The 70,827-nt window shown below is 46.1% G+C and overlaps 2 long non-coding RNA genes across 4 annotated transcripts; one reads left to right on the top strand and one right to left on the bottom strand.

Annotated features, from left to right (window-relative positions):
• Positions 1-14,339: 14,339 nt before the first annotated feature.
• Positions 14,340-22,155, bottom strand: LOC136305006 (uncharacterized). Its single transcript, XR_010724962.1, has 3 exons — positions 22,010-22,155; positions 14,743-14,965; positions 14,340-14,575 (listed from the first exon to the last, which is right to left on the bottom strand). It is a non-coding gene; the product is annotated as an uncharacterized lncRNA (long non-coding RNA).
• Positions 22,156-23,445: 1,290 nt separating this feature from the next.
• On the top strand, positions 23,446-55,588 carry LOC136305007 (uncharacterized). Of its 3 annotated transcripts, none has more exons than XR_010724965.1 (3): positions 23,446-23,505; positions 47,967-48,074; positions 55,373-55,588. It is a non-coding gene; the product is annotated as an uncharacterized lncRNA (long non-coding RNA). The 3 variants fall into 3 exon arrangements; XR_010724964.1 differs by lacking the exon at positions 55,373-55,588 and adding an exon at positions 49,045-50,027; XR_010724963.1 differs by lacking the exon at positions 55,373-55,588 and adding an exon at positions 49,110-50,025.
• The last annotated feature ends 15,239 nt before the right edge of the window (positions 55,589-70,827 follow it).

Raw genomic sequence — 70,827 nt, 5'->3', positions numbered from 1 at the left:
GTCAGATCCCCGGGTGTGTCAGGCCGTGTTTTTAACTGCATGGGGGGACAGCCGCAGAGCAGGCCGGCCCCGTGTGGGGGCTCCAGCGAGGGCGGGGGGTGCCAGGCTCCAGCCCTCTGGGCTTTAGTCTCCCGTGCCCCGAGACCCACGGATGCGGGAGGAAGCAAGAAAGGGGATGACGGGAAGAGAGGAGGGCTAGCAGGGATGAGAAGGGTTGAGCGGGGGTGTTGTCAGGGTGTGTTGGGAAGCAGGAGGGGAAGGGAAAAGAAGGGTGGGGGGGAAGAAGGCGGGTGGATGGGGGAGAGGGGGAATAGAAGTGGGTAGCGGGGTAGGGACAGGAGAGGAAGAAGTGGGGGGTCAGGTTTGGGGGGGAGAGGAGGGGAGTGCTTTGGGGACAAAGAACAGGAATACAGGGAGAAGAAAGGAAGGTTAGAAGGGGGGACAGGAGGGCAGGCCAGAATGGGAGGGAAAGGCTTTGGGGAGGAGAGGGAAAGGGGGAAAAGGGAGAGAAAGGAGGGGAATACGGGGAAGAGGAATGAGGGGTAGAGGGGGGGGACAGGAGGGGAAGCCGAATCCCGTCCTGTCCCAGGCTGTGAGCCCGGACAGTGGGCTCCTGTCTCCAATGAGCTCAGAGTGAGCAAAGGGCTGGCAAAGCGATTTCCATAGATTAAATCACTTCGTCCCGGCCCCGTGCACCTGATCCGAGCCCGAGACCCGCCCCTGAAGCTGCGTCCCTGGTACCCCCCTGCCCTGCCCCCGGCCGCCTCCAGGGTGTGCCTCACAGAGCCCCGGCCCTGTCCCAAGCCCGGCCCGGACCCCGCCCTGTCCGGGATGCTGCATTCTGCGGAGCTTGGCTCGGTTCGGCTGCACTCGGTGCCGCTCTATGTGTTCGGCGTGGCTCGGCTCGGTCGGCTGAACTCGGTGCCGCTTGCTGCATTCGGCCAATCTCGGCTCGGCTGCCTGGGGGTGGCGTGGGCCGGGCCGAGGCGCCGCACGGGGAAGCGGAGCTGCCTCACGTTAAACACGCAGAGCTCGGTGTTTTCCGGCTGCCGAGTCCCGCAAGCCGGCGCACGGACACGAACAGGGGCACAGGGTCCAGCAGCACCTCACCATGCAGTGACTGCACTCGCGCTAATTAATGGGCATGAGAGCAGGCAGCTGGGCTCGGCTGAGCTCGGTGCCGCTCAGCTCAGTTCGGCTGCACGCTGCCCAGTTCACTTAAACTTGGCTCGGTTCGGCTGAACTTGGCTAGATTTGGTTAAACTTAGCTAAGCTCAGCTAGATTCGGCTCACAGATTTCCTCATGTCAGCTGCTAGTAATTCTACATGACACAAACTGTAGCTTTTAAAGGGCTTGGGGGTTTTTAAAGAAATGAAAATTTAAACTCAAGTCTTGGTACAGAGCCAATGGCTCCTTTAGGACAAGAATATTTAAATGTAGAAGCAATTCCCTTATTTGCATCTCATTTTCATTTACCCCTTCCCTGGAAATTCAATGCATATCACAAGGAACTTGCAGTTCTGGTTTTCCCCTGTACAGTATTTGTGCAAAGGACCCGGGACAGGACGCAGTCATGAGTCAATTGAATAAATCCTGGTTTACCTTTCACAGGTGCTTGTTCTGGCACTGCATATTTGCAGATGTGGGGTGGCATGTTCAACTACCCTCATGGCCACATTCGAGAACAGCTTATCAGATTTTGCACGTATACTCAATAAGCAGAAAATCCTTTGGGGTTTAGTTCCATCTCTCACCTGTTCCAAGTGGAGGGAAGATGGGCTTTTGTTGCACATCACAGCAGCAGTGATGGATGAGGGCTTTTTTTAATTAAAAAAAAAGGGTAATAAAAAAACCCAGGTCTGATATCAATGTCTTTCCAAGCCAATAAAGTTTTTTTAAACCCAAGAAGACCATCATGATTCCCGAGTTCAGTCTTTTATTCATACTGGTTTTGGTATCATGAAATCAGCCAGATTCTTCGAAATAGTAAATTGTCATGACTAAACCTCTGGCTCCTTGTCATTTGCACTTACAGCCCATTGTGGGAAGCTCTGCAGCCTTTTTTTCCCCATCTTATATTGGAGAGAAGATGGATATTAATAACACACACGTCCACAAACAGTCTCTCTGGTTCTACAAAAAGTTAAAAATGTCAGTAATAAAAATGATATAAGTAATATTCTGTCTCAGACTGTTCAAGAAAAGAGAAATTGAAGCTTTAATGTTCCACTGAGAGATACTGAATAAAATCTTTCCCCTAAGTTTGCACACAGTAATAAAATACTGAGGTTTTTTTACCAAACAAGTCAGGTCTGTATGAGAGCAGCTCAGGAGGCTTCCATGGCACACAGTGATGATGGCAGAGCAGAGAACGTTAAAGATGAAGTGTTAGTTCCCTGAATTAATGCCCTGATGTAGCCAAATTTTTTTTGCAGAGAGACATAATAGCTTCTTTTCCTTGTTTCTGAGTTTCCGAGTCATCCTGTAATTCATAACCTGCACGAGTGCAGACCCATCTGACATGAGTAAGTAACATATCCGGCTCCTGGGCTCCAAGCCACGTGTCTCCGTTGTAAACGGAAGTCAGGAATACAAAAACAGCTGTGGAAGAAAGATGAGAGAAAAATCAGAACAGATATTCTTCTCTTTCCACACAGTAATAAAAAACGGCCAAGCTGTTTACCTCCAGGACTACATTTTAAAATAGTTCCCTAACTAGTTTTCTCAGATGGAAAATCTGGAGTGGCTTTGCCCATGCCAAGCCAATGATCGTGCTCACAAGTGGGAACAAACCAGTTTCCTGTTAAATAAAATAGTTTGAAATCTGACCCGTCAGCTGCTATCATTGACCAGCAACAGGAATCAGCATCCATGCCCACACGGACCTGTTTTTTGCAGACTGTTTTCCCTCTTGGAATTACATTTCTTTTATACCTTTTGTTCCAGTTTAGTCCTTGAAAGGGAAGTTTCTTAGAAGGAGTGTGAGTGTTGTAGTGTCAGAAAACCTCATAGAGTAACCATGCTCCGTGCTACCCACCCCTGCCCCCATCCCAAGAAAGACACTGCTTCTGCTGTGGGAAGCCATGAGCCTGGGTGGATATGGGTAAACTGGTTTAAAACTGGATTTAAAAAGCCATGGAATTTCCTAGTTCCTCCCACCACTGCCTCGTAACGAGTGATAAGAACAAGACAAGGCACCTGTCTGGTCCGCATCCTCTTCCGTCGCTGGTGACAGGCACAGGGATTTCACAGGCTTGTGGAAGGTGCTGGACAGGGCCTGCTCCTCCAGTAGCTGCAACATGATGGAACTGAGCACTCCAAGCTCCCTGGAGAGCCCAGCTGAGGCGCTGCTGGCCTGGCTGAGCCGGGTGTAAAGCCTGAAGAGGTCGTTCCTCAGTGTCTCATCCCTGAGCATCACGTGCGCAGCCGGCAGGCATGGTGGGACGTGGTTCCGCAGCCACCTCAGGGCTGGGGACACGTCCTGCTCCCTGAGGAGGCTCTGCCTGGCCAGGGACCTCAGCAGCCCCTCGGTGACCACGTGAGTGGACGCACAGGTGACGGCCACTGCCTCGCCCCCAGGTTCACCAGCTCTGAGGGTCTCCCCTCCCTGTGTGGAGGGTGGTGCTGGGAAAACAGGGGCCCAATGGGCTGCATTTCTTCAGCTCAGACACTTCCACGTCTGCAGCAGTGTCACCTTCTTCCTCGTTTTTTTTCTGAGAGTGATGATTTTTCTGATGAGATGAGGCTTGAGATTTGTTCTTGTCTTTAGTATTTTCTGTAAGAAGAAAACCCCACCAAAACAAACATCAGATACTCCAAAGGATTTTCCTGATACAAACTTGTGCAAGTAAGGTGCTCTCCTGTGTTGATTCAGTTTTTACCATGGTAGGCACCAGCCTCGTTAAGCAGCCAGATGGAGTCTGCGCCGTTCCAATGGGCTCCGGGAGCTCCCAGGGACTCCAGTGTGGAGAGTGTGATTGATAACTGGCTAGCTGCAAAAGGTCACGCAGACATGAGAGAGCTTTGCTGAGCACACAGGCACTCTCATGAAAACCAGCAAGGCAGTAAGCTTCATATGTCCTTGAGCACAGCTGCTATACGATAACAAGACCTTGTAGCTGAAAGATATGAGGGAGAAGCACGGTAAAACTAAAACTTACTCAAACTATGTAACCACAAAGAAATGTAGAAAGAGGCGTAGCTGACTTTTAGTCTGAGCACCAATCCTGAGCTTAACTTTTGCAATATGTATGAGCTGATTATAGAAGATATAAATGTGTGTATGCTACCTGAAATAAACGAGATTTGCTGACCATGATAGCATGAGGCTCTTCTCCTGCGGCTCCGGTTAACCCAACATTTGGCCCCCGAACAGGCTTCTCCCCTACCCTCTCTAGAGCTGCATTGGGGTCGGGTCCCTTTGGACGGCGGATTTACGCCCGGGGTGGTCACATCGGTGCGCCCTGCCGCTACGCGCTGCCGACGCCTGGGGGTTTGCAACGGTACCGGTGAGTATGGAAAGGCAAGCAGCGTATGATCTCTTTACTGCTTTTCTTAGAAAGCGGGGATTTAAGGGGCTTGACTTAGATAAGGAGCTCCCCCCTCTTTTGAGCCATGCTACATCTTATGGCTCTTTTGCTAACCCCCATACTGTTCATGAATTAGCCGAATGGCGCAGGTATGGGGATAAGCTTTGGGAATTAGTGTTAGATGATGATAAGCCAGCAAAAAAGATGAGCAAGTTGTGGAGAACTGTGCATAATGAATTGCTTATGTGTCAGGCGGAGAAGAAAGCTGTCGATAATGCTCGTGAAATGCACACTAGGAATAGGGCTTATGGGGATGACCCTTCCGCTCCAAACCCTCCAGTCTTTGCAACCGTTGACCTCCCGTCATCTGACTCTGTAGAGCCGGCCAGTACACCGACCGTTCAGCCCTCGCCACAGCCCTCTGCTCCACTAATGCCTTCACCCCCTACCCCCATGAATGCATAGGCTAGGAATGCCCCTCCCTGTCCTGTTGCCACGGAGCCGTTCCCCGGAGCCTTATCGGACCTCGCGGAGGCTATGGCACGAGAAAGACGGGAGGTATGGGCGGCACTGGCAAATCAGGGCTGGCGGGAGGGAGATACGGATCTGGCCACGGCAGCTCAGGAGCAGATGTCGTCCCCCCTCGCCCTCCCAGTTATCTTTCACAACAACCCACAGGGAGGGCAACGGGCGGAGGTTACTAATTTAGACTGGAAACTTTTGTCACAACTACGATCTACCGTAGCGAGCTATGGGGTCACAAGCGAACCCGCTAAACAAATGTTAGAATTCCTTTTTAATATGAATCTCCTGTTGCCCGCAGATGTTAGAGGTCTTTCTCGTTTAATTTATACCCCACATCAAAGGTTACTGTTTGAAGCCCGATGGAGGGAAGAGGCGGCTGCAAGTGCCGCACTCCCTCGACCCCAAGGAGACCCCTTACTCGGCATTACCGTTGACGAGCTTATGGGTCAAGGACCGCTTCATAGAGTAGAGGCTCAAGCTACCCTAGGTCCTGATAAATTGAGAGAGGCCATGGCGGTAGCTAAAAGAGCTATGGAGAAAATTAGAGCTCCAGGAGGTGTTCCTCTTTATATGGGGATAAAACAGGGGAGGGAGGAGCCTCTTGGCCCCTTTGTGGACAAGATCATTGATGCTTTAAGTAAAGCAGGCATTGCTGAGCACATGCAAGATGCCCTAGTTAAACAATGTATCTTGCAGAATGGGAATGCTAACACTCGTTCCCTCATAGCTTCAGCCCCTGGGAATTGGAATGTTCAAGATTTGTTAGATAAAGCGGCAGCCATGCCTTCCGGCACTCAGGTATTTGTGGTAGAAGCGCTGCAAAAGATAGGTGAGGGGTTACAACAGCAGGCTCAGGCTTTTAGAGAACAAGCAGTATCAGCTCAGACTCAGGTTTTAGCTGCCCTCGCACCCCTCCAAGCGGCGACAGCGCGTCAAAGCCCCAATACCGGTGGGAGGATGAAGTGTTTCCGCTGCGGAAAGCCGGGACACATCCGCCGCGAATGTGGCGCCACGGGCGTATGGTGCGGCAAGTGCCGATCCAATACCCACAACAGCACCGCTTGCCGATCTGGATCGGGAAACTCCAAGACCAGCGCGAAACTGGGCCGCGCCGGGACACAAATAGTTCCAGCCACACCATCGATGGGCAACTCTTGCCAGCAACCTCCGGCAGCCTCGGATTGGACCTAGCAGCAGCAGTAAAAGTTACCCTATATAACAGCAGTCCACATGTGATTTCTACCGGAATTTTTGGACCTATTCTCATTAATGGACAACCCACAGGAGGACTCATTTTAGGTCGATCGTCTGGGTCTGTTTTGGGCCTAATGGTAGAACCTGGAGTTATCGACGCTGATGCTGAAGGAGAGATTTTTGTTATAGCTCATACACTTTTCCCGCCGGTGAACATTCCAAAAGGCCAACGGATCACCCAGTTCATACCTCTACCGCAATTAACTATGAGCATACCACCATGATCTGATGAGCCGCGCGGAAAAAAATGCCTTGGCTCCTCAGGAGGTATCACTCTTCCTGTCATAGACTTATCTACAAGACCCAAAAGGATTTGCTGTTTATGTTACCAAGGACAAACGATCATTTTGCATAAGGCATTGTTGGACACAGGGGCGGATACATGTATTATTGATACGGCCAAATACCCAAAGACGTGGCCGCTTTTACCAGCTAATACCACAGTTTCTGGCATTGGTAGCATTAAGCTTGCACAACGATCCCCCATTCTTGCTGTAGAGATCGACGGCAAACAAGCTAAAGCAGTGTTTTCGCTGACACCCCTGCCATCGGAGGTCGATTGCATCCTGGGAAGGGATGTTCTGACACAATTGGGATACGTACTTACCGATCGCCCTTTATTGTGATGGCCATTGCTTGGACATTCCCTCTACCATTGACCTGGACCTCTGATGACCCCGTGGTAGTTAAGCAGTGGCCGTTAAAAAGGGAAAATCTTGAGCAGGCACACCGCTTAGTTGCGGAACAACTATAGCTTAAACACCTTCGCCCATCAACTAGCCCATGGAATACGCCTATTTTTGTTATAAAGAAAAAATCAGGAAGTTATCGTCTGCTACAGGACTTGCGAGCAGTCAATCAGCAGATGGAGCCAATGGGAGCTCTACAACCAGGGCTCCCTAATCCAGCTATGCTACCACAGGATTGGCCTATTCTTGTTATAGATTTGAAGGATTGCTTTTTTACGATACCCCTACATCCAAAGGATACTAAGAGGTTTGCATTTACCTTGCCTTCCCTTAATAGGGGTGAACCTGATAAGCGCTTTGAATGGACAGTTTTGCCACAAGAAATGCGCAACTCGCCTACCTTGTGTCAGCTATATGTTGACACAGCTCTGCAACCTGTTAGACAAGCGATGCCTAAAACAATTATTTACCATTACATGGATGATATTTTGTTTGCCCAAAGCTCGCCTTTTACAGTCATACAGGTACAATCCATCATTGCCATGTTGAGAAATTATGGCCTTATGGTTTCTGATGAAAAAATTCAAACCCATGCACCATGGAAGTATTTGGGATGGACAATTACACAGAGACAAATACGCCCGCAAAAACTTACCATCCAGGCTCCACCGTCCACTTTGCATGAAGCACAAAAACTATTGGGAGACCTCCAATGGCTTAAGCCTGTAGTAGCATTCCTAACACCCTTCTAGAAGCGTTGCGCCCCCTCTTAAAAGGCACGGACCCCTGTGCTCCGGTTATACTTTCTGCAGACCAAATCAGTGCCCTTCAAAGTATTTTGTGGTGTGTTGCCAATGGCTTTGTCACCAGGTACGATCCATCCCTTTCTGTTTCACTGACTATTTGGAATAACAAAGATCACCTTCTAGGAGCTATTACGCAGAAAAAGAAAACGGGGGAGAGGCCAGGAAATATGGAGGACTTGGGGGTCCTGGAATGGATTAGCCCTCCCTTACAGCAAAGAAAAACAATTACACAAAAAATTGAAAAACTTGCCTTGTTAATTATGAAAGGCCGATTACGCACAATAGAGCTAAGTGGCAAGGAACCTAGTGTGATACATCTACCTATGGAAAAAGTGTCTCTGGACTGGTTTCTGCTCAACTCCGCAGAATTGGCAGAGGCATTACTACAAGCACCGAGTTTTGTTACAACAGGCCCTCTTAAACCGAAATTATTGCACTGGCTAGGAGAATGGCAATTAATTACTAAACCTTTGAGAGAAGACCAACCTATTCCACACGCAATTACAGCTTTTACTGATGCAGGAAAGCGCTCCCGCCGAGCAGCAGCTACTTGGAACAAGGCAGGCCAGTGGCATCATCATGTGATTCCAGCAAGCCCACAGGACAATCTCCAGACGTTAGAACTATTGGCAGTTATATGGGCTTTTCAAACCTTCCGAGAACCTGTTAATGTAGTTTCTGACTCACTTTATGTAGTGGGAGTTGTCTCCAGAATTATAACGCAAGTCTCAAAGAAGTTAACAACCCCCGACTGAGTGAACTTTTCATGCAACTTCAGCGCACATTACAGGCTGGTTAAAACATTTGATACAAGTAGTGCTTGTGATTTTGCTTGTAATTGTTGTTTTGCTTTTAGTTTTGCCTTGTGTGTTGCAATGTTTGCAGCGTATGGTATTGTCAATGTTTGATAATTTTAAGATAACAATGATAGCAGTAAAAGAAAACGGGGGAAGTGTGGAGAGTGTGATTGATAACTGGCTAGCTGCAAAAGGTCACGCAGACATGAGAGAGCTTTGCTGAGCACACAGGCACTCTCATGAAAACCAGCAAGGCAGTAAGCTTCGTATGTCCTTGAGCACAGCTGCTATACGATAACAAGACCTTGTAGCTGAAAGATATGAGGGAGAAGCACGGTAAAACTAAAACTTACTCAAACTATGTAACCACAAAGAAATGTAGAAAGAGGCGTAGCTGACTTTTAGTCTGAGCACCAATCCTGAGCTTAACTTTTGCAATATGTATGAGCTGATTATAGAAGATATAAATGTGTGTATGCTACCTGAAATAAACGAGATTTGCTGACCATGATAGCATGAGGCTCTTCTCCTGCGGCTCCGGTTAACCCAACACTCCAGGCTGGAACTCTATTCCAAACTGGATCCCCCGGCCTGGAGGTGAGAGAAGCTCCCGAAGGCTTACTTTATTCCCCATGGATTCAAATAGCTAAATCCTCCTTTCAAAGAAATAACACCCAAATTCACTACTCAAGACACAAATTGAGGGTGAAAAAAGCCATTCATCTACCAGAGATAAAGAAATCCTCCTGGCCTTAATAGAGTTCAAACTAAACAGAGGATGAAATGCAAACCGACTAAAACAAAGTACTTATCAAATACGTTTGATTAATGTGGCCAAAACATACAGAAATTCATTTACAAGCTGAATAGGAAGAAATTTCCTCTTCACCTGGGATTGATTCTTGTTTTCTCTCATCTAAATTTGTTAGCCCCAGAGTATGGAGTAAGGAAATCATTTTATTTATCACTTTGTTTTCCAGAAACCTGAAAAAAACCCCAAAACTAACCAAACAACAACAAAACAAAAGAGAAAACCACGTTTGGAAGGCAGATCCTCACCAGCAGCTGGTCCATCACCTACAGGCGACCATATCCTAGTGCACTTGCCTGAAACTGTCAGGGCGCTCTGTGCAGAAGAGATTTTTGGTGGATGTAAATGTATGTGAGGGAGAGGCAAAGGGAGGAGGAATGTTCTAGACAGCTCAAAGCCATTACTGTGCCACTTCCTGTGCAGCAGGTCCTGTGACAGGATGTGAATTGAGGGTGTTCGTATTAGTGTCTTTACCTTTTAAATTCCAAAGTGCCATTTTGCTTTCTCAGTTTTTCAAGGAAGTGGTTTTCAATTCATGAAGCCCCTCCACCATCATCCCTCCTACCACAACCTGAAAGCATCTTGATTCTGTTTTCAAAACCACAAGGGACACTTCAGAGTTCAGCAAGTTGTGCCAGTCCAGCCCTTGGTGCGTCTGGCTCCCTGCCTGTCACTTTTCATACTCAGTCATGCAATTACTCTACCGTGGACAGCCAAATTGTTCCCACTTCTCCTGTACTTCTCTGCTTACCTTTTCTCTAAGCTGTGCAGGACCCATGTGAGGTGGCTGTGATCCTGGATCAGCTCATAGGCAGCTCTGCTGGCATGGGCAGCACTTTGGAATATCTCCAGCATACAACTCTGAAACAGAAAATATAACTTGTTCTTTTACCATCAAGATCTAATTATCTAACTTGGAATTAGCAACTGGATCAACTTCAAGGTGAAATGAACACCACCTGCTCTCAGCAACTCCAGGGAAGGAAAGACATTCTCTGTTCAAAGCTACTCTTACAAGAAGTCTCCAGGTAGCGAGAGGATTTTGTCCTTTTGTCCAAGATTTTGATACCTGAAATACTCAGGGTGGATGCTCCCAAACCTGAGAGCTACTGGCACATGAGTTTCCCTCCTGCTGAAGCGCAGTTCAGGTAACAAATGTGCTGCCTGGGGAATGGAGAGCCCCAAAAAAGAAAAGGCCCTGACTGTAGGCACAAAGGCACGGTGCCCACGTGAGGCTCTGTGATGGCAGCAACCTGTTCCAGTTGATAAGGGTTTTACTGGTTTAGACATAAGCAATATGTCTTAGATATATTGCATAGTTTAGACATAAGCAATTTTTTTCCCCCTCCACACATCCAGAAAATCAACAAGGAACAGGTTTTCAAGAAGACGGAGGCAGAGTCAGCTGCTCCTTTTTACTTTGTGCTTGAGATCTCAAAGCCATGCAAACTTCTGTGCTTTGGGGTGTTTCGGTGCTTTCCTTTTAAATTCTTACCTGGGAGCCCTCATCACACAAAGGACTGTTGAAAAAGCAGAGAATGACCTGGAAAATCCTCTGGCAGTCATGAAGCTCACCGCAATGTTTGTCACGCAGCCCTTCCCCAAGACATCCAAGGATCTGCTCACGCTGTGCTTTGTACTGGAAGCCGCAAAGAAAAATACCACCATCAGACATTTAGGCATTTCCAAAAAATAACTGCCCCTAAGAGCATAAAACCTGGTTCCCTGCCAGTGCCAGCTCAGGGCTTACCACAGCTTGTTCTGAACTTCTACAATTCCATTTCCACTGCATGTTTGGGCTGCAGACTGATTGTTCCTGATGGATGTTAGGGATTAAATTTGGAAGGAGTGGAAATTGGGAAGTTGCTATTCCTAAAACACTTCAGTGGAACTCAACATTACTAATCTAAACTCAGAGATGAATGGAAGCTAGCTGGGGCAGAATATGCTGTTTATTGCGCTCACAGAGCATACACAGCACAACTCACTGTGTGTTAGTATGAAGAAAACAACAAAGCCACCACAGGAATAGCAGTTTAAATTCCAATATGAAACAAAAGAAAGATGCTTCTAAATAACCACCGAGGGGAGAATGAGATTTCAATGTATTTTTATGGCCTTTTTCCATAAATTTCTGAAGAATTACTGGATACCTAAAACGGTACACTTACCTCAGAATCAAAACTGTAGAAAAGCTGGAAAAAACTGGTACTTTCCTCAGGTCCGAGTACTGATGTGACAGAAGAAATCTGTTTACCTTTATGTACATGTGCTCCTCTGTGAAGAGAAAAAGGTGGCATCATTTCTGCCACTCCAACAAACGGACTTGACTCACTGCCTCAGGTCAATGATAAGCTATTCAAACATTGTTTCAAGAATCCCAGGCTTGGAATTCTCAGCAACTGCTCAGCCTGGCTACTTCAAGGTATTTCCCACCCAGGGAACCCAGCGCACCCAGCCTGAAACACCACATTTGCTACAAAGCCGATCAAAAACTTGCACACACAGAGGACACGAGGCTCTAGCGAGCCCTCTTCGGGCAGCGGCAGCTCCCGGGGGGATGTGAACAGCAGACCCCGCTCCCAGCTGGCTCAGCCCGGACTCCCTGCAGCCCTCAGCCAGAGCTGCGGGAAGCTGAAACTGTCCCCGGGAAGCCCTGCCCGGACAACCGGAGCGTCCCCCCCACAACCCCTCTGCTTACCTCGGCCTCGCTCAGCTTTGCAGCAGAGAGCAGCTGCCTCCTGCTGCTGGCTACAGGACGGGGACGGCTCCGGGCAGCTCCGCCGACGGTTCTGCCAGAATGATTTTGTGTTTTCCTCCATTTCTCCGGGGCTGGAGGGCTGCAGGAAGGGGCGTGTGGGGACGGCGGGGAGCGGCGGGAACGTGGGGAACGGGACGGGCGCCCGGCACAAGGGCCACGCCCAGGCCACAGGCAGTGGCAGGACCTCGGCAGAGAGAGGCGTCCCCGCCGCTGCCTGTCAGGGCCGGCCCGGCTCCCGCCCACCCGTGGCGCCGGTGAGCCCACAGCCCGTGGCCGCGCACCTGGAAATGACGCCGAAAATCGCGACCGGGCGGCGCCGTGGTCGGGGCAGGGCACAAGCAAGTCAGGTAGACGCCCCCGGGGTCCTTGCCTTTTTCCCGCCGTCTTTGGAAGGTCAAGCGCGTCGTGCCGAGCCGCCATCTTGGAAGTGACATCACATGATCTCTGCCCTTCTTTGCTGCCGTCTTGGTTGTGGGTGAAGCCATTTACGGTCGTCCCACCATCTTTTTTATGGCATACCTAAGGCCCCCCCGGCGCCTTAAAGAGGCACCTGACTAATTCGACTGCCTGAACACAGCCACAGCACTGCCGAGCCCACATCCTGCGTCCGCACACCTGGAAATGCTGTGTAAAGTTGTGCCCAGGCGGCGCCGTGGTCGGGGTCGCGCACAGGCAGTTGCCTGCCATGCACCCGGGGTTTCTGCATTTTTCCCGCCTATTTTCCCGCAAACTTTGGACGGTCGGGCGGCAGCACTGTCCCCAAGCTCACAGCCCGGGGCTGCCACGGACCTCGGGGACGGGCGACAGCTGCAGTGCCCCTCCCTATCCACAGGACGGCAGCACTGCCGCACAGCTCGGCCCGGGGATGCCGGGGGGGATTGCTGCAGTACCACTCTCTGTCCACACGGTGACAGCCCTGCCGCACAGTTCGGCCGGGGACACGCATAGGGGACAGGCAGAGAACAGAGGCAAAAAAGCACGTGGCCAAAAATCCTTACAAATAAATGCCCCAAAAGACCCTCAACCACAACTTCAAACATCCTGCCTCTAACAAAATTCAACCCAAAAAAGCCTTTAGTTTAAGCTTTGTTCCACAAAAAATAAAATTTTTGTATTTATTTTTTTTATATTTTATCATTACCATTTAACTTTTATATTCATATCTACACCTACTATATATATTATAATATATCTCACATGCAATATTGTAATTAGTTATATAATGGATATTTTTTGTATTTTCTATTTCTATTTTTGTTCCTTATATTTTTCTATTTTTGTATTTATTTTTTAAATTTGTGTTTATTTGTTTATATTTTAAATGATATGAATTCATTTACCTAACACATCAGAACCACCATTATTTATAATAAATGAGCCTGGTTTTCTAAAGGGGTAAAGATTTGATTTTTATTGAAATAATATTGGCATACTTTCTCTTTCTGTGCTCTTTCTTGGGGGGGGTGGTTGTAGGGGCTTTTGTTTCAGATTTTTTTTTCTCTTTGTTTTGTTCTGGATTTCTTTATTAGTAAACAAGGAGGTGCAGAGAGTTACAAAAGATAATGTCAACTTTGTTTTATTGCTACCTCTGAAATACACCTTGACACCAAGTTACGGCTCGTAATACTGTGCATGGGTAGAATTAGCCGTGTTAGGGGGTTGAAAGGAAAAAAATGGCACCATGGTGGTGAATAGTGTGAAATAGCTTCTGATTTACCAACATGCATCTGGTAGATTTCCTTGGAAATGTGCTCTAAGACGTACAAAAATTCTAATCAGGATGGAAATTTGGAAAAAATAAATATTCCCTTACTAGAAGCAGAGAGAAAAAACATCAAATAAAAGGAAGGAATAATCTCTAAATCCCAGCTTGCCTGGAAAACAAGCTCAGGAATTTCTAACACTGAAAACTTTCGGAACAGTCATCAAGTTGGTGGAAGTTCATGGAACAATGGTTTAAAATCTGCCTCCTCTGCTCTGAGTTTAAAGGGAAGTGGGAATTGAACAGGTCTAGTTACTCCTATCCAAAAATTATCTGTGTTTTGTGGGAGTAACAACCCAAAGAAACTCCAGTCTTACTTGTATTTGATATCTGAAACTCTGAGCAGAGTTGGGAAGTTTCAGTGGAACAAAAGAGCCACAATTCCTGCAATAAAAAAATTTGACTCAACAAAAGCCAGAAATTTTATTTACAAATCCATGGAAGAGGAGGAGGATGATACCATGAACACACTCCAGCTGAAAGCAAGGATTTATTGGAAAAGGCAGGAAATCAAACTGAGAGTCTCTGGTTATGGTCAGGCAATTATCCAGGAGTCAGAGAGACCAGTGGGAACCTTGGACTGGGATAAGGCCTTCCAATGGCTTCACTTCCTACTGGCTCTCTCCTTCTTGCCAACAACCTGGAAAAGGAAAAACAGCAGGAATAAAGTTACAAACATAGGCAGGCCATCCTTGGTTCAGGCAAACTGAAGTGCAGCTCCCAGGGAGCAAGTCCATGCTGTGCCTCGGGGAGCTCCGGGAATCTGGGATTGCCTGTGGGATTAAAGGGCTGGAAAAGCACACCCACCTGCCAGGTTTAATGCTGAGACAGAGCAAGGCCTGGGCTCAGGGGCAGCAGTTAGAGCTGGGACTGCAGGAGAACACCCCAAACCCGGGTTAAATATCTGGCATGACACACAGCACGCTCCAGGAGAAACTCAGGTGGGAGAAGCCCCTGGATCATCCATGTTCTTCGCCCTTGGCAGCTTTGCCAGGGCCTCCCTCAGAATTCTGACCTCACCGTGCAGCTCCTACAAAATAGGAGAACTTACGGAAATCATCCAGCAATCCATCGACTTACACTTATTAAGAACCAAAGCTGCAGCAAAATGTGCTCAAACTCTACTGCAAACCAGCAGGTCTGAAGAGACGCAGAAATTTCTTCCAGAGGGGGCATGTTGGTGTTACTGCTTTAATCTCCTGACACTAGAGCATATTTGTACAAAAAATTCATTGAAGCAACTAAATTTAAATGAGATTCTTTTACAGTAAAGCTGGCCAAAAAGGAGTCTCAAAATTAACATATAAGCCACCGAGTTATTTTTTAAAAAAAGGGTGTCTTTGGTGTGTATAATTTTCCAGCGCCTCATGTGTTCAGTCCTTGCCATTTATGTTTACAAAGTTGATGCTTAAGACCTTGTAGAAAGCTCAAAAAAATATCCAGGACAATCCAGGTGTTTTCACAAGTACCCTCACTATGGAGCAGTGCCAGCCCCAAGTGTTTGCTCCCTCAGCCCAGCCCGGAGCAGGGTCGAGCTGCTGCCCAGGACGGTTGCCAAGGGACCCACTTGTTTGAAGCTGTAAATGCAAGGGGCCTGCACTGGAGTGCCAATAAATTTGACATAAGCGACTCTCATCTTTAACGGTGACTGATATTCTCAGGGAATCCACATCACCTTAGATGGGGCATTCCGCCATGGATTTCATCCCTCTGCATCTGAAACAAAGCTAGGACAAAAGTCAAAGGGCTGCAGGATAACTGGACAGCTCCAGACACCTGGTGGCAATCTAGGAATACCCTCTACAGCCCTACTACACCCTACATCACAAATTTCAAGTCCCCAGGACTTGTACTATTACCCATACACCCAGACTGAGCAGCAAGGCAGAGCAGCTCCGGGCCAAACACACACCAACACCCGTGAGACAGGACAGGACAAACAAGGGGACACAACAGGGACACAAATCCTCTGGCAAGAAGAATGACCCTGAAGGAGCAGTGAACTAAGAACGAGATGACCGAGGTAAGACTGAAGGCGAGCTGACCAGGCTCAGAGAACCCTGCAGGAAGAAGATGCCAACGGGATGACTTATCCCAGAAGACACAGAGACAGATGCCCAAGAATCCTACGGTCAGAATCCTCTACCTATCTTGGCATTCTTACAAGACCTAATCCACCGGACCGGATAAGGGCGGTGCACAGCTGGTGATACAGCTCAGAACAAGACTTGAAGAGGCATCAGCCTGCATGCTTGCGAAGAGAGACGGATTCCAACGCGTGTGTCCGAGAACACGAAACAAAGACGCCTGGCCGAGGAAGGCAGAGACCAGATATGCTAAGACGGATGCCAGGATTTTTAATAGGCCCCTCGAAGGGCTAAGGGACAAGACATGAAGCACAAGACACCCAAAAGACACAGAGTGCACAACAGACAAGTGACACAACACACACCAGGACTGCTCTGCCCTGCACACCTCAGCACTTTGATCCAAAATGAGACTTTCTCTTCATGTAGCCTAAGGGGTCACATCTGGGACATCCCTGTCTCTAAACCTGACTCAAAAAATCCCTCCCACTGACCCCTGCCCTGGCACCCCGCTTTCATCCCCTCTGTGGGGCTCCAAGCCCTCCACTTCTCTCTCAGATGTCCAGGGAGGCAAATCCACACCAGGTGCCAAAGAAGGCTGCCTCTCCCTCAGGGAAATTCCTGCTGTTGCCGGGCGGTTGTCTCCTAAGTCAGCTACAATCAAGAAAACCAAATATCAAAGCATAATCTTAGCAGCACGTCAGCCAAAAACCAGCAATTCTGCTACTCACCATCTCCTAAGAAGGCCCGGGTCCTCGGGCAGCACGCCTCAGCTGCGTCCAGAGGCTGACACTCACAGTGCCAAAGCCTTAGAGGCATTACTGGCACTGAGCCCACCCACCACAGCCTCCATTAGGGGTGTGAGCATCCCCGGTTGGGGCAGGACAGGAACGCACGGTGGACATCCCCAGTGAACCTCAACCCTGTGGACTCTGCCCCACCATGGGAACTTCCTGTCTGGCCCTAGCTTAGGGGTACTGCCTGCACCTCTCAGGACTTCTGGCATTGCCTTGCCATTAGGATTGCTGCCTGCACCTCTCTCAGGGAAACAGTGTTGGCAGCAGTGCTGTGAGGGCTGGTATACCTGTACTCTGACTTGTATCCTAGGCTGTACCCCTGATTTTCACTGTGTGTTCTCTAGTTCTTGACTCCTTTACCTCTCAAGCCCTGCCTCAGCCTCTGTATGTGTCACTATAAGCTCCCCCCTTCTGAACCCTACTTCTTTAGAGCCCTACACCTTCAAGGCGGGGACGCTCTACACCGTTAGTGTCCCAAGAGCTGTCCTGCAAGCAGGGCAGGTACATCCACAGTTGTTCCCTGCCTACCCTAAAAAACGTGGCCCTGAGACAGGGCAGAGGCTGACAGAGCCAAACTCTTTGCACAGGCAAAGGCATGAAGCCTTACCAACCGCCGCCCCGAGAGGGAAATCAGGAGCACTTCCACCGGCTGCGGAGAGACGGGGAATCCCAGGGTGGGTGGGGCGGGAAAACCCCCGTTATCCCCAGCCCTGCTGGATCCTGCTCCCCACTATCGCTTCCTGCCTGGCCGTGTCTGCACATGTCAGAGCGTCTGGTACGTTCCCGCACTAGGGCTGCTGCCTGCACCTGCTCTCAGGGAAAGCGTGCTGGTAGCAGCGCTGTGAGGGCCAGTATACCTGTACTCTGACTTGTATCCTAGCCTGTACCCCTGATTTTCACTGTGTGCTCTCTAGCCCTCGAGTCCTTTACCTCTCAAGCCCTCCTTCAGCCTCTGTGTGTCACTGTAAACCCCCCCCTGCTGAACCCTACTACCGTACACCTCGCAATCAGCATTGCCCTATAACAGGATGCTCCTGGGAAAGGGATCCCAGGGTGTGCTGGGCCAGGAATCCCCCGCTGCACCCTAACCCTTTGGACTCTAAAAGGAGACCAACAATGTCAAACTCCCTAGAACATGGAGATGGGTCAGAACTGCCCTGCCAAGGCTCTGGTGCTGCTGAGGAGAAACCCTCACCCTTTAATCCTGAGGGGACCATCCCACTAGGGCCCTCTCCTGTAAGGTAACTTTAAATCACCACCCAAGACTGAAAAGGTTTTCTCCCTTCTCCCGACCGCCAGCCCCAACACTTAGCTTTTGGAACACCAGCAGGCGAAATGCATCCTCGACAGAAACGAACATCTCAGCACCGTGGACGTCCAGAGGTTCTCTGCGTCCACCTCAGGGCCGCTGTACCCAAACTTTGGCTCCACACCTCCTCACACTACCTAGGATCACAAAACAGAAAATGCGACTATCCCCCTCCAGAAGAGTAATCCCCGGGGCTCCTCAGCACCGCTGTCGTGGCTCCCCCTCAGATCTTCATCCCGCTCCAGAGGCTGCCGGGAGCGTACCCAGCAAAAGGAAAAGGTACGTGCTGAGCACGGCGCACACCTGTGGGTCACTCTGCCTAAAGGCCGACTCACCAGCTCCCTCTGTTCCTTGGCACGCCTAGGACAGCAGCAGCACCCGCAAAGCAAAAAATCACGCCGAGTTGCTGTGAAACAGCACCTCCCAGCTCTGACTGAAGCACGCCACAAATATACCTTAATGCTGCTCCCATCTGGCCTCTGGCATCCGGGGCCAGCACATCTGGTAGGGGGACACCCGAAAATCAAAAAAAAAAAAAGAACAGTGAATGCTTAGAGTTGCACCAGCAAATAAGACTTGAGCAATAGTAACTACTACTGCCTACCCATCACTGCTCACCTTGCCCGCTGATATCCGGCCGTACCTCCTAAAAAAAACGACAAAGAACAGCGCTGTAACATAGCCACCATTTACACCTCCACTGCAAACACAAACAGTGACTGACCTTCTCGGGGGAGCCCCCTCACCCAGGATGGGGCATTCCGCCATGGATTTCATCCCTCTGCATCTGAAACAAAGCTAGGACAAAAGTCAAAGGGCTGCAGGATAACTGGACAGCTCCAGACACCTGGTGGCAATCTAGGAATACCCTCTACAGCCCTACTACACCCTACATCACAAATTTCAAGTCCCCAGGACTTGTACTATTACCCATACACCCAGACTGAGCAGCAAGGCAGAGCAGCTCCGGGCCAAACACACACCAACACCCGTGAGACAGGACAGGACAAACAAGGGGACACAACAGGGACACAAATCCTCTGGCAAGAAGAATAACCCTGAAGGAGCAGCGAACTAAGAACGAGATGACCGAGGTAAGACTGAAGGCGAGCTGACCAGGCTCAGAGAACCCTGCAGGAAGAAGATGCCAACGGGATGACTTATCCCAGAAGACGCAGAGACAGATGCCCAAGAATCCTACGGTCAGAATCCTCTACCTATCTTGGCATTCTTACAAGACCTAATCCACCGGACCGGATAAGGGCGGTGCACAGCTGGTGATACAGCTCAGAACAAGACTTGAAGAGGCATCAGCCTGCATGCTTGCGAAGAGAGACGGATTCTACTATGTGTCGAAGCATAAGGTTTAATGGCATCAGCACCTCACCAAGGAATAGGATCTGTTAAGAACAATGCCTAGCATTTCCAAGAGGTTGTTCAAAGGCCTAAGTCAAAAGACACACCATACGAGACACCCAAAAGACACAGAGTGCACAACAGACAAGTGACACAATACACACCAAGACTGCTCTGCCCTGCACACCTCAGCACTTTGATCCAAAATGAGACTTTCTCTTCACGTAGCCTAAGGGGTCACATCTGGGACATCCCTGTCTCTAAACCTGTCTCAAAACCCCTCCCAGTGACTCCTGCCCTGGCACCCTGCTTTCATTCCCTCTGTGTCTCTGAGCTTTCCAATTATCTCTGGGATGTTCAGAGATGAGAATCCATACCGTGTGCTAAAGAAGGCTGCCTCTGCCTCTGGGAATTCTTTGCTGTCACCCAGCTGCTGTCTATCTAGTCAGGTACCATACAGAAAACCAAACATCAATGCATGATCTCAGCAGATCTATGTGCCGGTCAGTGGGAGGGTCTCAGTATACTACCTGTGGACCACCTAATTCACACAAACAGTAATGGATGCTTAGATTTACACCAGAAACACCACTACCCTGACCACACAAATACAGGAGTTTTAGAAAAGAAAAAACAAACAAAAATCCACCAAACAAAAGCCAACTATTATTTCTCCTAATCCAGCTACCAAATACAATAAAAATAACTCCTATGTCTAGTCTCCTGAAAAAACCTCCAAAGTAAATACCCAGGACCCCCCCACCCTAAAACTAAAAGATCCATTCAACTATAAACAGTATCTCCCAAATTATCCATAACTATAGAACACATACTATAGCCAAACAAGCTAAATACACAAATCCCTATAACACAAAAAAACAATAATCTGATTTTAAATATTATTATACTCCAAGAAATGAACTACTGCCCCTTACCTCAAACCCACCAAAAAAACACTACACACCATGATAAAAGCCACCCCTAAATAAATAAAACCGCCCCCATACCTCACACTACAACCAATTACACCACTGTAAACCTCAGGAAACAAATCCTTGGAAAACATAATACCCCACCAAAATAAAAACCTCCAACAACACAACTCAGTTCAAAAACAACCTAACCCACATGTAAACTAAGAAGCCTAATGTAAAGTAAATAGATCACATTCCTCATCATACACTATTGCCAAGCAAAATAAAGCTACACAATAAGTTATTAAAGGCCGCTTTAAAACCATTAAACAGAAAAAAATTTGGAAAAAAAAAAAAAAGCTGCCTCTAACAATACACCTAAACTTCAACCAGCCAGGGTGGCCCTACCCAATCTGAATCCCTGCACACAATGATCAAAACCCCAATAGCACATATCAGAAGCTTATCAAAAAAGCTACTTAATTGTATGTTGTTGGGGGTTAGGTTTGTTCCTTCTTTCTCTAAAGAATTTTTTCCCCACAAGTTACCAAGGAGATCAAGTGTTGGATACTTGAGAGTACTTAACTGAAACAAAGAGGTGGACAAAAGGTGGAAGGGGGAGATAACGCAGGTAAAAGACAAAGCTTGAGGCAGCGGCGTGCTTTTCTGCTTCCGGCGTTCGGGGAGACGCGTGTCTGCCGCTCCTGGAGGAGCTCAGCTGCCGAAAAGCACGCGGAGGGGAGAACGGCTGTTGCTGGCTGGAGGAGTTTCACTGTGGCCAAAAAAATCCAGTCCTGGGAAATCTACTATCACCAGTTCGGCCTGAATCCTGAGTTTTCCCAGCCACCCGCGGGGAGCTGGTCCAGGCCCTGCCTCTCCTTCGGCTTTCTTCGGCGCTGCTCCTCTTGCTGCAGCGTGACCCTGCACCCCCTGCGCTGCCGGGACATCCTGCCCCTGCCTGCCGGGACACCCTGCCATCCCAGCTACCTGCCGGGACTTTTCCACAGTTCCATCTTGGTGCTCTGAGGATCCTGCAGGGACACCGAAACCAAACTGCCCTGGGTTTTGTGAAACAAAGCCCTCAAGGTTCTTGGTACTGTTGTCGTTTGTCATTAATGCTGTAGTTGTTTGGTGGGGGGGGGAGTTTTTTTTTGTGTTTGTTTGCTTTGTATTACATACTAGTAAAGAACTGCTATTCCTATTTCCCAAATCTTTGCCAAAGAGCCTCTGATTGTAATTTTACCTAGCAGATACCTGTCTTCCTAAACCAAGACATATGTCAAATACAAACCCACCCATAAAGTTATCTTCACTCAAAAACCAAATTACATGTAATAAATAATGCCAAAAAAATCAAACAAAAGACTATATATCATCAAAGAAAGCAACAGTGAAAAAAAACACGTATAAGTACCCCTATTTATAAAATCCCAGGTGGAGAGAAATCCCTCTTACTTTAAACACAAACAAAAACAGAAGAGGAGTTTCATTATTCATTTTGAACTCTTTTTGCCTTCGTAAGCCCTTTTTCTTCTGGGAGCACTTAAAAGAGATTAGCAAAACAAAGCTGAAAAAGAGAAAAATCCCCCCTACAACTCCACACTGGCTTACCTGCTGCTGCTGTCTGCCACAAAGAAACACTCCACATCCATGTACTCCTGCAGGCACTATAAGAGGCTTTCCCACCACTGCAGCAACCCCACATAGAAACTCAACATGAGTTCCTCAACCTCTACAGCTCAATGGAAAAGTGAACCGAGGCTCCTCTGTTAAACCGCCCCTGGCAGGAACCGCCCCATCATCATTGTAACATCTCACACCTGCAGCTGGTCTGCTCCCTCATTATCCTGACAGGTCACACCTGTGGCTGCTCTGTTCTCCCCTCACCGTTTACAGCTCATACCTGGGGCTAGTCTGTCCCCTCAATCATTCTGTGACAGCTCTCACCTTGCGGCTGCTGCCACTCCGAGTGTGAGGGCAGGGGCAGAGCGGACTTGCTGCTTATTCCCCAGAGAGTTCAATGTCTGCACCTGACACGCTGGGGCAGCGGGCTTTCCTTGCTATGGGTAAGGGTCCCTCTTCTGCAGGTGCCCAAGGCTGAAACTGGGATTCCACCTCCAAAAGTCCATATGCCTGAGATCCACAATTCCTTAGGAAATCCCCCAGAAGTCATTACCCTCCATTTAGAATTTTGCCTTGGAATCATTGTTAACTTGTCTTTCTGTGGAAGTGTTTCAAACATTCATTGAGAGTTCAGAAGCCTGGTTGGCTTTTTTATGACTTAAGCTGACAATCCCAGGCTAAATCCAAACACCCAGAATTACGAGGAACTACGGAGACCATTTATAAATACTCCCCTTCCTTGCAACTTTATCCCTTATCGCAGATCCCTGGGGCAGATTTACTTTCTTCCCAACAGCACCATTCTGGCAGAGATCCTACTTCTCAGACACAAACCGAACGCAAACCTGCCACGGGGGGGATGGGGCGGGCCGGGGCTGGGCTGGTGTCAGAGCCGGGGCGGAGCCTGGGCTTGCAGCGGGGGAGCGGGGCTGGGGCCGGGGGTGAACGGGGCCGGGGGGGATCAGGGCCGGGGGATCTGGCAGAACCCCGGGCCCTCAGAGCAGGGCCGGGGCCGGGGCCGGGGTGGGGGGGCCAGGGAGGATCGAGGGAGAGGGCGGAGCCACGGGCCCTCAGAGCGGGGCCGGGGCAGAGTCTGGGGCAGAGCACAGGGCGGGGCCAAGGCGGGGCCGGGGCAGGGACGAGGGAGTAGGACCGGGGGCGATTGAGGCCGGGGCCGGTACGGGGGTAGAGCCCAGGCCGGTGCCAAGGGTTATCGGGGGATCGGGGCCGGGGGGCTGGTGCCGGTTCTGAGGGCGGGGTGGAGCCCCCGGGCCCTCAGCGCAGGCTGGGCAGGGCCGGGGCCGGGTGGGTTCCCAGGGCCCGCTGTCCAATCAGCGCTTCCGATGCCTCAGAGAGCCCACGAATCGCGAGCCGGGTGGGGGTTCAAAAGGGCCCCGGAAGGGGCTGTGGGGATCTGTGGTTCGGTGTGGAATGCTGAGGTCTGTCTGTGTGGGTATGGAGTTTCTCCAGGCTGTTTTAGTGCGGTGAGAATTTGTTCATTTGTTTCTGTATAAGCTGTGCTGTGTGGGATTGTGTTTATTATGTAGTGGGTGATGGTAGGTAGGGCTGAGGGGCTGTTGTTCTGTGTGTTTGTCAGAGTTTCTCTCTGAATTCCAAGATATTCTGTTATGTGTGGTTAGGAGGCAGACGTTGTTTTAATTTAGCTTGTTTTTGGCCTTTTTTGGTGCTAAATCAGGGATTTTTTTGTGCATTCTGTCTCAGTGTTTTCTCTTGCTTGAGCTTTCCTATGGTTGAGGTAGAGGGAATGTGGGGAGTTTTGTGCTGTGCTATAGAATTTTCTTGGTAAGTTCTCCTATAAATCAAAGCTATGCTAAGCCTTGATGTGTTTGCAGGTGTTGGGGGGGGGGGGGGGGAGGACGTGTACTCTTGGGGTGTGTTGTTTAGGGAAGGTACCAAAGTTTTCCTGTCTTTTTTTTCCCCCTTTAATCTCCCGTGACATGTGGGCCTGGCTGGTGTCTGGTAGTGAAGGTTTTAATTAGCCTTTCACTAGGAAGAACATGGTAGGAAGAAACAACCTTGTGAGGTTTGCTTTCTTGGCTGGTTTATGGAGTGACTTCAATTATAGAATTTCTGTGGAAAGTGCTATCATGTTTCAAAGGGCTACTTATTGGAAGCAGAGACAGCTTTTGAGTAGTGTGAGTTATTTCTGCTAGTTTAAGTTTTTTGTTCCATAATATTTAGGTTGCCTCAGCCCTGGGCAGGGCAGTGGTGCCTGAGGGGCAGGGAAGCAGGGGCAGAAGAGTTGGAAAAGGTGTGTGAGACCTCCCTTAGGTGTCCCCAGTCTGGGAAGGGGCTGAATGATAAATGGCACTCAGGGCAGCTGGGGTTTGTTTGGGTTGCTTTGTTTGCTTTTGGTTTGGGGGTATGTTTTGGGGACTTTTATCGTGGGGGTAGAGAGTGTTTAACTTGTTTTGTCTGGAGGAGCTTTTTTCCTTGTCTTAGCTTTGTCATGAAGCATGAAGGTTTTGTACTGGAAACTTTGTGTACTAGGTCCAGTGTTCGGGGCTTTTGTCTGGCTTGGGAATACTTCCTGTTGTAAATGGCTATTTGAGTTCTCAGGAGATATGCTTAAAGGCATGCAAGAGTTTCCTTGTCTATGGAATTTTCTTATGGTTATTCTTTCTGTTTGGTTTTATTTACAGAGCAAGATTCATTTTTGTGTTTATGCTCTGTAGCTCAGCATGTACAGAAGGTGTATTGACCCTTCAAACCAAGTACTGCAAGTGCACGGTGGTTAATTGGATTAATTGTTGTCTGAGGAATAATGGATGAAGTCTATTCCAGTTTCTTTTGCCACCCTGTGGGAATGTGGTGTTCCTGTGTGCATGGGGTTTTAGGCGCGCTTGGGGAGAGGTAGAATCAGCACTTGGATTACTCCGGTTACTTGCTGGGAAATGTGTGTTTGGAGCAGCCCCGTGAATAAACTGGTCTGGATACATGATGGGAAATGTTTTGTCCTTCAGTATACCCAGGAGCTCAGTGGATCCTCCCACACCGAGCAGTGCCAGTGCCCGGCAGTGAACTGGAGCAGTTGTTGCCTGAATGGGTTGAACCTGTTGGTGCTCTTGGTACACCGTGAGGATTTGATGTTCCTGTGCACCTGGGGGGGACCTTGGCCGTGCTTGGGGAGATGTAAAATAAGCGCTGGGGCTGCTCTGGACCCGTGATGGGAAATGTGTGTTTGGGGCAGCCCCCCGTGGATAAAGTGCTGTTGTGTTGCAGATCTGCAGCAGTGCTGGGTTTGGCAGCGGGACTGAAGGGTTTGTGAGAGCAGAGCGGGGAATGGACCCATCAGCTCCAGCAGGGGGAGGAGTGTCTGCTTCTGCTTTTAACCTGTGCGAAGCTGAAAGCCTGTGGCTGTAAAATTAGCAGCAATACTGGTGCCTTCTTTTATCGCTCAAGGTCACTGGCCAGCATGGAACAAGAAGCAACCCAGGACTTGTTGGTGCCCTGGCAGAGAGAGAAGCAGCAAATGGTGCTGAGAGAATTTCTGGGAGTGCATGTGGGGTCCTGGTTTTCTTGATAGCTTGAGAAAGGATCTGAATGGAAAAATATCTATCTTCTTATGGGAGAATCTGATGTGGAACATTGGACCAGGATGACTTGCTGTGACTTCTTGAAAGCTGGAAAGAAGGCGATGTTAATCTTTTTGGCTAGAGGCAAAGTGTCTGCAAAGCCTTGGAAGAAGCCTATGCCAGGTAAGTGAGGACACGAACAGGAAAACACCTGGAGGCTGTGCTGTGATTTCACGGAGGGTTATGGATTCCTGTCTCAAATGTCCATGTGTCAGTAGGGCTGGATCCAAGTGCCCCGGTGGAGAGGCAGGGTTGTCCTGCGTTCCAGCTTTTTAGTGGCTGGAGTTTTGCCCAAGGAAGAGCAGCATCCTGATTTTGCTGCCATGTTGAGCCAGCACAGAGCTGTTGGGTGCCTCCGTCCAGGAGCAGCAGGAGCCTGGATTTCTGTCCCTGGGATTGCCTTGCTGTCCAAGACGGGGGCTGAAGGTGAGGGGCAAGGCAGGCCTGGGAGCTCTGGGAGTCAGGAGTGCCAGGCCTTTCATCTCCTGGTGCTGCTCAGGTGTTCACCAGAGGGTTTTTTGACGGCCTTTGGCTTTCTGGATGGAAGCAAAAGGGTCCTTTCCCCTCCCTGCCTTCTGTCATTACCAGGTCAGCCCCTGCTCTTTGCTGACAGGCTAAATAGCCTCAGGAGTGGGCCGAGGAAGTGCTGCCTGATCTGTGAGGTTCCACAGGAGATGGGAGCAGGCTTTGCGCAGAGGTTCAAGCAGCTTGGGACTTCCTGAAGGCCTGAGGCCTGAAGCAGAGTCTTGAGGCAAAGCTGACCTCTGGGTGAGCCTTCAACTCAGATGTTGTGTTTGTATCCTGTCGGCAGTGCGGTAGCCAGGATCGTTAGTGTTCTGGGCTAGGTCCGTGCTCATTAGTGAAACATGGCTTGACCTTTCTGTGTTCAGAGGCCGGACAGGGCCCTGAGATGAGTCCTGTGGCCTTGTTGGGAGGAGCGGGGCCAAAGGCAGCTCCTGCATTGCTCCTGAAGCCCTGGCCCGGCTTTGGTGCGACGCAGGAGGAGGCTGAGCCCAGCTGTTCCCACCGTGGGAGTTGTGTGCGCCTGTTTATTGCAGCATTTGCCCGACCTGGGCCCTGTCCCGGCACAGCCGGAGCCTCTTGGCCTGCGGGCGGACGCACCCGCGGGAATTGCCAGTTCTGGGGGGGCTCTCCAGGGCTGGGTTGTGACAGGGGATTCCCAGCTGCTGGGGGTAAGGCTCAGGGTCCCTGGTGCTGGATCTCAGTCCCTGTAGGTCACCTTGGGTAGCAGTGCTGGGGAGCATTGCTGAGCTTCTCCTTGGGAGGTTCTTGGCTGCTCTGAGCTGTCTCCAAAGACCCTGAGCTCCTGAGGTTGGTGTCTGTGTCTTTGGTGCTGACCCTGCCCCCTGGCCAAGCTACTTTGGAGGGTTTGAAGGGTCTAGGGCTGAGTGCCCTTTGGGCAGTTTGCTGCCAGCCTGGTGTGCTCCTGGAAGTGCCGCTGACCTGCCAGGACTGAGGAGCTGCTGGCTGGGTGCTGGTTCTGTTCTGCAGTGGGAGCAGGTAGCCCCTTGGAGGGCTTATAGAGAAACCTGGAGATGGGCTGGGGGAGCCTGAACTGGGTTCTTCTCCCTTGCTGACCCTTGATAATAGGGCATTAGGGAGTTGCACGATTCTAACTCATGCTTGCTTGGGCAAATGAACAGAGCTCGGGAAGGTCCTTGAATGTGTGGGGTTTTTGTTGTAGTCCTGGTTTAGAAGCACCTTCTGTTGTAAAGGAAACAAATGGTGCTTGCTGCCACTGGGAGACCTTAGTTCCTTTCCTTCAAAATGTTTGTAGTGCTCTGTAGCTGATGTGCTGCTATAAACGTGTGTAAGGTTCTTGTCTTTGTAATGTATTTCATCATATTCCACGTTGGATTGAATCTCCACATTCTAAGAGAGACTCCAATCTTCCCTGGCAAATACCTGTCTATCAAAACCAAGACAGTCTCCTAGCCCGGAAGCAAGAAACTGCTTTAGGTGGATCTCAGTGCTCTCGGAGGTTCTTTCTGTAGCTTTGCTTGGACCAGGAGCCCCGCGCGGTTTTTGGGCTCTCCACAAGCAGGGAAGCTACCGCAGCATGGCAACTGCATCTCCTCGTCCAGGAAGCAAGAATTCGCTTTTTCGGCAGATCCTGTGCTCTCTGAGGCTGTTTCTTGTAGCTTTGCTTGGAACAGCAGCCCCGTGTGCTTTCTGGGCTCTGCGCAACCAGAGAAGCTACTGCAGCATTGCAAGAGGGTCTCCTAGCCTGGGAAGCGAGAAATTGCTTTAGGGGAAAAAAATCGAATATCTCAGGTAGAATTGGTTAATCAGTGTTTATTATCTTGGTGCCAAAAAATTCATAATCAAAAGAGCAATTCTTATTTTATGAGCAATATGTTTCTAATACTAATAAGACTTGGCACATTAGATTTTTTTTGAAAGATATAACGATATTTTGTATTGAAAAATTGCAGACTGTTTATAGGCCTGTTATTTAGCTCCTCAAAGTCATGCTAGTGAATATGGTTTTTTTAAGAACTATTAATCTCTCCCAAACTATTTCAGAATTTATTTCAGGGAAGTAGTTGATGATTTTTTTTTTTTTGCTTCATCTTTGTTACAAGTATTTTGAGTTTAGGTTTTTGATAAAATCACGGTATGGATTATACAGATACAAGAGTGAGCAAGAAATTGAAAATACAAAGTAGTGTGGTTTGTTTTTTAATTTCTTGTCCTGTTCTACTTCCTCATGTATTTCACAGCACAAAGAGGAATAGAGCAGAGTGAGAACTTTGCCAGAAGGTATGCTTTTTTTCCAGGGAGATTGGAATGGTTCATCTTCTATTTAGTGACAGATAAAAAATTACTTTAGCTACTTTGCAGATTGTTCTTCTTCTCAAAGTAAATGCTATACCATTTCAGACTATAATTAAAAAGGATGTAAAATAATTTCATAAAACCCCATTTTTAATTGTAAAACTTTTTAAATTTTGGCTGTCTGGAAGTATTTTTTTAGAACATGCAACAATTTTAGTCTTATTTTAAAGAGATATGTAAGACACCTTGTATTTATATACTGATATACATATAAGAATATTACATAGTTGAATTCTAGATATTTTTACTCCTGATAATTGCATATACTACTCCAGCTGGAAACATGCAGTAGGTATTGTATCATTGGGTTTTATTGGTCCAACTGTATTTTAGAGCTTTTTCACTTTAGAGTAGGAAACAGGACTAGAAAAAGATTACTTGTCATTGAAGGAGAACATCATCTATTCTAAATCCTGAATGTACAGAAGCTGCAACTCTAAATGGCACGTGTTTTTAGTGCAACAATAAAACAAAGAATTGTATGTGAAGCATGAGTCTGATGTTCTTGTGAATCCCTTGAGATGAGAATACCTATGCACAGACAGATAAATTTAGATGGAATACACACCGAATTCCATGAATTCTGTTAATTGTGATAGAATTTATTCTATTTGAAACCACTTACTGGAATCAAACTGCAAATCTGATTTATTACACTAAGATTCAAGACGTGAGAATTCCTTGCATAATTGAGTGAAAAATGTGACGGGTGGGGTGGAAAACTAAATCCAGCTCTTGCAACTTCTGTTGGACTAAATCTGCAGAGGAATAGTTGTAAACTTCCATTCATTATTCCTTTCTTGCTTGTCCACTTCATTGCAGAAACTCTCAGCTTGTAACAAAGGATTTATGTAACCATTGAAGCTGAAATGTGCTGATATTTGTTTGGTTCCAATTAGATAAATGGTGTCCTTAAAATTAAGTGCCTGGGTAAGGTGTGGCTGTTGAAGTTGTATCACTGTGCAAAGAGCTAAATAACCGTGCTTCTCCATGAGGGAAAATGGTAAAGCAGCATACTTTCTGCCCTCTGTACAGAAAATAAAGAACGAAAATCTATCTGGTTGTTCTTCGGCTTGAGATCTCAATTTTGGCGTGGTGTTCTTCCAAGCTGTGCTGGGTCAAAGCTCACATTCAGGTCTGAAGTGCTGAGTAATAGATCTGCCCATGTGAAAAACTTTGGTATGTGTCCCATCTATCCTAACTTGGTTTTTATCTAAGTTATTAATTTTACCTTAATAGGTTTTTTTCCCCTAGAGTTTCTTCTTTTCAGTAGAAAACATTGACTAGTGTGTGCAAATACAGGTCAAATCTGTAGAAGTGTATCTAATTCTTCTTTTTTGTAGTCAATACAATGGCCGACTTAGCATGTTAACAGTGTGTCATCTGGCCTGAAGATGGTTATTGAGCAAAAGATAAACATTTAAAGTTGTTTGTGCTAAATTTTACTTGCTGTATTCCTAGCAGACAACTGAACCCTGATATAGGAGAGTAAGTTCCATCCTAATGACTTTGAGTAAATTTGTGATGATTAATTGATGCATTTCTTTGTCAGTGTTTTCCAGTTCCAAGTGAGGATATGCTTGAAGTAGTGTTAAATTGTATTGCTATAGCGGCTGAGGAAAGCAATTTGCAAAGAACAATAAATGCCAAAGATAGAAAAGAAGTGCTCTGGCTATCAGCAAAACAAACCAATAACCTAACAAAGTGTTCATTTAACACCTTTCCAGACGGCAAGAATTTTCCACAAAAGCACATTGTTTGCCATCACTATCGCAAACATAGGCATTTTCTCCTCTAGTGAAGGCAGGCATCAAATTATTCCTATACTGATATGAAGATCTAAACCTTGTTCCTACATACTCCTAGCAAGAATATTTCTCCGTGCATGTAGGTAGATTGAAATCAAAACGTGATAGAAAAGGAATTGTATATCATGATTTGTCACAAAATTGAAAATGAATTGTTGAAAGGAACTTGATCCTCTAGTGCATTGTGCAATCACTCTGCAAAGTAGTTGATTTAATATGCTAATTTTCTACTTTTCCATCTTCGTATTGGATCCTCTGCATGAAAGTGAACCCCAAATTTTTGTACAACAGGGATTCTGTTTCAATGCTTCTAAAATGAAATAAAAAAGTTTTTGAAGCGACTGCAACATTTGATGAAGCATGATGTAACTCAATTATAGTAGCAAGTGAATTTGAACAACTTTTTATGTGGAACGGCACAGGTATATCTAAATATTTAGGTACTGGATTTCAGCGGTATTTGAGGAGGTTTTAAATTTTATTTCAATCTATTTCTTAAAAAAGATAAAAATCTAAAAGCTAGAAGAAAATACCCAAGGAAAGTCATTATTCAGTGACAATTCTATAATTTTGTCTTTGTAGCTACCGAATTCTTTCCTTTTTAATGTGTCTTTTAAAGAACAAAATATTCCTTGAAGTTTGAAATTCAGTACGAACTGTACTGAATTTTTCGGTCAAGTCTTTGCTTTGACAGTTGTCCCACACAAGTTGTGATCATCATTCCATGATGTGATGCTGTGTTGTGCATTTGATGTTGTCTGTTGGGTAATAATTGACTTTTTTTTCCCCCCTATCATAGTAGTAACCTTTTTTGGTATTCAATGGCAAAAATGGCCCCTGGAAGCTTTCTGGTGCACATGCAAGAGCAAAGTCTCAGGGAAAGCATTGCTCAGAGCATTGCATTCTGTGATTTGCAGTCTCAGAACGTGCACTGACTTGAACATACCTCTGCATCACATGGGGAAGTGCCATAACTCTGGAGGGAAGAAATGGAAGCTTAATGTCAAATGAAAAAAATGTGTTAAAGCTTTTAAGAGCAAAGTTAAAGACAAAGATGAAGGAAGGAATGTGTTCAGAATAAATGAATTCATTTTTAATTATAGCACTTTGCTTTATATCAGCTGAGATTATAAGGTGAAGTAATGATAGAAAGAAAGAGTGCCTTCATAGCCTTCAATGGATGCCTGTAATGCAAAGAATTCTGCTCTTACATCCATTCCACTTTTAGACATTTTGCCCCTTATGCTGATTTCTTTCATTCTGATCAGCCAAATACAGACATCTGTCCCTCAGTACCTCTAGCCAGGGAGCTGATCTTAACTGCACTCTCTGTTTCCATTGAGTTCAGCATGTTCTGATTTTTCTCCCGTTTTCCTGCTGTCATTCTCCCTCTTTCTGTTTTGATAATAAAGCCAGTTTAAGGCAGCCTCTGTCAGCGGTATCCAATTGTGATACCCAGGAAAATTCAGTTCTTTTCTAGTCTAGGCAGTGAAAATGCAGTTCTGCTCTCTGCATCCTTGTTAAATTAACCTTTGCTGTGAGGATTCTGACTAATCAATAACAGTGAAGTTACGGGCAGTGCAAAAGAATCAGAAAACTATTTTCTGAATTTTGGTAGGAGAGAAATTTCCACCCCCCCTTGGAATCTAACCATTCAAAACATCCCCCAGATTTTAGGACAGAAGGAATTTTCTTCTAATGAGGGGGAAAAAATTGAAGATTTGGGGAGGAAAAGCCATGAATATAATGAGAAGGAAAAAAAAAGTGGAGAGATTTTAGGTCCCAACAAACCATGAACATGTTGCAGTCACTGTGGCAGTGCAGGAGTTCTGCTAATTTCTAATAGTGAAGAAGTTAGCCAACAGAGATTGCATCTGGTTAGAGATTTCAAGACTAAACAAGTGCCAGGTGTCATGGGCCCTTACTGTCAAATCCATTTTAGCCTTCAAACTCAAGAGCTTAGTCATGGTGTGTATTTTCTTTGATCCAGATACTGTCAAAAAATGAGAAAATACAATTTTGTTGCTAGTGTTTAGTGTTTTTCAGCAAATGTTTTCTATGTAAATGTGCACGTTTATTACCTGAATGTATTTTAATTTGATTCATTATTTATAAATTAGCTCACGTATCATTGGCCTGCAGAAATTGTTGTAGATCTGTATCAAGACGTTAGTAGAGGTGAGCTAGTGGCAAAGTGTTCTGGGTGACACATCCATACCTTTGAATGGAGGAAAAACCAAAGGAGGCATTTTATTCTCCCATCCAGTATTTTGTGCTTTCAGTTGTAACTTGTGCAAGACAAGGCTCTGCAGTCCAGCAGCTGCACTAATCAGATTCAGCTGAAAATTAATTAGTGTCCTAGGAATACTGTCTCTTTTATTCTAGAAATTGGAAAAGAGAGTGAAGTTCTTGAGAGAAGGTGTTTCTGGAAATGACAGTGGAAGTCTGTATAAATACATCTAATATTCTAGGTTTTGTACTTGCACCTCTTTCTATATGTTTCTAACAGTTAATCAGGACAGACATAATCTGGAAGATAAATAGGAAAGTGAATTCCTGTCTTTTTGCACCTATCCTGGTGTAAGACAGTTGTGTGACAATGGGGTTATTTCTTACAGGAGGCCTAGGCCTACAGCCTACCTATTGTGTCTAGCAATGTTAGCAATGCTCTGTTATGTTTATATTATGTCTAGGAATTAGTTAACTTTCTAAAAGGCAATGCTACTGAACTTTGAACTGGACTTGAGGGCTTTTCTGTCAACCAATAGAGTCTCTTCTTTGCTTAAGGCACTTAAGGCATATTTTGACTTTGTCTACAGCTAAAGCCAATCAAGAGCCTGAGTTTAAGAGCAGGGAAGGGCTGTGCACTTTCCTTAGGATTTAGCTGCTTTCTCTTGTCTCTTTCTCAATTTGTCCTAAGCTGGGGCAGCCGAAACTTTTGGCAAGGGGAAGATGCAGTAAAAGGCTTTAGGCTGTGCCTTTATGTTGTATCTGTGTACAGGAAGATGGAAAAGGTAATGGTTAGAGTGAATTAGCTGCTGTTTTGAGCTACTGTAGCTGGGCTTTCAGAAGCCTGCTTCTGGTTAAATGTTTGCAAGGCTAGTCCTGGAGATTCTTTCTGGATGAAGGCTGCTGTGGACTCTTCATTTGGGAGTAAGTCAAATCTTTGAAACCAAAACTAAAAACTCCTATAAAACAGGTATTTCTATTGACAGGCAAGTTTTTAATCCTTGTTTCTTTTTGTTGTTATTGCTGTTTGTTTGGTTTTCTTTAGTCGGTTCTTCAAATCTTGGAATTCTCAGGTGCATAAACTCAGGATTATTGTTTTAAGATCTGTCCCCATTTAGAAGCAGTGCCTTTTTTAGGTGTGGTCAACTTGTGCATCTTGCTTGCTCTAGTTTTCAACGGGTAATAATTTACTCTTTCTCCATTTTTCTTTCCTACTTACCCAGGCACTGCATGATGCTTCAAATGAGTTTGGTATTTCTACTGGTGGCTTCTTTAGAATTGACTGTGAGTTTTTTGTCTGAGGTTTTTAGAATGACCCTAGGAGCTCTAACAGCAGCTTCCTTCCTTGCAAAGAAGACTCATTTCACAGCAGTAATCTCTGAATATCTTGTTGGGGAGACCTTACTTTCCTTGGTACTAGGTAAGGGGTAGGAAAAACTCTTCTCCTCTGCAGCAATCCACAGTTTTTGATGACTTCCAACTGACTCAGTTAGCTCAGAACTGGAATTTCTTCCAAAAGTGAATTGAACAACAGGGCTGTTAATTTATGGTACTGCCGCTCTGCCTAATAGTGACTTGCCTAAAAAAGTCTCCCATAGTAGTTTAATCCTGTTTAGTGAAAAACAGACAGTTTTTTGCCGTGTTCTTATTACCTTCTTTGGGTGGTTTGGAGTCTTAGAAGCTTATCGAGCATCTCCCTTAAATTTTCCCTCTTAAATCTAATAAAAAAACCCAAAACCCAAACAATTGCTCTCCAGCTGTTGACTTGACACTGCAGGAATGTTTTGGGATTGGATCACAGTGGAGACTTCAGGACATACATTATGAAATCAAACACTGCATTTTTCTGTGTAGGTTCTTTTCTCCTTTATATCGCAACCAGAGAAGCTCCTGCAGCAGCGCAAGTGCATCTCCTAGCCCGGGAAGCGAGAAATCTCTTTTTCGTCAGATCTAGTGCTCTTGCCGGCTCTTTCTTGTGGCTTGGCGCGGCAGCCGCGTGTGCTGTCTGTGCTCTGCAGAAGCAGAGAAGCTACCACAGCAGCACAAGTGTGTCTCCTAGCCCGGGAAATGAGAAATCACTTTGGAAGAAAGCAATCCTCTGCTTCCGTGTTTCTGGGTGCTGACTGGTGGGGCGAGCCGTGTGATGTCGCATGAGGGCGTGCGGTGTTCGCTGGCGGGAAGGGCGTCATGGAGAGGGGCGCTCCTCTACTCCTCTAGTGCGGTGCTTCCCTCATGAAGGAGAAAGGGCCGTGGGTGTCCTCACAGGCGACTCGAACTGAACGTGCCCGTCAGGTTCTGGGCGTGCAGGTTGCGTTTGTTGCAGAACCCCCCACAGTCTGAGCTTTTGAACTCTAGGAAAAATGGGCAGGTTTAATAGGCTTATGAGTATTAACTTCTTTGTCCAGGGGTTGCCTAAAGCTGGTTCCTGTGCTGCTGAAGTCTCAGTTAAATGGTCAAATCACTGTGCAAAGATTTTGAAAACAATATGAAGAGTATCAGGAAGAGTGAGGTAATGGTCCAAAAATGGAGAAAGTATGTCTGAGAGCATATCTGTGACAGTGACCAGGTTGAAGTTTGGGTTTGTTCTTATTTTTAGTTTTGGCTTAAAAAATTAAGGGGAACTGAATGCATTGTGTACTTGCTTTTACTATGTATTGATAGAAGATGGAAATACAGGTTAAAAATGGAACTGTACTTTAGGAAGGCTGAAAACTTTGACCTAAATTGGACTCTAAATTTGAGATAAATTTGTAATGAAGTTGAATAACGTAATATTTATAGTAGAGATGCAGTAAATGGTTTCCAGGTAAATGTGGATATTATTTAGGGAAATGGTAAAATATTTATATGCAAGTTGTTTGGATTGAAATTGGAAATAAATGGTTTATGAAGTAGATCAGATCTTTGGAGGAAATGTAGATGATTCTCTTAGCTAAATCAGAGAGGGTTGGCAGCAGAATGAAATGGATGGGATTTTGGTTGAATTTTTATCACTGGTAGCAATGGTAGCCTGTGTCGTGGTACTGCTAATAGGGGTAATCATATTCCTGGGTTCTGCATCTGTTTCCCAGGAGACAGCAGTGGTGGGAATGTTTGGGTGCCAGGCTGTTGCTGTGGTCATAATGGGCTGCTGTCCATGGAGTGTTGGGGGCGCCAGGCGGTTGCTGTGGCCCCAGTGGGCTCCTGGTGTGTTTGGGGTCAGTGTGCAGTGCTGGGCACGGCCCTGGGCAGAGCAGCCTCGTGCCTGAGGGCAGGGGGAGGCCGCAGGAGGCTCTGGAGGATCAGCTGCGCCAGGGAAGCCCTTCTGCCACCAGGAAAGCCCTTCTGTCACCAGGCCTGTGATGGTGGGTGAGTTACTCGTACCCTGTGACCCAACCAGAATGCAAAACTTTTAACTTGCAGTCAGGCCTTAAAACAAGGTTTTTTTTCTTTCTAGATGTTGCTGAAACATTGTACAAATGCAGTAAGCCATGTCTGTGTTAGAATATCCTCCTTTCCTCATTGTTTGACCCACGTTATTTTTAGTGCAATAGCATTGTATCTGTCAAAAAGAGTGTTCTAGAAATAAGTTGCTGTCATGGTGCAATGCAGTTTCTAAATGACATAGCAGGTATTTGAGACATGTTCTGGTACTAATGACAGCTTTTTTCCTGAAATGATTTCTTTAGGGTTCTTGTAGGTAGAAATAAGTGTTCTTTCAGCTTTAATGAAATGTTCTCGGAAGATGGTGTTGGGCCTAGACAGGCTTGACTTGTGTCATGAGGTCATTCAGGGCTCGGATGCACTGCAAGTGATTGCATTTGTCATTTTCCTCTTAATTTCTGAGCCACAGAACAGACTCATTTAAAGAGTTTTAAGCAACAATTGTTTAAGAGACTTACAGATTTATTTTGCATTATGGCTGTGATTGTGTGCAATGATCTGGTTCTGTTCCTTAACCCCCAGGGGAAATGTGAATCATTCTGGGCTGAATCCATAATTTGTAATTAACTTTCAGTTGTGAGAAAGATAACATTTACGCTAGAGATGCAGTAAATGGTTTTCCAGGTAGTTGTGGACCTTACAATGAAAGTGCAAGTTACTTATCTGCAAGATATTTGGATTCCAGATAGGAGCAAGTCTTAGTAACGTGCAGTAGAAAGGTCATGGTAATGGATATTTATTTTCTAGCCCAAAGCTCGCATCATCTCTTGTGAGCCTGGCAGCCAGACTGTGTTGTGTAGGTTATCAGGCTTCTGAAGTGATATCCCATTTGATAACTGCAGGGAGGAACTCTGATTTATTATCAGTGTAGTTTCTCAGTGTCTTCATTACAAGAATCTGTGTCTCTGGTTCTGTTTTTGCAGTTGTTCTGATCATAGCAAGAAACTAGTCATAAGTTGTGCCTCCTTTAGCTCTGAGCTGTCACAAATCTTAATTCTAGCCATGTGGAATTGTTGTGGCAATTGTCTCTAGTTACTATTGTTCAGCTAAAGTTACTGGCATTTGGCTTTTTTGCTGCCTTAACCTGCTTTTCTTCTAGCAATGCTTTGCAATTAAATAATGATTCTTTTCTCCCCTTCCCTGTACACTCTGCCCTCTGCATAAATACTGAGTTGGAAAAAATGTGTCATATTTTACTGTGACTTTGCATGGTACAGGTGACTCTCTTAAAAGACTTGCTTCTCTGTAGTGCAGCAGGTAATGTTTTGTACTGCATATGTAAGGTGAAAGGGTTCAAAATTTTCTTTTGGCCAACTTTGTGGATGATTTCTGCCAGTAAATCGTGCGGAGAAGGATTTTGTTGTGTATGCAAGTTCCAAGCTTTATTGTCCTGAAAAAAATGGTGATTCTACCTGTATTAGAGTTCAGGCTGGCTTAGTCCATGATTTCTTAAAATATTCACATCAGTCCTGTATTTTTACTGTATTAGAAATGAGTGTCTGTGTAGTGGGCTGAAAACATTTGTTTAACTTTACTTTAGAATCCCTCAGATCTTTGGTGTGGTTCCTTGAAGTTTGATCATGTTTTTTGTAACAGCAATTTTGTAACCTGGTGTAATTACCAACAGAAAAGCTGGCAGAGTTAAGCTTGGTTTTAGTCTACTTGTTGGTAGAGGGGACTCGATTTCCTCCATCTTCCAGTATGCTTTGTATCTACCATAAAAAACAGGGCGCTGTAGGTCAGGGTGAACAGGACTCCTGAAATAGCAGCAAACAAACACCTTTTCTGTAGGCGGGAGGGAAGCTGCATGCTAGTGCAAGATGACCCTGCAGTTACTGGGTACTTTGTGCTGTCAATAAACGAATTCTAGTGACAGGAGATTGTGTAAATCCAGTTTTCATAGGCATATGGCTGCACTTGAAGTGTCTCTTGAAGTACTGTGTGGAGTCTTCATGTAGGGAAATTTCCTTTCTCCTAATGTATTTTTTATTTCTTTTAACACTAAAAGAAGGTTTTCACATGTGTTTTAAAGCATTTGTCAGAATGGATTTATTTGAGAGTGTGAATTAGAGAAGCCAGTTCCCCAGTAACCTCCTTCATAAGGAAGCTGCAATCTGTCTCTCTATTCACTTAGAGAGAATTCATAAGAAATTCATTTTTCAGCAATAAGCTTTTTAACTGACTTTTCTTTCTTCTCGGTATTATATTAGAACAATAAAACAAGATCACTTAACATTCGGTCCTATTCAGATAGTAGTAAAGTGCAATGGGCGTATCAGTGGTGGCATCAAATTTATTCCAAAGGAGAGGCTGTTTTAGATAGTTTTATGTAATATGAGATTGAGGAAATAATAAAACACGGGTACTTCTATTAAAATTTTCTCTGAAGATGCTCCAAAAGTATGAAGAGCCATCCCTCTGTCCCTTAACATAGGAAAAGAAAGGAAAGTTGGTAGAGGAGCTTCCAGAGAGTAATGGAGAGATTGAGAGCAAGTTGGCAGTGAGTGAAATGGATAGGTTTTGGCTGACTCTTCACTTTTGCTGCCAGGGATTTTCTTTAATTTCAGGATGAACCGTGGACAATTCACACTGACAGCTCAAAAGACTGTTGCTGCAGGAGAATGACTGAGCATTCTTGGAAAAATTCTGATCTTAAAAACCAGAATTTGCAATAATATCTAAACTTAAAACATTTTATCTTCCTTTTTGATTCAGTTTGTATTAATTGTTGTCATAAATCCTAGTGTACTCACCAGAGACTATTTGAATGTGTTATCTGGAAAATCCCTCATACCTTCCTGAACAGGCCAACTGTAGAGCCAATGTCTCCTGCTTTTGGTGGCATTTAGGGAATCTAAAAGAAGTTCTGACCAAGGCCAGGGGGAAATGGTGATTTCTCGAAAATATAAACCAAAGGGGTTTTCATGCCAAGCCTTGTATGCTTCTCTTGGAGCAGAATGACAGTCAGCCTCCTCCTTTAAACCAACAGAAAGCAATATTCATGTTAAGCAGTGTATTTTTATTTTTCATGAGTTGCAGTTAATGACAGTAATGTGTTATTATCAGAGTGATAATAATACAAATTACCTTTAAAAGAAATCTTGTCATTAGTGTTATGCTGCAGAGTTGAGCAGGTTATGCTAAATATTTGTTTGCTTAGATGCAGGATAGAGTGATGCTGGACTCTTATAAAAATACTTGTAGATATTTATAACAAACACTTTCAGTTGCTCAGTTCCATCAAATGTCTAATTTTCTACTGCAGCTGGAAATTTCTTCTGTAATTCCAGCATGTTCAGTGCAGCTATTCACATGAAATTTCATGTATGGAGTACTGTTGTGAAGAGCATGTCATTAAAAAAGCTGTGGTCTGATACCTCTTGATGAAAGCAGTGCAGAGCTGGTGGGGGGCTTCTCTGTGGGGTTGTTTGGGAATTTTCTTTGGTTCCTGGCTGTCTTTCTGCTGCATGATTGTACAGTCAGGAATTCTGTTCAGAATGACAGGGAAACTCAGAGGTGTGTGTTGTTCATCACTCAGTAGCATCATCATCTCCTGTGGACTCTTGGCCAACATCAAACATTGTCATCCTCTCTCTGAAACCACTGTGGTCATCATGAGCTGTAGAATTCAACTTCATGAACCTTAGGAATCTGAAATTTGGCATCCTCCTTTGTTTACTTAGATTTCATTCTGGTCATGGAATATCCTGCAAAGCCCATATAATTTAGGGAGAGTTGTTTCAAAAGATATTTTTTTTCTTCTCTGTCATGTATTTTATCTAAGGAAAGAATGCCTCTCTCAGCTGGGTCATTTAGAAGTCACATTAAATATTCTTATGTAAGAGGGAGAAATTAAGTATTTTCAGTCTGTTCTGTCAGCATGTTATTCCATTCCATTACTGAAAGGAAAATGCTTCATAGTTCACTAACCTGTCTGGATGCCGCTGTGGGAAATTAACCTTGTAAATCAGCGAGCATTCTCTGGAGCCACCTGATTCCTGGATTCTCTCAGTTTCTTGTTACAAATTGCACGGCATGAGATCACCTATAGGAAAAATTGTGTAGGGAAGGTGGTCCTGCAACAGCAGCAGTGTTTGTTTGTTGTGCACCTTGGGCAGGAGCTGTATGTGTGCCCAGCTCTGCCCTCCACACCCTGCTCGAGCGGGTCACACACCCACTGTGTGAATCCAACAAATAAATGCCACTGTATCTTCCTCATATAGGACAGTGAAGCCTGTGGAGATCATGCTGGTTTCTTAGAGGGGTTATAATCAGCTTTTGATGAAAAGAGAAAAAACAGTGCCTATTTTGAGCCATTGCTTTTAGTTTTGTTTGTGTTGTCTTGCGTGCTGGGCATTAAACTGTCTGCTTCAGAGAGTCGTTTTTTCATTTGTTGTTGCTGTGCTTGTTCTGCTTATGTGAATTCTTGATGGATGTTATTTAAATTCGGGTTTGAAAAATGAAAAATACTGAGGAATCTTTTGAAAGATTTATATTAACTTACAGCGATGTGCAAGTGAAAGATTGCATTTCTCAGCAGAAATACTTTGTGCCTAGGCATGAATGTTTGCATGCCTGCTTTGCAAGGTTTGGTATGCATGAAATAATTTGAAATGGATGTAGTTATTTTATTCCCATATGACTCTTAGGAAAAATTTTTGCTCTTTTCTGTTATCCATTTGCAATATAAAGCTTGGTTTCTTAGGTTTTCTTAGTAAGGATAAATGAAGAATTAACAAGGGCTCATTATCTTAGGAAATATGTGATTGTTCTTGCTGTGTTTGAGTCTTGCTAATAAACATGAGATGGAGGTACTCGTAAGCCACAGAGTGAAAATTCCAGAATAATTGTGGACTTGCAGGTCCCCCTTGCTCAGTCAGTTAGGTGAGGTGTGTATGCTCCTGGCTGTAAGCATAGTACTGTTGCTTAAATTAGTAAGCTCATTCAAATGTTAAATGCCTTGATCAGTTTGAACTGAAGCATTTGTTAGGAGGAACATCAGCTCAGAGGAAAAACTCCCATAATTTTTCCTGTTTGGGGGGTGGGAAGTTGCTTAATCCATTTCATAATACAGTGTGCACTGCAAAATAAGGCAACAGCTGTACTGTGCTTACCTCTGCATAATCTAAAATTTATAAGGAAATAGTTTTATTTCTATATTAACTTGCAGGCATACTGAGTAACGTAACAAAATCTGTTGCATTTATCAGTCTAACCAGAAAGTATTAAGACTGTCATACTGATGTATAGTGCCTAATCAAAGGAAGAACACCCAGTTTCAGATTAAGATCATTAACACTTCGATGTTTTGTGCGACAATAAATCTTCAATGCATCCGAAGTTCTTTGATATTCCAGTGCAACAATAATCCCCTAGTGGTTTTACTAGGATAATTTTATTATTCCTTTCTTCTCAAAGATGATTTGAAAAGCAAATTATAATTATTATATAATTCGGCATTACAATTAAAACAAAACTTCTGAAATATAACAACATTTTGATGTTGTAAATTGTTTCACATTAAGATCAAAATAAGAAGAAAGTCAAAACAGTATCTAAGGGCTTGGGCCTTCTTATTTTAATGAATAATTTCCAAGCCCTAGGTTGCAGATACACTTCATATTTTTTCATATAAGCATGCATGAACTTTTCTGTTGTTACATCTTTGTACTCAAAACCTTTAACTTGGCACAAAGTGTACTAGCTTTTGATGTTTCTCTTTAAGGACACACTGCATCCTTGGTGTTTAGGATTTGCCGTTCTAATTTCAACCCTAACATCAGAAATTCTGTGCAATGTAGGGTAACTTGGGCCCAGCAAAAATAGGACTATTGTGCAAAGATGTAAAAATGCCACTCTGCCCCTCCTTTAAAAACAAACGTTATCAAGAGGTTTCTCTGCTTGGCCATACTCCTTACCATATTCTGACTGAGTCAGAAATCCTGTGAGGACTATTCAGGGAAGTCACTGAGATGAGATGCTCCTGACAGCTTATGGTTTGCTGGATTGCAAAACACATCCCGAGGTGAAATATTCACTTCACAGCAACCATCTCTCATTACTTGCATTGGTGAAACGCTCAGTTCAAGTTTGCAGAGACTGTTTTCCTAGTTAAAATCATTTTGCTGTGAGTCAAGACCAAAAAAATTACTATAGTTCCTGATTTAGAGCAACTTAAGATATTCTTAAATAGTTTTTCAAGTTCTTTCTCCTTTTATTTCCCAAGGAAATTTGATTTCTAGAAGAATGTGATACGGTTTCCCTACAAAGCAAATTTCTAAGCCATGAATTTGAATTTAGAAAAAATCTGAAGCTATGAATTTTGTACTAGAAACAATGTTGTATATATATCCTGTACACATCTATAATCTTTGCACCATTTTCATAAGAGTATATGTAGCTTATTCAAGTAAAATACTGAGGAGTGAAAGAAAAATGCCTAAAGAGTTGGTGTATTTTGAGCTGAGTGGATGTGCAGTAGCATCTTTACAGAGGAAAGATCTTCCCAAGTTGCCTTACCTTCAACCTATCCTTGTTTCTTTGCAAGTTTTGTTTTAGGTCAGACAGATGTTTTATGAAATTACTCTTTGGCTGGTGAAGTCAGCACGACTCTGAAGCAGCTGAGGGGGGAAGTGCTAATTTTGGCTTCTTGTGCAGAGCTGAAGGTTGTGCAGGGGGTGTTCTCAACGTGGTGCTGTTGTAGTCAGCTTCTGTGAATCTACAAGTCCCTTGGCACCACACATTCGAGTGTTTTTACTCATATATCAATGTACAGATGGTCAAGTCGTGGGGAGGTGTTACAGAGGGAATTAAAAGAAGGCTTTTTATTAGCCCACATGTAATTTTTTTTTCTTCACATTAAAGCTATTAATGTGCTGTATCATAATACCAGTGAAACCTTTATAGACTGTTTGGTACTTGCTCTTTTCTTCCCTGAAATCTCTTAAAGAATTTTTACTATAAAAGAATCAAAATTAGCAGTAAGTGTGTCCTTTGCTATGTCTCAGGCTACTCCAAGGTGCACAGATGTTGATGAAGCAGCTGGTAAAACAGGATGCAATCTTCAGAGGTCACATTCACTTTTGGAAGTTTTGGGTTGATCTTTCTTGTCTTGTGACTCTGTCTTGCTTGCCAAAATCAAACTGAAGGTGCAGTGCAGATTTAAATGGAAAGAGAACATGCCTTTAAAATGAGTTAATGGTAAAAGCTGACATTTAATGTCCCAACCCCCGTGTTAATGACACTTTCTAGTAAAGGCTAGAAAGCCTTGATGATGGACTGCTTAAACAGCTATGTGCAGAGCAAAATATTGTGTGCTGTGCACTTGAAGAGGGATCAAAAACCTGCATTTTTTAATGCAGTTCAGGTTGCCATTTTTCCTCTGAGAGAATGGACCCGTTCTCCTGAAGGATTAGCCCAGGTTTAAGGCTTTGAGCTCTGTGTTTCTGTGCTCAGGTAGCCATTCTCCCAGCACTGTGGTTCTCATTGCGAAGTTGATCTAGATGACATCAGGTTTTGATTTTTGGTGGGGGAAGAAATAGCAAGGGAAGAGCAAAAGGAACAACTTGATTTTGATGCTAAGACCAGAGAGACTGTAAAGATGGGAGTGAGGAAAGCAAACACGCTTTTCTTTCTTTGCTGTTGGTTACAGAAAAAAGCTGTCTTGATTTTGGGGGTTTTTTTGTTTGTTTGGTTGGGTTTTTTGGTTTTTGGTTTTGGTCTTTATTTTGTTTGGTTTTGTTTTTTTCTCCTGGCTTTCAGTTAATGACTTAGGTAAACCTCAGTCTCAATGTCGTGCCTAGCTAAAATACTTGGAATAACTGTGGGATAACCAGATCTAAAACATGTCTTAAGAGAGCAATGGAAGGCATTAGGAAATAAATAATCTAGAAGTGGGAATGAAAAATGTTAATTCTGGGATGCTGGGGTAATGACAGCAGGCAAGTTATAAAATGAACTGAAAAATCTTTTGTATTTTAGACTTGTTTCATTGAGTACTTGGAATTTGATCACTGGCTGAAGAATGCACTGGTTTCTCTTTTGGGTAGATGATTTGCAGTATAAGACCATGTGTGATGAATGATGGTCAGAGGTGGAGGGAGGACTAGGTCAAAGGATAATCAATGACAGGAATGAAGAAAAGGACAAAACCAACAAGCATAACTATTGAAAGGATATGATGCTATAAGCTTGGATCTAAGGCATTACTTTGCTAAGTTCTATTAATATTTATTTTGTTAAGCACACAATAAACACCATTTGTAGGAACCATTCTCATTATGGTAAAGGATCTATTTTTCATTCCTTAATAAGATTAGTTCTGTTTCCTCTCCTTTTCTCTATTGCTGTGCTTTGATTCTGGCGTTTTTGCACTTGAAACGACTTCAGTTAAAGGGCAACGAAGGATTTTTTAACCTTTCTAAAGATCATGACAGTGTCCCACAATTAATTTTAGTAACTAATAATAATATTGCATGTATCCAGTGGAAATGAAAAGGTTGCATTGTGATTTTTGTGTAGCATGAGGTGATGTTGAAAACAGCAGTTGGAATACAGTTTGCAAAAGCAAAACTGTATCTTAGAACTGTCAAACAATATAGAATTCCTTAAATATCTTTATCCTGTATAAAGTTAAGGTGTGGTATTCAGTGAAGTTAGTGGAAATTGGAGGGATTTGCTACTGTACAATCTCGTGCCTATTGCAATTAGAAGAATAATGAGATTTTAGTAAATCAAAACGTAGTTTTCATTCAGTTTGGACTTGGATATGTAAATTACTCATGTTGAAAAAAAAATGGATTAGAGATTGTAAATGTTTAGAAGCTGAAGTATATTCCCTGCTTTGGCTATAAATAAGGAATATCATACACAAAATGAATTATTCTGAACGCCCGTTGGAGGCCTTCGGAGTTAACCTTACAGGGCTCATGGTATCAAAACTGGGAGGAACTATCCTGTATCTTTTCTCTTAATTATTGTTCGTTAGAACTTTTATTATTATGGATTACTCAAATAATCCACAGGAATAATAGAATAGGCATGATGATAGGATGATATGGCAGTATTTTTTTTGATAATTATTCTATTATGCTCCATGACTTGAGAAAGGAAAATATTTAAATTATCAATCATATTCTTGAACTAAATCTTGATATCAGTACGGAAGGCTACACATGATTTCAAATGTATGACCTTTGACTGTATGTTTAAAATACGTTAATTATAAGTACATAAAAATATTCCAAAGACAATAACCATGGTAATTGTAGTTAATGAATTCAGTCTTTTGGAGTGGATAAATTAAGCAAGCAGAGAAAAACTAATGAGGAAGCATTCACAGAATGCAGAAATTGTGCCTAATGCGATGTAAACAATTATAGGCCCTATCCTTTATCTACTTTATAATGTTAAATAAGGCAAAAAGTTAAACCCAAGCATGTTAATAGAGCACAAAATTCATCTAATTAAATATTCTGAAGATAAATTATAAGGTGGGTTCAGTGGCACTCAAACTGGCACCAAGCAAACTAATAACAAGGCCAAAACCTCTGGGGAGAGTAGTGAAAGGTCCCAAGGTTTTTTGTGGAGAGTTACAATGAAAAGTGTGTTTACAAACTTAAGTCTCATGTTGGCAGCTGCTCTAATTCTCTAGACTCCATCCATTTCCCCAGTGCAGTGTTTTGGTGGACACATGGTTATCATCTAAATAATCTTGGACTTCCTCCTAATTGTTCTGACTTTTTTTTCTGTGTGAGAGAGACAATTCTGGGCCAGGCATTGTTCCCCTTGCTCTGGTTTTCATGGCTCTGCTCTAGTACTTTCATGTGGTGTCCACTATACTCAGAAGATCAGGGAAATGTCTTCTTTTTGGCAGTATTTCCTAAATTGAATGTCTATCATATATTGGTCAGGCAGACCTGGAATTTTTAAGACAGGATAACCCACTTGGTTTGCCTAGTAGCTTGGAAGATAATAAACGTGATGAACAAATCTCCAGTAACTCTAAATGGAGTTACCTGGATATACTAACTCTAAATGGAGTTACCTGGATATACTGAGATGAGAACAAGTCTGAGGAGTTCAAGAAGAGACTGTAAGAAAAGCTCTTGAATGTTGACCTCTTAGATGTTGATGTGAAATGAGGAGACAGGGGAAGGAGGCAGCTCTTAGGAACAGAATTATTCCTTTTTTCCTTTATATGCCTGTTTAAGTACTGCCTTCCCTTAGGGGGATAACTCAAGCAAACACCTGTTGGATGCCATTGTGTTTTCATGGATGATTTAAGGATCGCTGCCCATTTCTAGTGATCCTGTTTGGAAGTGATTTAAAATGTGCAGTAGTGTAGGCGGAAAGTCAAGCTAGAGCTGCTGTGACAGTGCTTCCATCATCTGTCAGCATCCTGAGTGTTGTGAGCTAAACCTGAAATTTGATTTGAACTGCCTGATATCTGCCAAGGGGCAGGATATCATTGCTAGAGAGAAATCCTCTCATCTTCCGTGACTACATCCCCAGTCAGATGTAAGAACAGTTTGGTATCCAGAGGTGAATGGCACTGGACCTTTACAAGGCACAGAAATCATCCATATCCCCATCCTTTTAAGGAAAAGGATTCTGAGCAGAGGGCCCTTTGACTCTGCAGCAGAAACTGTTTGGAAAAACTTGCTTTAATAATAAGATTCTGACTGAAGAGTTTTGCAGAGGATGGTTTGCTTATGGAAATGGTCAAGTGGTTGTTCTGGTATTTGGACAGCAGGTTACAAAAAGAGGAAAACTAATGAAAAGTTCAGAAGCCAAAGCTGGAGAGAGGTTCAGAGTAACCCAAAATTGCCATCCAAGATTCTGGGGAGGAGGGTTGTAATCTTTCTGAAATATTACTCTGCATGTACTCCTTAACTAATACATTGGGTGTGTTAGACCAAACCAGACAATTAATTTTTAACACAGAAGGACTTTGAGGACAACTCTGACACCCAGAGGAAAGAAAAGGCTTTATGGAAAGTTTCCATCTTCGAATCACTGCTAAAGTAGAAGTGCTGTTTTGTTAGTGGAAAATATCAGTGAAATTTAAAATAATGGTGTATTCCTGAGAGGTGTCACTACAGTAAATCCCCTTTGTGGAATAGTTAAGTCACAATTGAAATTTGGTGCTGTGCAGTAGTCCATTGTTCTGGTACTTAAACTCTTTAGGGAACAGTCCCCATGAGGGGTAATGATTTGCTGGTGGCCAAGAAATGTATTTTCTGTATGATCCAGGTGGAGAAGTAAAGGAAGAAATGCTGTGAAATAGACACATTTTTTGTACACCTGAAAAGAGACTTGTATGTGATATGCAGGCAGATATCAGCTTTAAATTCGATGTAGTCAATGTTAATGGTATTAACATACAGATCTTTATCAGCAGAGGTGTTTACAGGCTTCTTCTATTTTCCTGTCCATTTGCTTCAGTGTAGCAGTGTGAGATCAAAGCCCAAGGCTTTGCAGACTGGCTCCTCATTTGTGCCCCTGGGTGTGTGATCATTGTTTGATACAGGAAACAGGCAGACCTGAGAAATAGTGAGAATTCCAGCACAGGCGCTCCTGCTGCATGTGCTGATACATCCGTTGTATGGGATGGAGACTGCCCACTTGGTTTGAGGATTTGCTTCCAAGCACCTTATTTCTCTGAGATGGTGTTATTTTCTATGTATATGTGCCTCTATGGCTATAGCTGCAAAGAGTTTAGTCTGAATAGTATTCATAGGTTTGATTGTTTCCTGCTCTCTCTGACTTTGTGGTGCACAAGTCAACCTAAATGTCTCAATAATGAATTATTGCTGGGTAATTAATCAGCTTCCCCTGCTTTAGACAGTTGCCTCCTAGAACTTACCATAATTCACCTCCATCAGCCAAGACATACAGACATTAATTGCCTCATAATATTGTCAGGAAGATGTCAGGTAGTACTGACAGGGTGTGAGTGCATCTCATTGATCTAAGCAAAATTTGTTAGTGTTTTGCCCCTAATCTCATTCTACACATTTATCTTGCAAGTGCCATGAGCTGGACTGAGGACACATCATCAGGGTGCAGTCAGGAGCAGTCTGTCCAAATGAACAGTGATTTCAGATTTGCAATGGGAAGTGAGTAATTCCCCAGCAGGTAAGTCACAAAACCAGTTACTGACAGCTGGGATAGTGGAAATTCTCCTTGCAGTGGCCTTGTTTTAAGCACCAAGATGAAAATATAATGCATGCTTAGAAGGTGCAAACAATGTCTACTCTCATTTCATACAGTGAAATTTGCTCAGCTTCATCTTGGAGCACTGGAGATATTTTAGTATTTCAAAGTGTATCAAACTATTTGCCCAGTATTTGGAAAAGCTACTCAGATTTAATGGAAATGTTTCTATTTCAGACCCAAACCACTTTGATATTTGTTAATTTTATTAGTGTATTGAAGTTCATTGACACTGGAAAAAGTGATCCTGTTCCTTCAATTAATAATACCACAGTAATTGCCTTTTTATTAATCTTTATTTGGATGCCTCCCTGTCCCTATGGAACAATGGGTTTGAAGATGCAGTGAGGTAGAACACTGGAAGGAAAAAGCCAGGCTAAATATTCCTTGAAATAAATAGGCCTCTTTTCCTTGACTTCAAAGAAAAAAAAAACCTAATTAAATACATTTGAGGGGAAGAGGAAAAAAAATGAGAACCTTTGATTTGAACACACTTTGGAGCAGAGCATGGAGAGATAGGAGAATGATCTCTGTGAGATGAATAAGTTGCCTCTCCTGCTGCATTTGTTTTGGGGGTGGGTGACTCATTTCTTGAGGATTCTGTTTTTAAAAGTTGGATTTGACTTGGTTGATATTCCTTTCAGCATCTAGATTTTCTATTTGGGCATGTATTTTCCACGTTGACTTTAATGATCATAGTGTCAAAAAGTCAATATGCTGTTGTAGAAGTAAGAAGTTTTCCTGAGTACTTGATTCCAGGGAGGAGAAACAGAAGAAAATAAGTAAATACTGTTGCAGTTTGTCTATTTAAAAGCTCTATTTAATATATTTTTTACCGTGTTGATTGCTGAGTTTAATCAGAGTCCGAATAGATTTCAAACCTTCTCTCCAGTTTTAGGAAGCTTGGAGATGGCAATTTCAAGATTACCTTATCTTGTTGGCGTGGTTTCTTTCTAGGAAGGCTAAATGGTACATCAGAATCTACTTTGTTGTTCCAGAAGCATCAGTACTTCATGGTATTGTGGAAAAGTTCAAGTCATTACCGTGCCAACCCGTCACAGTTAATTTTTTGGCAAAATGAATCCATAACGACACATGGCTTCAATCGATTTCTTATGCAGATTCTGCAGTAGATGTGCAGATCTGTTGATTAGCTCAGCCTGTTGGAAGTGTGGGGTCTGCCCCATTTGTTGTCCTTGGGGACAATCATGGCTGGGTTATTTCTGTGGGCCTCTCAGCTCACAAGGAAATGCCCTTCAGCTCTTACCCTGACTCAGATCAGCATGAGGAACATCATGACATTATAGTTATTTTTTTTAAAATGTTTTTCATGTATTTGTCAACTTGTACTGGTGCTGCATAAATTCATTAGGAGTCTTTATGGAGTACTGAGCACGGTTGTGGTAAATGAGTTTTGCAGGTGTGGATTGGTGGAATTGCAGTTTGCCCTGCAGTGTGTTTTAGTCTCCTTTGTGAGTGTTTCCCCACCCCTCACCAGGCTGTAATATGTATAAGTGCCTAAGTGAGCAGTTATTTACCTGTGGCAAGTCTGTTGTACCTAAACTCAGGAAACTGTACACCTCCTGGTCCTATTTACCTTGATCTTATTCCATAAAATATTCCTGCTGATAATCTGTGCAGCTCAGAGGCACTGAAAGATGATCTGCAAAAAGAGGGAATACTTGCTCTGAACTCTATGGAGGCCCTCTGTAGTAGTTTGAAGGCAAAACAAATGAGAGGCTCCAAGTCAGAGATACAATTTAATAGGAAAAAAGAAAAAAGGAAAGAAAGTAAAATAAAATCGATGCAATAATACAAAAGACCACTGACAGAGTCAGAATACAACCTGAGCGTAGTGATGGAAGCAGTCCAGATGAGGTGGTCTTCCTGAAGCAGTGATCCTGTAGAAAGGTCTGGTAGCTCGGGTCCTCTGGGAATCCAGTGGGTAAGCGCCCCTCTGGTGTTCAGAGTCTCAGCTTATATCCAGGCTGGAATGCTTGGTTTCTCCCTCTGGGCGGAGCATCCCACAATGGGATGGTGAGTCATGTGATAAGGCCTGATGGGCCCATTAACAGGAGGTAGTCCAGGAGGGGGTTATCTGTGAGCTGTGTAGCAAAGGTGCTGATGGCCCATTAACAGAAGATAAGCCAGAGTGGAGGAGGCAGGGAGCACTGCCTCACCTGGTTTCAACAGTTCATGAAGATGGTGATAGAATATACTTCAACCCAGGACACCCTCAGGAGTCATTCTGATTGATGTCTAGGGATTTCACAAGGATTTGACATGCTTGATCTTGAGCTTGTAATTAATTGTCAGAGTTGCTATCAGCTTTAGAAATGGGTTTCTACTAACTGGCCAAAAAAAGCAATATTGGGCTTTGAAACTGTTGCCGTTTATGTGTGAAATCAATTGCACCAAGTGCATGTTGTTTTCATGAGTAACAAAAAGGATCCTGTTCTGTAATGTCATCGCATTTGTTAGAAAATGTTAGCACCTCTCATTTCACAAGGCTTTTTTTTTTTTTTTTTTTTTTGTATACGGCAAGGATGCATTAAATTTAGTCATGTGCAGAAAGAAATCTGCAACTGGATACTCCTTGTAAAGGCTCTAGATATGTGTGATTTCTCTGTATTTTAACATTTATTTGAATACAATAGATGAAGCTGGTCAGATGATGAAAGGGCTCTTTGGCTATTGAAAGTCCTCTTGCCACCGCATCTCTCCTACTGTCAGTGTATGCCTGCTAGTTAATAATAGCTTGAAACTGGTATAGTTTCAAGCTATTTTTTCGCCATTTCCCTCTTGGTTGCAATAAAAAGAACAGGTTCTATTAGGGGAGCCTTTCTTCCTGCAAGTAAATCGATGTTTAGTGAAGAGAAAATGCATGGCAGTGGTGGAAACTTAGCAGAGCTTCCTGCTCCTGCTGCACTGCTCATCATCCCATTTATCCATGGGGAAGTAGGGCAGTGTCTCTCTTTAGGATATCATGACCTGACTCGGGGAGATTTACCTGGTGGTCCCACCCCAGAATGGTCCATAGGAAGCCTGGCAGGCTGCCAATTTCTTGCTTAGACCGAGGAATCTAAGGGGCTACAACCAGGAGAATATGTTCTGCCTGTGTTACGTGATAGACATGAGCAATGTGTTATCACAGAGATGTGACATGGACCTTGTTAGGCCCAGCAGATGTTTTAGTCCTGGCTCTCCTACTCTGAATGTGAGAGCTGGAAACATGCTGGTAGTGTAGTGCACATCCTCAGAGGATGGAAGGTAATTTGACAGCTCACTTTAACCCTCTTCAATAATGTTGACTCTTCTGGCATCGATTTGTTGAGAATGTGGCTTCTCATGTGGAAAACTGAGACTTTTTGTAGTAAAAATAAGGATTTCTTTTCCTGATTTGGTTTTCTTTTTTTTCCTGGCTTAGGTTAGAAGAGAGAAATATTTGAATGTAGCATTAACGTGTTTAATTTCTAAGCTTTATTTGGAGACTTTGAAATAGTGAAAATACGTAAGCATTATTGAAGGAATAAAGTGTTCTTGTTTGATGCATTCGACTGTTCTTTTCTTTCTGAAAATCTGTGTTTTTAGAGATACCAGGCAGTACTTTTTCCTTTAGCAGTACCAGAGTCCTGCTGTCTGTCTCAAGAGAAGCCAAAAAAGGTCAGATAAGAACTGTTTAGATAAGATAGGTGGCATTTCTGTCAGTTCTCAATAGCCGGTGAATCAGATGAGGAGCTGCACAAAACTGAAAACAAACAAGTAATGTTGCTCTGTCCCTGTCCCCCAAGTCCAAAAAATCCTCTCAATGCCCTCAAGCTGCTGTCTTAGTGAAGGGAATCTTTTCTCTTGAGTGCAAATTTAGAAAATGTTTTGTTGTACTGGTTATGTTAATTAAAGCGATGTTTGTTTTACAAGACAGCGATTCAGAGGGCTGTCCTGCTCTGCATAATTACCTGTCACAGCAAAGAGAATATATTAAGATGGGAAACTGAGATTGGTGTAAAATTCTGTCTTATCTGCAAGGTATATCAGCAGTGTATTTCATAGAGCTTGATTGTATCCAAAATTCCAGGGGGCTCCTGGTGTCAGGTGAGAATCTTTCTTTATGGAAAGCACTTGCTCTTTTCCTATTGTTATTGGTGAGCTAAAAATACTATTTTTTGTTGCTTCTTGTAGCAAACCAAGTGCGAAATGTGAGCTGTAACAGCACTGCCTAAGCCTCTCTGGCAGCCTCATGCAGTAGCCTGCTTTTAATATTGGTTGGTAAGATGACAGCACTTTGCTGCCAGTCTGTGAGGTATCCATGTAACGTGGGTTATCTTTGCTCAGGTGCCTGGAGACTTGTTCTTACAAGAGATACAAACAATGCATTTGAGAATTGGGCACATCTGGGACATTTTATCTTGCTCTTGGAGAAAAAGATCAAATGCTCCACAGCTTGTTTCTCTTAAATAGCAGAAAATCCCAGCATGGATTGAAGATTTGACCCCCATTAAAATACATCAGATCTAACATAGCTGTGTGGTTTTAGCTGTGTACATAAATACATAACTGCAGATGAATATTTAAGCACTCCTAGTGTAAATAGAAATACGCAGATGCACATGCTAGGCATACTCATGCATGCCTACAGCTGCAGAGAAAATGTACAGCAGGCAAAGGACTTTCGGATACAATGAAATGAATGGCTTTATTAAGATCTTAGTTCCTCATTAAAAAATACTGAGAAGTAGAACTTGTATGAAAGACTAAAGCTGGGATTTCAAATTAATGTGTATGATAGTCAATATGAACTCAATTCTGAAATGTAAGAGTGTCTATGGAGATCTGTTGAACTGTGTTCATATATATCACTGTTTCTTCTTGTCCCAAGTTTTTTTTTTTTTAATTTGGGTTTGCCATTGTGCAGTTTTAGGAAGGTTAATATTTAGTGCAATTTAGAAGTCCTAAAGAAAGCAATTGTTTTAATACAAGACATTTCTCCCATTGTTTTAAGAGGAAAAAATGATCGTGTGTCAATGGTATGGACTCTTATTCTCCTGCTTCAGTATTCAATTATTTTGATTCTTCTAAATTTTCAGCATCATGTGCATATGAAATTGGCCTCTTAAGTGATAGATATTTTTTGAAGGTTTGCTCAATTGTGCTTTCAGATTTTTCATTCACCTTCTGTTGGCTTGGCTGGGTCTGCATACACAAGTGCATGAACTGAACTATCATTAGCAAGTGGTGGTTCAGTTTTTCCTCTTCTACTCTTTGTGGCCTCTAAGTTTTTCTTGTCTGCTGTCTTTGCAAACCAGTTTTTCTGCAGGGTCACTTTAAATCACTCGGTGTAACAAACCTGAGTATGACAAATGTGTGCATTAGGGAATGTGTCTTGCTTGTTGTGGCCATCAAAATAGGTTTCACATGGTAGAAATTTGATAGTATATCTACAGTTCTCAAATCTTGCTTTTGCCAGTGTCCTTGAGTTCAGTTTTTTAACAGTCACGATGAGCTACTGACTAGCTGGCATTGAAAAAATTTGACTTTATCCTCAGGGGCCACTGTAGGCTTTGTTCTGATAAATACTTGTCCAAACATCCCCATTATTTTTTCTTCAAGACAGAAAAATGTGACACAGGGTGCTGTGCCTGTTATCTCCCACCTAGACTTGTTTGGTTGTGTTTTTTTGGTTGTTTGTTTTTGTTTTTTTTCTTTGAGAGAAACTTCAACCTTTTTATTCATTGGCCTGGTAAATACTTTATCAATGTATTAAGGTCCTTTAATTAGTGTGGATTTTTTTTAAAGCTTAAAATAAAAATCAGGGAAATATTCTAGTTGTATGATTTACATGGTTGGTTCTACTCCAGAAGAAAGCTTAATTGTTGAAATATTTCTGAGTTCCTGTGTTCTGATTTCTTGAGTAGTCTGTGCTAAGTCTTGAGCAGAAACTTGCAGAAGAGCTGCAGGATTGAAGGAGAGCAGAAGTGCCACAAAGTAAAGTTCTCCTGGGAAATCTTATGGAGGTTAAGCAAGTGCAGCAGGATTTGAGCAATGCTGCTTAGTCCATTTGTTCATGTGTGGATGCCAGGGTGGAGGAGACTGGAACTGGGAGCCAAGATCGCTTAGAGGTGTGTCTGTGAGAGAAGCCAACTGCAATCTGCTGGTTTCTGGTGACTTTAGAGGTACCTGTCCAGTGTTAGTCCTGTCTCGTACTGAAGCAAACTATTGATCACCTGGCCAAAAATGTTGCGGCTTTAAAGAACTTCCCCAAACTTTAGGGAATAGTGAGACTGTCATTAAGAAAGAGATATAATTCCAAGCACTTTCTCTTGGTTTTAAATGCTGACTTCATGGGGTTTTTCCCTAAGAGTAGGAGAGCTTCATGTAAGTCTTGAAACTGCTGGTGGTTGATAGGCTTTTATTTATTTAATCAGGGCAGTGCATGTTACAGAACTGACAGCAAAGGGATCAGGACTGGAAATATTTTTTCTAGACATCAACATGCTGCTGTGCTGTTGGGAGAAAGTGGAGATTGCTTTGCCAGCACCATCTGGGAGCCTCTGCTTGGCTGTATGGTAGGCAGACCTTTTGTGAATCAGAGGAGAATTGCCTTTGGAATAAAGCCTCTTGGTGGCAGGTTTTTTTAATCTGCTGCACTGACAGAATTGCTCCATCTTGTCCTCTTAATGCAAGCGAGTGTGCCAAATCTGACTGAAGGGATCTGTATCCAGGAGAGAAGGAAATGGTGATGCCTCTGAAAGGTGCTTGCCTTCTTTTGCGAGACAAAATAAACTTTTGGTGGCTTTGTGGGGCTGCAGCCGGCGCTCTTGGGTTATATATTCTTCTTATATAAATGTAGTACACACTTTAAATTTATTGTTGGAGGAAAGAATAGAAATGTTGGCTGTGACTTGCAGAGGCAAACAGCGTATGCTGTGTGTATAATTGTCAATTTCCTTAAAAATAATGTTTCAGAGTCTGTTGCTCCTCAAGATGGTGGCAGAGATACCGGGGTGCCCCTGGTGGGCTTCAGGGGTGGAGGGATGGATACAGTGTTTGCCTGTGGAAAAGGTGGGGTGGCGAATATATCGAGTTGTATGAAATAGCATTTACAGAACTTGCAAATAAGAGCTTCAACTGTTCAAGCTTCCTGCCCTGAAGTGTTTGTGATTTAGTCTCTCCTCTCTGAAGAGCACTTACGTAGGTTTTTTTTTTTTCCTGTGTGGGGCAAGGTGGAGAAGAAAGAAGCGGGTATGAAGAGAGCAAATTGAACAGCCAATACTGCCAACAACCAGTAACATCTTCAAAGTTTACCTGCAGCTTGTAAATTAAAAATGCCAAGTCTTCCTTGTGCTGAAGTGAAGCACGCAGCCACCAAACATACACCTGGTGACTGCAAGGAGAGATGGCAGACATTTTAACTGGTACCTTTTTCCAGTGGTCTTGAATTAATATACTTCCTTGAATGATCCAGGAGTATTTGTACACAAGTTCTGATGGCCATCTGCAGTTGCTTAAAGTATTTCCAGTGTTTTTCTTTACTGCAGCTCCAAGTTGGTTGGAACCAGTATTCTATCTGCCTTTGGAAAAAATGTAGTAGATTCCAGCAGAAATTAAATTTCTCTATGGAAATACGAGTGAGGAAATTGAGGCTTGAAAACACTCCCATTCAATTGTGATTGAAGTTCAGTCACAATTTGAGCATTGAGCAACACCCTGGAACGTTCACATCTAAGTAGCATCTGATCTTGTAGGGCTTGGTAACGTGTTAGGGAAGATTTGAGTGGAATCTAGGTATTTTTGGGCAGTGACATTATTCTGAGGGAGTTTTGGATTCTCTTAGGCACCAGTAGTACCCTAGTACAGCTCCTGCAGGCAGTGGTCTTGTTTCAAATACATCAGAACTTCATTTGCTTTACTGAATATGGAGCAATGTGGTATGAGAAGTGGGTGCAGTTTGAAATAGAATTCCCGTATTTGTGGAATTTAGGTGTTACGCTGGGGAAGAGCCACCAAAAGAACTGTTAGACAAACAATGAAAATAGGCAATAAGGTGTGGATTTTTGGTGTAGCTTGTCTCCCTGTTGAGCTAAAGAAATATTTCCAGATAATGTAGAAAGGGGCGATGATCTTGCGGCTGAACTACTCTGCCTGCAACAGCCTTCAGGGCACAGTGCTGAGCCAGATCATCAGTGCCATTTTGTAGCCTTTGTCTGATAATCCAGGTTTCTTCTTTTCAAGGGATTGCTGAAGAAAGCGTGCCTGAATTCCTTTAAATATTTGTGGTGACCAGTAGTTAAACAGGAGAGTGCGCACTTACAGACGTGTCAGTTGGAAAACTCCATATTAAGGAAGCTGAAAATGACTTTAAATACAAATATGGAACTTGGATGTTGACAGAAGTGCTGTAAAAACCATTAAATGTTGGGAGCGTTTAGAAGACATGAAGGCATCAGGGGTAAGTAAGGAGCAGTGGGAAATGTCCCTGTGGCTCGTGAGAGCCTTGTGAATGGGCAGGAGTGTTTAGAGCATGACTGAACATCAAGAATGATGGGAAGACATTGTATCCTGGGTGCTTTGTTTTAATAGCCACAAGAACACTATCAGTACTAAGGAAGTATTCAAGTGAAAGAACTACTGGAATAGTTTCAGAAAGTAATAGAACAGAGGATCTTGTAACCTTTCAAATCCGATTTTGTTGTATGACACTTCTTTGGATGGGAATGTTTTAAAATTGCTCTTAAGTACACAAAAATAACAAAACCTATCCAAACAAGCAAACTCCATGTACGTTTACAAAAAAACCCCCAAAAACCTATGAATAGAAGCCTCCCATCAAAGGGGTGAAAATATTAGGACGAAGAATTCCCCCATGTAGAATAGCATTTCCAGGAACAAGAACTCATTGCTTAGAGCACCAAACAAATAATTTGTTTGTAGACAGAATCCAGAAATGCCGATCTTTATGTGCTATATCTTTGAAACTGAGTGATATTTTCTTCTGATCATTAAAAGCATATACACAAGCTATTTATACAGCTGGTACTAATGACTTAAACTTGTGATCAGTCACACTTTTCCTTGGCAGTGTATCTAGTTTAAGGATAAATGAGTACAGGTGGGTGCAGAGTTAGAGCTGAAGAAGCAGAGCATTAGTAAGTGTTCGGCTGATCTTGATTGAGCCACAGTCAAGAGTAAAAGACCCCTATGAGCAATTACAGACATATTGTTTCATAATTTATAATCACTCAATTGATTCTAATTTGATGGACAGCTACTCTGACAACTTGTGTTTTGCTTTTCTCATTTATTTTCTGGTTTATCTAACTCTGAATTAAAAAAAGAAGCACGATGCCAGGCAGAGGGAGTTGGGCACAAAGGAATGGCCCTTAGAAAAGGGAAACTGAACTCACCTGCCTAGGTGCCTTATGTCAGTTTGTAGGAGGTCTTTGGCCCTCAAAGGGAAGCCAGGCTTCCAGCTTGTGGAAGCTTGCATCTGAAAGGAATCCTGATTCATTCGGGGTTGTAGGTGGCCGAGGCCGAGTGCCCGGCAAAGGGAGTTGGGCACAAAGGATTGCCTGCTTCCAAGGGTAAGTAAAGTAACCTACCTAGGTGACTGATGTCAGTTTGGAGGAGGCCTTTGGCTCTCCAAGAGAAGCCAGCCTTCCAGCTTGTGGCAGCTTGCATCTGGAAGAAATCCTGTTCCGTTCGGGACTGTAGGTGGTCGAGTCCGGGTGCCCGGCAGAGGGTGTTGGGCACAAAGGATGGCCTGCTTCCAGGGGTAAGTAAAGTCAGCTGCCCAGGTGCCTGATGTCAGTTTGTAGGAGGCCTTTGGCCCTCCAAAGGGATGCCGGGTTTCCAGCTTGTGGCAGCTTGCATCTGGAAGAAATCCTGTTCCGTTCGGGATTGTCCGTGGCCGAGGCCGGGTGCCCGGCAGAGTGAGTTGGGCACAAAGGATGGCCTGTTTCCAGGGGTAAGTAAAGTCAGCTGCCCAGGTGCCTGATGTCAGTTTGTAGGAGGCCTTTGGTCTTCCAAGAGGAGCCAGGCTTCCAGCTTGCGGCAGCTTGCATCTGGAAGAAATGCTGTTCCGTTCGGGATTGTAGGTGGCCGAGGCCGGGTGCCCCGCAGAGTGAGTTGGGCACAAAGGATGGCCTGTTTCCAGGGGTAAGTAAAGTCAGCTGCCCAGGTGCCTGATGTCAGTATGTAGGAGGCCTTTGGCCCTCCAAGGGAAGCCAGCCTTCCAGTTTATGGCAGCTTGCATCTGGAAGAAATCCTGTTCCGTTTGGGATTGTAGGTGGCCGAGGCCTTGTGCCCGGCAGAGGGGGTTAGGCACAAAGGATTGCTTGCTTCCAGGTGTAAGTAAAGTCACATGCCCAGGCGCCTGAAGTCAGTTTGTAGGAGGCCTTTGGCTGACCACTCGAAGCCAGGCTTCCAGATTGTGGCAGCTTGCATCTGGAAGATATCCTGTTCCGTTCGGGATTGTAGCTGGCTGAGGCCGGGTGCCCGGCAGAGGGAGTTGGGCACCAAGGATGGCCTCTTTCCTGGGGTAAGTAAAGTCAGCTTCCCAGGTGCCTGATGTCAGTTTGTAGGAGGCCTTTGGCCCTCCACGGGAATGCAGCCTTCCAGCTTTTGGCAGCTTGCATCTGGAAGAAATCGTGTTCCTTTTAGGATTGTAGGTGGCTGAGGCTGGGTGCCCGGCAGAGGGAGTTGGGCACAAAGGATTGCCTGCTTCCAAGGGTAAGTAAAGTAACCTACCTAGGTGACTGATGTCAGTTTGGAGGAGGCCTTTGGCCCTCCAAGGGAAGCCGGGCTTCCTGTTTGAAACAGGCTGCATCTGGAAGAAATCCTGTTCCGTTCGGGATTGTAGGTGGCTGAGGCCGCGTGCCTGGCCGCGGGAGTTGGGAACAAAGGATGGCCTGTTTTCAGGGGTTGGTTAAGTCTCCTGCCCAAGTGCCTGATGTCAGTTTGGAGGAGGACTTTGGCCCTCCAAGAGAAGCCAGGCTTCCAGCTTGTGGCAGCTTGCATCTGGAAGAAATCCTGTTCCGTTCGGGATTGTAGGTGGCCAAGGCCAGGTGCCCGTCAGAGGGAGTTGGGCACAAAGGATGGCCTGTTTCCAGGGGTAAGTAAAGTCATCTGCCCAGGTGCCTGATGTCAGTTGGTCGGAGGCTATTGGCCCTCCAAGGGAAGCGACACTTCCAGCTTGTGGCAGCTTGCATCTGGAAGAAATCCTGTTCCATTTGGGATTGTAGGTGGCCGAGGCCGGGTGCCCGGCAGAGGGAGTTGGGCACAAAGCATTGCCTGCTTCCAAGGATAAGTAAAGTCAGCTGCCCAGGTGCCTGATGTCAGTTTGTAGGAGGCCTTTGGCCCTCCAAGGGAAGTCAGCCTTCCAACTCGTGGCAGCTTCCATCTGGAAGAAATCCTGTTCCGTTCGCGAGGGTAGGTGGCCGAGGCCAGGTGCCTGGCGGAGGGATTTGGGCACAAAGGATGGCCCCTATCCACGGGTAAGTAAAGTCAGCTGCCCAGGTGCCTGATGTCAGTTTGTAGGAGGCCTTTGTCCCTCCAAGGGAAACCAGGCTTCCAGTTTTTGGCAGCTTCCATCAGGAAGAAATCCTGTTTCGTTCGGGATTGTAGGTGGCCGAGGCCGGGTGCCTGGCCTCGGGAGTTGGGCACAAAGGATGGTTTGTTTCCAGGGACTAGTTAAGTCTCCTGTCCACGGGCCTGACGTCAATTTTTAGGAGTTCTTTGGCACTCCAAGGGAAGCCAGCCTTCCAGCTTGTGGCAGCTTGCATCAGGAAGAATTCCTGCTCCGTTCGGGATTGTAGGTGTCCGTGGCCGGGTGCCCGGCTGAGGGAGTTGGGCACAAAGGATGGCCTGTTTCCAGGGGTAAGTAAAGTCAGCTGCCCAGGTGCCTGATGTCAGTTTGTAGGAGGCCTTTGTCCCTCCAAGGGAAGCCAGGCTTCCTTCTTGTGACAGCTTGCATCTGGAAGAAATCCTGTTCCGTTCGGGATTGTAGGTGGCCGAGGCCTGGTGCCCGGCTGAGGGGGTTACGCACAAAGGATTGCTTGCTTCCAGGGGTAAGTAAAGTAACCTACCCTGGTGCCTGATGTCAGTTTGTAGGAGGCCTTTGGCCCTCCACGGGAAGCCAGGCTTCCAGTTTGTGGCAGCTTGCATCTGGAAGAAATCCTGTTCCGTTCGGGATTGTAGGTGGCCGAGGCCAGGTGCCTGGCAGAGGGAGTTTGGAACAAAGGATTGCCTGCTTCCAGGGGTAAGTAAAGTCACCTAGCCAGATACCTGATGTCAGTTTGTAGGAGGCCTTTGGCCCTTCAAGGGAAGCCACGCTTCCAGCTTGTGACAGCTTGCATCTGGAAAAAATCCCTTTCCGTTCAGGATTGTAGGTGGCCGAGGCCTGGTGCCCGGCAGAGGGAGTTGGGCACAGAGGATGGCCTGTTTCCAGGGGTAAGTAAAGTCAGCTGCCCAGCTGCCTGATGTCAGTTTGTAGGAGGCCTTTGGCCCTCTAGAGGAAGCTAGTCTTCCAGTTTGTGGCAGCTTGCATCTGGAAGAAATCCTGTTCCGTTTGGGATTGTAGGTGGCGGAGGCCAGGTGCCCGGCAGAGGGAGTTGGGCACAAAGGATGGCCTGTTTCCAGGGGTAAGTAAAGTCAGCTGCCCAGGTGCCTGATGTCAGTTTGTAGGAGGCATTTGGCCCTCCATGGGAAGCCAGGCTTCCTGCTTGTGGCAGCTTGCATCTGGAAGATATCCTGTTCCGTTCGGGATTGTAGGTGGCCGAGGCAAGGTGCCCGGCAGAGGGAGTTGGGCACAAAGGATGGCCTGTTTCTAGGAGTAAGTATAGTCAGATGCCCAGGTGCCAGATCTCAGTTTGTAGCAGGCATTTGGCCCTCTAAAGGAAGCTAGTCTTCCAGTTTGTAGCAGCTTGCATCTGGAAAAAATCCTGTTCCGTTCGGGATTGTAGGTGCACGGAGCCGAGTGCCCGGCAGAGGGAGTTGGGCACAAAGGATGGCTTCTTTCCAGGAGTAAGTAAAGTCATCTGCCCAGGTGCCTGATGTCAGCTTGTAGCAGGCATTTGGCCCTCTAAAGGAAGCTTGTCTTTCTGTTTGTAGCAGCTTGCATCTGGAAAAAATCCTGTTCTGTTCGGGATTGTAGGTGCACGGAGCCGGGTGCCCGGCAGAGGGAGTTGGGAACAAAGGATAGCCTGTTTTTAGGGGCAAGTAAAGTCCGCTTCCCAGGTGCCTGATGTCAGTTTATAGGAGGCCTTTGGCCCTCCATGGGAAGCCAGGCTTCCTGCTTGTGGCAGCTTGCATCTGGAAGAAATCCTATTCCGTTCGGGATTGTACGTGGCCGAGGCCTGGTGCCCGGCTAAGGGAGTTGGGCACAAAGGGTGGGTTGCTCAAGGGGTAAGTAAGGTCAGCTGCCCAGGTGCCTGATGTCAGTTTTTAGGAGGCCTTTGGCCCTCCAAGGGAAGCAAGTCTTCCAGTTTGTGGCAGCTTGCATCTGGAAGAAGTCCTGTTCAGTTCCGGATTGTAGGTGGCCGAGGCCAGGTGCTCGGCAGAGGGAGTTGGGCACAAAGGATGGCCTGTTTCCAGGGGTAAGTAAAGTCAGATTCCCAGGTGCCTGATGTCAGTTTGTAGGAGGCCTTTGGCCCTCCAAGGGAAGCCAGGCTTCCTGCTTGTGGCAGCTTGCATCTGGAAGAAATCCTGTTCCGTTCGGGATTGTAGGTGGCCGGAGCCGGGTGGCCTGCTGAGAGAGTTGGGCACAAATAATGGCCTGTTTCCAAGGGTAAGTAAAGTCAGCTGCCCAGGTGCCTGATGTCAGTTTGTAGGAGGCCTTTGGCCCTCCAAGGGAAGCAAGTCTACCAGTTTGTGGCAGCTTGCATCTGGAAGGAATCCTGTTGCGTTCGGGATTGTAGGTGGCCGAGGCCAGGTGCCCGGCAGAGCGAGTTGGGCGCAAAGGATGGCATGTTTTTAGGAATAAGTAAAGTCAGCTGCCCAGGTGCCTGATGTCAGTTTGTAGGAGGCTTTTGGCACTCCAAGGGAAGCCAGGCTTCCAGTTTGTGGCAGCTTGCATCTGGAAGAAATCCTGTTCCGTTCGGGATTGAAGGTGGCCGGAGCCGGGTGCCCTGCTGAGGTAGATGGGAACAAAGGATGGCCTGTTTCCAGGGGTAAGTAAAGTCAGCTGCCCAGGTGCCTGATGTCAGTTTGTAGGAGGCTTTTGGCCCTCCAAGGGAAGCCAGGCTTCCAGCTTGTGGCAGCTTGCATCTGGAAGGAATCCTGTTCCGTTCGGGATTGTAGGTGGCTGAGGCCAGGTGCCCGGCAGAGGGAGTTGGGCACAAAGGATGGCTTCTTTCCAGGGGTAAGTAAAGTCAGCTGCCCAGGTGCCTGATGTCAGTTTGTAGCAGGCATTTGGCCCTCTAAAGGAAGCTAGTCTTCCAGTTTGTAGGAGATTCCATGTGGAAAAAATCCTATTCCGTTCGGGATTGTAGGTGCGCAGAGCCACGTGCCCGGCAGAGGGAGTTGGGAACAAAGGATGGCCTGTTTTTAGGGGTAAGTAAAGTCAGCTGCCCAGGTGCCTGATGTCAGTTTGTAGGAGGCCTTTGGCACTCCAAGGGAAGCCAGGCTTCCAACTTGTAGCAGCTTGCATCTGGAAGAAATCCTATTCCATTCGGGATTGTACGTGGCCGAGGCCTGGTGCCCAGCTAAGGGAGTTGGGCACAAAGGGTGGGTTGCTCCAGGAGTAAGTAAAGTCAGCTGCCCAGGTGCCTGATGTCAGGTGGTAGCAGGCCTTTGGCCCTCTAAAGGAAGCTAGTCTTCCAGTTTGTGGCAGCTTGCATCTGGAAGAAATCCTGTTCCGTTCGGGATTGTAGGTGGCCGAGGCCAGGTGCCCGGCAGAGGGAGTTGGGCACAAATGATGGCCTGTTTCCAGGGGTAAGTTAAGTCGGCTGCCCAGGTGCCTGATGTCAGTTTGCAGGTGGCAATTGTTCCTCCATGGGAATCCAGGCTTCCTGCTTGTGGCAGCTTGCATCTGGAGGAAATCCTGTTCTGTTCAAGATTGTAGGTGTCTTAGGCCGGGTGCCCGGCAGAGGGAGTTGGGCACAAATGATGGCCTGTTTCTAGGGGTAAGTAAAGTCAGACGGCCAGGTGCCTGATGTCAGTTTGTAGGAGGCCTTTGGCCCTCCAAGGGAAACTAGTCTTCTAGTTTGTGGCAGCTTGCATCTGGAAGAAATTCTGTTCCATTCGGGATTGTAGGTGGCCGAGGCCAGGTGCCCGGCAGAGGCAGTTGGGCACAAATGATGGCCTGTTTCCAAGGGTAAGTAAAGTCAGATTCCCAGGTGCCTGATGTCAGTTTCTAGGAGGCCTTTGGCCCTTCAAGGGAAGCCAGGCTTCCTGCTTGTGGCAGCTTGCATCTGGAAGAAATCCTGTTCCGTTCGGGATTGTAGGTGGCCAGAGCCGGGTGCCCTGCTGAGGGAGTTGGGCACAAAGGATGGCTTCTTTCCAGGGGTAAGTAAAGTCAGCTGCCCAGGTGCCTGATGTCAGTTTGTAGCAGGCATTTGGCCCTCTAAAGGAAGCTAGTCTTCCAGTTTGTAGCAGCTTGCATCTGGAAAAAATCCTATTCCGTTCGGGATTGTAGGTGCGCGGAGCCGGGTGCCCGGCAGAGGGAGTTGGGCACAAATGATGGCCTGTTTCCAAGGGTAAGTAAAGTCAGATTCCCAGGTGCCTGATGTCAGTTTGTAGGAGGCCTTTGGCCCTCCAAGGGAAGCCGGGCTTCCTGTTTGAAACAGGCTGCATCTGGAAGAAATCCTGTTCCGTTCGGGATTGTAGGTGGCTGAGGCCGCGTGCCTGGCCGCGGGAGTTGGGAACAAAGGATGGCCTGTTTTCAGGGGTTGGTTAAGTCTCCTGCCCAAGTGCCTGATGTCAGTTTGGAGGAGGACTTTGGCCCTCCAAGAGAAGCCAGGCTTCCAGCTTGTGGCAGCTTGCATCTGGAAGAAATCCTGTTCCGTTCGGGATTGTAGGTGGCCAAGGCCAGGTGCCCGTCAGAGGGAGTTGGGCACAAAGGATGGCCTGTTTCCAGGGGTAAGTAAAGTCATCTGCCCAGGTGCCTGATGTCAGTTGGTCGGAGGCTATTGGCCCTCCAAGGGAAGCGACACTTCCAGCTTGTGGCAGCTTGCATCTGGAAGAAATCCTGTTCCATTTGGGATTGTAGGTGGCCGAGGCCGGGTGCCCGGCAGAGGGAGTTGGGCACAAAGCATTGCCTGCTTCCAAGGATAAGTAAAGTCAGCTGCCCAGGTGCCTGATGTCAGTTTGTAGGAGGCCTTTGGCCCTCCAAGGGAAGTCAGCCTTCCAACTCGTGGCAGCTTCCATCTGGAAGAAATCCTGTTCCGTTCGCGAGGGTAGGTGGCCGAGGCCAGGTGCCTGGCGGAGGGATTTGGGCACAAAGGATGGCCCCTATCCACGGGTAAGTAAAGTCAGCTGCCCAGGTGCCTGATGTCAGTTTGTAGGAGGCCTTTGTCCCTCCAAGGGAAACCAGGCTTCCAGTTTTTGGCAGCTTCCATCAGGAAGAAATCCTGTTTCGTTCGGGATTGTAGGTGGCCGAGGCCGGGTGCCTGGCCTCGGGAGTTGGGCACAAAGGATGGTTTGTTTCCAGGGACTAGTTAAGTCTCCTGTCCACGGGCCTGACGTCAATTTTTAGGAGTTCTTTGGCACTCCAAGGGAAGCCAGCCTTCCAGCTTGTGGCAGCTTGCATCAGGAAGAATTCCTGCTCCGTTCGGGATTGTAGGTGTCCGTGGCCGGGTGCCCGGAAGAAGGAGTTGGGCACAAAGGATGGCCTGTTTCCAGGGGTAAGTAAAGTCAGCTGCCCAGGTGCCTGATGTCAGTTTGTAGGAGGCCTTTGTCCCTCCAAGGGAAGCCAGGCTTCCTTCTTGTGACAGCTTGCATCTGGAAGAAATCCTGTTCCGTTCGGGATTGTAGGTGGCCGAGGCCTGGTGCCCGGCTGAGGGGGGTTACGCACAAAGGATTGCTTGCTTCCAGGGGTAAGTAAAGTAACCTACCCTGGTGCCTGATGTCAGTTTGTAGGAGGCCTTTGGCCCTCCACGGGAAGCCAGGCTTCCAGTTTGTGGCAGCTTGCATCTGGAAGAAATCCTGTTCCGTTCGGGATTGTAGGTGGCCGAGGCCAGGTGCCTGGCAGAGGGAGTTTGGAACAAAGGATTGCCTGCTTCCAGGGGTAAGTAAAGTCACCTAGCCAGATACCTGATGTCAGTTTGTAGGAGGCCTTTGGCCCTTCAAGGGAAGCCACGCTTCCAGCTTGTGACAGCTTGCATCTGGAAAAAATCCCTTTCCGTTCAGGATTGTAGGTGGCCGAGGCCTGGTGCCCGGCAGAGGGAGTTGGGCACAGAGGATGGCCTGTTTCCAGGGGTAAGTAAAGTCAGCTGCCCAGCTGCCTGATGTCAGTTTCTAGCAGGCCTTTGGCCCTCTAGAGGAAGCTAGTCTTCCAGTTTGTGGCAGCTTGCATCTGGAAGAAATCCTGTTCCGTTTGGGATTGTAGGTGGCGGAGGCCAGGTGCCCGGCAGAGGGAGTTGGGCACAAAGGATGGCCTGTTTCCAGGGGTAAGTAAAGTCAGCTGCCCAGGTGCCTGATGTCAGTTTGTAGGAGGCATTTGGCCCTCCATGGGAAGCCAGGCTTCCTGCTTGTGGCAGCTTGCATCTGGAAGATATCCTGTTCCGTTCGGGATTGTAGGTGGCCGAGGCAAGGTGCCCGGCAGAGGGAGTTGGGCACAAAGGATGGCCTGTTTCTAGGAGTAAGTATAGTCAGATGCCCAGGTGCCAGATCTCAGTTTGTAGCAGGCATTTGGCCCTCTAAAGGAAGCAAGTCTACCAGTTTGTAGCAGCTTGCATCTGGAAAAAATCCTGTTCCGTTCGGGATTGTAGGTGCACGGAGCCGAGTGCCCGGCAGAGGGAGTTGGGCACAAAGGATGGCTTCTTTCCAGGAGTAAGTAAAGTCATCTGCCCAGGTGCCTGATGTCAGCTTGTAGCAGGCATTTGGCCCTCTAAAGGAAGCTTGTCTTTCTGTTTGTAGCAGCTTGCATCTGGAAAAAATCCTGTTCTGTTCGGGATTGTAGGTGCACGGAGCCGGGTGCCCGGCAGAGGGAGTTGGGAACAAAGGATAGCCTGTTTTTAGGGGCAAGTAAAGTCCGCTTCCCAGGTGCGTGATGTCAGTTTATAGGAGGCCTTTGGCCCTCCATGGGAAGCCAGGCTTCCTGCTTGTGGCAGCTTGCATCTGGAAGAAATCCTATTCCGTTCGGGATTGTACGTGGCCGAGGCCTGGTGCCCGGCTAAGGGAGTTGGGCACAAAGGGTGGGTTGCTCAAGGGGTAAGTAAGGTCAGCTGCCCAGGTGCCTGATGTCAGTTTTTAGGAGGCCTTTGGCCCTCCAAGGGAAGCAAGTCTTCCAGTTTGTGGCAGCTTGCATCTGGAAGAAGTCCTGTTCAGTTCCGGATTGTAGGTGGCCGAGGCCAGGTGCTCGGCAGAGGGAGTTGGGCACAAAGGATGGCCTGTTTCCAGGGGTAAGTAAAGTCAGATTCCCAGGTGCCTGATGTCAGTTTGTAGGAGGCCTTTGGCCCTCCAAGGGAAGCCAGGCTTCCTGCTTGTGGCAGCTTGCATCTGGAAGAAATCCTGTTCCGTTCGGGATTGTAGGTGGCCGGAGCCGGGTGGCCTGCTGAGAGAGTTGGGCACAAATAATGGCCTGTTTCCAAGGGTAAGTAAAGTCAGCTGCCCAGGTGCCTGATGTCAGTTTGTAGGAGGCCTTTGGCCCTCCAAGGGAAGCAAGTCTACCAGTTTGTGGCAGCTTGCATCTGGAAGGAATCCTGTTGCGTTCGGGATTGTAGGTGGCCGAGGCCAGGTGCCCGGCAGAGCGAGTTGGGCGCAAAGGATGGCATGTTTTTAGGAATAAGTAAAGTCAGCTGCCCAGGTGCCTGATGTCAGTTTGTAGGAGGCTTTTGGCACTCCAAGGGAAGCCAGGCTTCCAGTTTGTGGCAGCTTGCATCTGGAAGAAATCCTGTTCCGTTCGGGATTGAAGGTGGCCGGAGCCGGGTGCCCTGCTGAGGTAGATGGGAACAAAGGATGGCCTGTTTCCAGGGGTAAGTAAAGTCAGCTGCCCAGGTGCCTGATGTCAGTTTGTAGGAGGCTTTTGGCCCTCCAAGGGAAGCCAGGCTTCCAGCTTGTGGCAGCTTGCATCTGGAAGGAATCCTGTTCCGTTCGGGATTGTAGGTGGCTGAGGCCAGGTGCCCGGCAGAGGGAGTTGGGCACAAAGGATGTCCTGTTTCCAGGGGTAAGTAAAGTCAGCTGCCCAGGGTGCCTGATGTCAGTTTGTAGGAGGCCTTTGGCCCTCCATGGGAAGCCAGGCTTCCTGCTTGTGGCAGCTTACATCGGGAAGAAATCCTGTTTCGTTCGGGATTGTAGGTGGCCAAGGCCTGGTGCCCGGCAGAGGGAGTTGGGCACAAAGGAAAGACTGTTTACAGGGGGTAAGTAAAGTCAGCTGCCCAGGTGCCTGATGTCAGTTTGTAGGAGGCCTTTGCCCCTCCAAGGGAAGCTAGTCTTTATGTTCAAGGCAGCTTGCATCTGGAAGAAATCCTGTTCCGTTCGGGATTGTAGGTGGCCGGAGCTGGGTGCCCAGCTGAGGGAGTTGGGCACAAATGATGGCCTGTTTCCAGGGGTAAGTAAAGTCGGCTACCCAGGTGCCTGATGTCAGTTTGTAGGTGGCTTTTGGCCCTCCATGGGAAGCCAGGCTTCCAGTTTGTGGCAGCTTGCATCTGGAAGAAATCCTGTTCCGTTCGGGATTGTAGGTGGCCGAGGCCAGTAGCCGGGCTGAGGGAGTTGGGCACAAAGGATGTCCTGTTTCCAGGGGTAAGTAAAGTCAGCTGCCCAGGTGCCTGATATCAGTTTGTAGGAGGCCTTTGGCCTTCCATGGGAAACCAGGCTTCCTGCTTGTCGCAGTTTGCATCTGGAAGAAATCCTGTTCCGTTCGGGATTGTAGGTGGCCGAGGCCAGGTGCCCGGCTGAGGGAGTTAGGCACAAATGATGGCCTGTTTCATGAGGAAAGTAAAGTCAGCTGCCCAGGTGCCTGATGTCAGTTTGTAGGAGGCCTTTGGCCCTCCATGGGAAGCCAGGTTTCCAGCTTGTGGTAGCTTGCATCTGGAAGAACTCCTGTTCCGTTCCGGATTGTAGGTGGCCAAAGCTGTGGGCCCGACAGAGGGAGTTGGGCACAAAGGATGGCCTGTTTCCAGGGGTAAGTAAAGTCAGCTGCCCAGGTGTCTGATGTCAGTTTGTAGGAGGCCTTTGGCCCTCCAAGGGAAGCTAGTCTTCCAGTTTGTGGCAGCTTGCATCTGGAAGAAATCCTGTTCCGTTCGGGATTGTAGGTGGCCGAGGCCAGGTGCCCGGCAGAGGGAGTTGGGCACAAACGATGGCCAGTTTCCAGGGGTAAGTAAAGTCAGCTGCCCAGGTGCCTGATGTCAGTTTGTAGGAGGCCTTTGGTCCTCCATGGAAAGCCACGCTTCCAGCTTGTGGCAGCATGCATCTGGAAGAAATCCTGTTCCGTTCGGGATTGTAGGTGGCCGAGGCCTGGTGCCCGGCAGAGGGAGTTGGGCACAAACGATGGCCTGTTTCCAGGGGTAAGTAAAGTCAGCTGCCCTGGTGCCTGATGTCAGTTTGTAGGAGGCCTTTGGCCCTCCAAGTGAAGCCACGTTTCCAGCTTGTGGCAGCTTGCACCTGGAAGAACTCCTGTTCCGTTCGGGATTGTAGGTGGCCGAAGCTGTGGGACCGGCAGAGGGAGTTGGGAACAAAGGATGGCCTGTTTCCAGAGGTAAGGAAAGTCAGCTGCCCAGGTGCCTGATGTCAGTTTGTAGGAGGCCTTTGGCCCTCCAAGGGAAGCCAGGCTTCCTGTTTGTGGCAGCTTGCATCTGGAAGAAATCCTGTTCCGTTCAGGATTGTAGGTGGCCGAGGCCAGGTTCCCAGCAGAGGGAGGTAGGCACAAATGATGGCCTGTTTCATGAGGAAAGTAAAGTCAGCTGCCCAAGTGCCTGATGTCAGTTTGTAGGAGGACTTTGGTCCTCCATGGGAAGCCAGGCTTCCAGCTAGTGGCAGCTTGCATCGGGAAGAAATGCTGTTCCGTTCGGGATTGTAGGTGGCCGCGGCCAGGTGCCCGGCAGAGGGAGTTGGGCACAAAGGATGGCCTGTTTCCAGGGGTAAGTAAAGTCAGCTGCCCACGTGCCTGATGTCAGTTTGTGGGAGGCCTTTGGCCCTCCAAGTGAAGCCACGTTTCCAGCTTGTGGCAGCTTGCATCTGGAAGATCTCCTGTTCCTTTTGGGATTGTAGGTGGCCGAAACTGTGGGCCCGGCAGAGGGAGTTGGGCACAAAGGATGGGCTGTTTCCAGAAGTAAGTAAAGTCAGCTGCCCAGGTGCCTGATGTCAGCTTGTAGGAGGCCTTTGGCCCTCCAAGGGAAGCTAGTCTTCCCGTTTGTGGCAGCTTGCGTCTGGAAGAAATCCTGTTCCGTTCGGGATTGTAGGTGGCCGAGGCCAGTAGCCGGGCTGAGGGAGTTGGGCACAAAGGATGTCCTGTTTCCAGGGGTAAGTAAAGTCAGCTGCCCAGGTGCCTGATATCAGTTTGTAGGAGGCCTTTGGCCCTCCATGGGAAACCAGGCTTCCTGCTTGTCGCAGTTTGCATCTGGAAGAAATCCTGTTCCGTTCGGGATTGTAGGTGGCCGAGGCCAGGTGCCCGGCTGAGGGAGTTAGGCAAAAATGATGGCCTGTTTCATGAGGAAAGTAAAGTCAGCTGCCCAGGTGCCTGATGTCAGTTTGTAGGAGGCCTTTGGCCCTCCATGGGAAGCCAGGTTTCCAGCTTGTGGTAGCTTGCATCTGGAAGAACTCCTGTTCCGTTCCGGATTGTAGGTGGCCAAAGCTGTGGGCCCGACAGAGGGAGTTGGGCACAAAGGATGGCCTGTTTCCAGGGGTAAGTAAAGTCAGCTGCCCAGGTGTCTGATGTCAGTTTGTAGGAGGCCTTTGGCCCTCCAAGGGAAGCTAGTCTTCCAGTTTGTGGCAGCTTGCATCTGGAAGAAATCCTGTTCTGTTCGGGATTGTAGGTGGCCGAGGCCAGGTGCCCGGCAGAGGGAGTTGGGGCACAAACGATGGCCAGTTTCCAGGGGTAAGTAAAGTCAGCTGCCCAGGTGCCTGATGTCAGTTTGTAGGAGGCCTTTGGTCCTCCATGGAAAGCCACGCTTCCAGCTTGTGGCAGCATGCATCTGGAAGAAATCCTGTTCCGTTCGGGATTGTAGGTGGCCGAGGCCTGGTGCCCGGCAGAGGGAGTTGGGCACAAACGATGGCCTGTTTCCAGGGATAAGTAAAGTCAGCTGCCCTGGTGCCTGATGTCAGTTTATAGGAGGCCTTTGGCCCTCCAAGTGAAGCCACGTTTCCAGCTTGTGGCAGCTTGCACCTGGAAGAACTCCTGTTCCGTTCGGGATTGTAGGTGGCCGAAGCTGTGGGACCGGCAGAGGGAGTTGGGAACAAAGGATGGCCTGTTTCCAGAGGTAAGGAAAGTCAGCTGCCCAGGTGCCTGATGTCAGTTTGTAGGAGGCCTTTGGCCCTCCAAGGGAAGCCAGGCTTCCAGTTTGTGGCAGCTTGCATCTGGAAGAAA

The sequence above is a fragment of the Chamaea fasciata genome, unplaced genomic scaffold (genome assembly GCF_029207755.1).
Source record: "Chamaea fasciata isolate MVZ Bird 193981 ecotype frontalis unplaced genomic scaffold, bChaFas1.0.hap1 SCAF_244, whole genome shotgun sequence".
NCBI classification, from domain to species: domain Eukaryota; kingdom Metazoa; phylum Chordata; class Aves; order Passeriformes; family Sylviidae; genus Chamaea; species Chamaea fasciata.
Note: the sequence above shows the minus strand (reverse complement) of the source record. Positions and strands in the feature narration are given on the sequence as shown.